At 43.5% G+C, this 72,089-nt stretch overlaps 1 protein-coding gene across 3 annotated transcripts; it reads right to left on the bottom strand.

The window, feature by feature from the left end:
• Positions 1 to 50,631: 50,631 nt before the first annotated feature.
• SH3BP5L (SH3 binding domain protein 5 like) lies at positions 50,632 to 62,853 on the bottom strand. Of its 3 annotated transcripts, none has more exons than XM_059917974.1 (7): positions 62,764 to 62,853; positions 61,690 to 62,303; positions 56,610 to 56,672; positions 56,324 to 56,452; positions 54,661 to 54,822; positions 53,020 to 53,193; positions 50,633 to 52,453 (listed from the first exon to the last, which is right to left on the bottom strand). In XM_059917974.1, the coding sequence occupies exons 2-7, from the start codon at positions 61,870 to 61,872 to the stop codon at positions 52,007 to 52,009; spliced, it is 1,158 nt and encodes a 385-aa protein (XP_059773957.1). In that variant the 5' UTR covers positions 61,873 to 62,303; positions 62,764 to 62,853; the 3' UTR covers positions 50,633 to 52,006. The 3 variants fall into 3 exon arrangements, with proteins under 3 accessions (XP_059773958.1, XP_059773957.1, XP_059773956.1); XM_059917973.1 differs by having other exon boundaries at positions 62,754 to 62,846; XM_059917975.1 differs by lacking the exon at positions 56,610 to 56,672 and having other exon boundaries at positions 50,632 to 52,453; positions 62,754 to 62,846.
• Positions 62,854 to 72,089: the final 9,236 nt, after the last annotated feature.

Below are 72,089 nucleotides of genomic sequence, written 5' to 3'. Positions count from 1 at the left end.
ATAAATAATAACTGAAGAACCGCCCCCCCACCCCACCCACTAAAGAGGACTCAAGGTCACCTTTTCCTCGGGTCCAGAACTCTCCCCCTCCAGAGTGCCATTCTGGTGTCTCCATCTCAACCAGGATATTGATGGGGAACTGAAATTCAACACCACTCCAGCTAAGCTCAACTTGGCTTCTCCAACCTGTTTATTCTCCTATTCCCTCTCCCATTGTAGGCAGTGGTACTGTAATCCAGCCAGTCAGCCACTCCAGAAACCAGAGTCATCTTCAATTGTTCCATCTCCTACTAATGTTTCTGGCCTCTTAACTGGGACATACACAGTCCCAAGCTAGCTCACCAGCCCACAGTTTTAATTTCTGTTGAGGTTTACCTCTTTATGAGGGAAGAAGATCAAAGAGCTTCTGTCCAGCACCAAAGGGGACTAGCACATATCTGTCCCCTTCTTGGTTTCCACACCCACTCTCTGGTGCCCCCTTCACCCTCAGCCCCACTCCCTCCGCCTCCCCTTCAGCCCCACATTTCTGACATGAGCTCAGACTTAGTTGAGCAGCAATAATCCCCATGCTGGCCAGTTACTCAAACTGGGAAGTGGGTGCCCCTGTAGCCTGCCAGGGCTTCCAGCCTGGAAGATTAAGGTGAGGACAGCCGTGTCCATAGTGAGCACCAGCTACAATCTAACAGGGGAAGACAATTCCGTACACCCATCTGTAAGGGAAAGCTCAACCAGAAGGGGTATCATTGTGGAGTCAAACAACCTGTCTCTAGGGCCTCCAGTTTATGCTCCCCATAGCCAGCACCGAAATATAATCCTTCCTGCTGGTTGCACCCACGTGGGTACCCATCCACGGAAGCTCTCTAACCTCTCTCTTCCCACCAAAACTGCCCTTGGGAGCAACTTGAGATCTCCATTCACACCACTGTGAATCAGAGCTGCTGAGTTCCCCCCAGTTCCAGGGACTTGCACATGTGAAGCTTCACCTGTCACTATGGACTTCCAGCTTGGAAGTTTCTAAGAGAGAGGGGCTCCCATCTCCCACCTCCAGGAGAGACTGATGCAGGCCAGCATACAGCAGTACGCCATGAGGTGGATACAGAGGGACACAGTGCGTGGCCCAGGCCCTGAGAGAAAGAGGCAGGGGCCTGTTCTTAGCCCCACTCCCTGATCATAGCCTGAGACACACCCCCTCACCTGGCCAGGCAGCAGCACCCAGCGGCACTGTGCAGGGAGAAGCACACCCTTTGCAGGAGGCTTGTGCAGAGTGAAGAGACACCACATGACTGACAAAGTGCTTTGTAAACTGTGGAGAACCAGAGCTGTGAATGGTTTAGTGTGTGCCCTGTGATGATAATGACAGGAGAGACTGCCATTGTTGAGGGGATGGAAAAGCTTCCTGAAACAATAAACACACAGACATCAGTGTTCATGTTACTTGAGCCCTACAGTGAGCCCATCACTAATGCTTTCTCCTTTGATTCTGAGAACTGAATGTCCGTGCTTCATGGGGGCAGCAGAGAGTGACAAATGTCACCTCTTACCAATGCAAGGATTCATGGTCATACTACCTTGCACAGAGTGGGGAAGGTCAATCCAACATATACCCAGGAGGGCTAGAACAGAAATAAAGTCACTGGAGTTTGGAATCAAAAGAATCTGAATTCAAACTCAGCCCCTAACTGTGCAATAGGTGCTCATGATTTGGCCTTTCCAAACCTCAATGTTTTCATCAGTGTAGTAACAATAGTAGCAGTAGCTGCTACTTATTGATCATTCACTACATACCAAACATGGCACTGAATATTTTACATTTCACTGGATTGACAAAAGAGCTAAGAGTTGGAAGTTATCATGAGGGAAATAATATCTTCCTTAGGGTAATGTTATGAGAACCAAATGAGGTAATGTATGCAAACCATAGTTGGTGCTTTAAAAACTGCAATTGAGTCCAGCTCTGTGAAAGATATGGTAGGAAGTGGGGAAGGAGCAGGGTAGGAGGAGCTCAAGAAAAGAAGTACAAAACTTAGATGTAAACTTCAAGAAGGTTATAGACAGTTGGGAAGATAAGACATGAGTGCGTGAACGAGAAAACTGTGAGACACTCTCCCTGCCATGGGAGAGTAGAATTTCTCTAAGGAGGGATACAAACAGATTTTGAGGAAGCAGAGAATAAAGAAGAGGGAACACCAAGCTGGGGGAAAAGTAAGCCAAGATGTGAAAACAGGTGGAGACTTTAGGGTCATGTGCTGGTGAGGGCCTGGAGAAGAGTTCCTGCTATTTCACACTGTACTCTGCTATCCCAGGACAAACCATGAGTCATTCCTCTGACAGATCTTGGCTCTTCACATAGTTGCAATCAGCTCCAGCCAACACCAGACTTAGCACTCGTCTAGTCCAATCTCCTCTTTTTCAGATGAGGAATCTGAGGCTCAGAGAAGATACAAAACTTGGCTGATGCTGAAAGAGAGCTATCTAGGTCTTCTGATTCCCTTTAATGCCCATCGTCCCCATCACTAATTGCCATCAACATCAGGAGAGCCAGAGAAGGCTCACTCTACCTTGCAGCTGCCCCACTTCCCCAATTCTGAGAGGAATAGATAGCCAAAAGCTTGCTTTTGCATCCAAGTAGGGTCTGGGAGAATGTAATAATATTTCCAGAGATTCACGGACCCTCCCTGGGGTAGATTATACTCCCCTGTCTCATTGATGGCAGGTCATATGACTTGCTAGTGTGTAATAGTTTTCCATTCTCTCTCTCTCTCTCTCTCTCTCTCTCTCTCTCTCTCATATTTTGTTGTAGTAAAATACACATAACAAAATTTACCTTCTTAACCATATTTAATTGCACAGTCCAGTGGTGTTAATCACCATGCTCTCTTTCCTCTCCATCATGACAACCAGCAATTCTTTAAATAGGATCTTCTTCATCACCCTGGGTCCCAGGTTAAAATGACATGGAGAGGAAATGCAACTGACTCAGATAGCATGAGCAAGGAATACATCTTTGATGTTGTAGCTTCCGGCATCTTGGGGTTGCTTGTTACACCAGCAGTTCCTAACCTCTCCTGGCTGATACACAGGATAACACACTGTCGTCTCCAACTTGCTATCCACACTGCTGTCTAAAGACCATGAAGTTTCCATGCCATAGCATCTGACTTGAACAAAAGTAGAAGATACTGTTTCTACCCTCTAAAATCTCAAGATGCAGGATAGAGACCAGGAATGGAAATAGCTGAAAAGCAAGGGCAAATGCATATAACTGAACAAGTGCATTCATCAGCATGGGCATGTTGGAAAGGACTGATCCTCCAGGCTGTTGAGGAAGGATTTTCTTCAGAAGGGAGTCTTTTGAGACAGGGTGTCACATCAAATTTTCTCAACCTAAAGAGAAAGACAGGGAGGAGGAAAGCCAGGGTAGGGGAAAATAAGTTTCTTAATCACTGACTATCATCTCAGGCAGGGGTTTTATTGCTATCTATCCCTGATAATATGTGGGTAGACACCTATCAAAGAGATGTGATGCTGTCAAGTTGTCCAGTCCTGACCTGGGACCACCCACCACTTGTACAACCCCTGGCAGCTTGTCTCCAGGAGAACAGGGTCTTAGAGTATCCAAGGCCTCTGCCCCTTGCTGACAAGAGACAGATGGTGTTTGCACTTCTTTCAAGGACAGATCTGTGTCATGTGAAGGTGGAGGAGGAAATAAGGGCTCCACAAACATACTCAATCTCTCTTTATGGTACCCATTTATATACCTGGCAGCTGTGCAACTCATCAAAATCCCACTCTTCCTAAACATGTAAAATGGGTGAAAAATGACTTGAGTCAAAGTTCAAGGAGCCAGGTAAGGACCCAGAGGTGATAGAGTCAGGCTGAGCATAGGCAGTGTCCACCCTAGAGAAGGGTCGCCAACTATGCAACTCCCCCTCATCTTGGGACCCTGGTGGACCCACCAATATCTATTATGCCCTTTGTAAGATCCTGGGCATAAGGAAAATATAAAAGCTTACAGTTTGCTTACCTGGACTCTGGAGCCAGAGCACCTGAGTTCAAAGCAGCTAGAACAGCACCTGCAAGACTAGATCTGAATAAGGTTTAGCTTCAGCTGCTGCCACAGTGCTCTCGCCCATCATTTCCCATGGAGCTCATAAGCCAGGAACACAGATGTGCAGGACTGGTCTGAGCCTGAGGCTTGGAATAAGTGAGATTCAGATGGGGCCATGGGCCCTTGGTCTGTGGAAGTCCCACTTCCCGGGACCTAGAGGGAAAATAAAGAGACAGTTGTCATGTGTGAAGAAACCACTGGACCAACCATGAAGGTCCCATCCCTGAGTCCCAGCTTTTTTGTTTAGTTCAAGAGGTGGAGATGGAATTTATCAAAAGCCACAGCTTGGGGGCTAGGAGTGAGGTTTCATCCCAAGGGCCACATTTGCTCATCTGAGAAGTGGGCGAGTCAAAGTAAGGATGTGTGGCAGAGCATCTGGTGGGAAGGAGCAGGGCTGCAGGACCTGATGTGCAGGGCATAGTGCCCTATCTTGTGACACTTGCAGCAGCCCTGCAAGGAGACCCTAGGAGACCAAGGTTACAGTGCAGGTCCAGGCTGGAGGCTGGGCCCCATATCAGTCTGCCTCCCTGAGACTGTTCCTCAATGGAAGCCGAGACTCTGGATCCAGCTGTTGTGAGGACATGAGAGGAGATGGGTATAAGAGGAAATGTCACCCCTGCTGTTTCTCACTACTGGCTTCAAAGCACTTTTCCCCACTGACTAATTCACAGGGCGAGAAAGTGCTTTCTGGCTCTCATCATAAACATGCAAGGAGCTGAAGTGGGGTAGGGGACTTGAACTGGACTTGAAAGAGAGTTAGGTTGGAGATGTGGAAGTTTTCCAGATGGTGGAGTAAGTCTAGATGTCAAAACTAAAAGGTCTATGTGCGGGCTATGAATGGACCAGTTTGGACTGGGTGGTGGGTGTGTGAAGGCAAGAAGCAGGAAGGCATCTTGGGTTCAAACTATGAAGGTAACTGTCTTAGTTTCCTAAGGCTGCCATAACAAAGTTCCGACAACTTGGTGGCTTAAACAACAAAAATGTATCCTCTCAAGTTGTGGAGACTAGAAGTCTGAAACCATGGTATCAACAGGGTTGGGTCCTTCTAGAGGCTCTGAGAAAGAGTCTGTCCTATGCCTGTCTTGGCATCTGGTGGCTGCAGCAATCCTTGGTTTGTAGATACATCACTCCAATCTTTGCCTTCATCTTCACATGGAGTTCTTCCCATGTATGTCTCTCTCCTCTTCTTATAAGGACACTAGTCATACTGGATTGGGGTCCACCCTACTCAAGTATGATCTCATCTTAACTAAACTAGTAACATCAGCAATGACCCTATTTCCAAATGAGAGCACATTCTAAGGTATCAAGGGTTAGGACTTCAATATATCTTTCTTGGAGGACACAATTCAACACATAACAGGTACATAACCCCCGGGTTTCCCCACTCTCTGTGCTCCAGTCCCCTTCTCCAGATCCCTCCAGTTCTGTCCTTTCTGGTGCCCATTCAAGCAGCAAGCACTGCTCCCCCACGGACACACTCATTCCTGTATGAAAGTGCTCTATCTGGAAATATAAATTGGTAGAGCCACTGTGAAAAACAGAACGGAGGTTCCTCAAAAAATTAGAAAGATAACTACCATATGATCCAGCAATTCCACTTCTGGGTATATAGCTGAAGGAAATGAAATCAGTGTGTCAAAGAGATATGTGCACCCCCATATTCACTGCAGCATTATTCACAATAGCAAGACATGAAAACAACCTAAGTGTCCATGGATGGATGAATGGATAAAGAAAATGTAGTATGCAACTTAATATCAAAAAGCAAATAACTCAATTAAAAAATGGGCAGAGGCTAGTGGTTAGGATTCTGGGCTTTCACTGCTGTGGTCCAGGTTCAATCCCTGGTTGGGGGACTGAGATCCTGTAAACTGTGCAGCATGGCCAAAAAAAAAAAAAAAAAAGGGCAGAGGAACTAAATAGACATTTCTCCAAAGAAAACATACAGATGGCCAACATACATGACAAGTTGATCCATATCACTCATTACCAGGTAAATACAAATCAAAACCACATTGAGATATCACCTCACACCTGTCAGAATGGCTATCATCAAAAAGACAACAAATAACAAGTGTTGATGAGGATTTGGAGAAAAGGGAACCCTCGTGCAGTGTTGGTGGGAATGTAAACTGGTACAGCCACTGTGAAAAACAGTATGGAAGTTCCTCAAAAAATTAAAAATAGAACTACAATACAATCCAGCAATTCCACTTCTGGGTATTTACTCAAAGAAAACTAAGACACTAATTTGAAAAGACACATACACCTCAATGTTCATAGTAGCATTATTTATAATAGCCAAGATATGAAAGCAACTTAAATGTCCATCAACAGATGAATGGATAAAGAAGATGTGGTACATAGATATACAATGGAATACTACTCAGTCATAAAAAAAATGAAATATTGCCATTTGTAACAACGTGGTTGGACCTACAGGATATGCTAAGTGAAATAAGTAAGACAGAGAAAAGCAAATACCATATGATCTCACTTAAAATGAAACAAACAAAACAAAACAGAAACAGACTTATAGATAGAGAAAACTGGTGGTTACCAGAGGGGAAGGGGTTAGGGGTTGGGCAAAATAGGTGAAGGGGATTGATAGATAAAAATTTCCAGTTATGAAATAAGTAAGTCATAGTTATGTAATGTACAACATGAGGAATATATTTGACAATACTGTAATAATTTTGCATGGTGACAGATGGTTATTGGACTTGTGGTGATCATTTCATACTGTATTTGATTGTTGAATCACTATGTTGTACAGCTGAACCTAACATAATATTGTACATCAACTACACTTCAATAAAATACTTCATTTAAGAAAGGAAAATGAGATGTATAATATATTATATATATAGGAATACTATTCAGCCATTAAAAATCCTGCCATTTGTGATGACATGAATGGACATTGAGGGTATTGTGTGACCTTATTTGGTGTCCGGGGCCACACACTTGGAAGGGGAAGGAGCTTACACCTCCACCTTCTGACCCTGGACACATTCTTTCTCTACCACACCAAACAGCCCTGACACATTTCTGTCACAAAAGCTGTTTATAGAGAGAGAGCTGAACAGGAGATGGAAGTCTCTGAGGAGAGTGTTAAGGGCTGTCCCTGTCTGTGTGCTGTGAGGGGAGATGATCTGAAACTGAAAGATGATCTAGGACTCAGACTTGATTATCTGGACAGAAATGAATGAGGGAGGTTCGGTCCCTGCCCACCCTCTAAGGTGTCCAGGGTAGAAGAATATCTGAGTTCAAAGAGACTAGATGCTCCATTCCTGATCATTCAAGGACCCTTATCTCCATATATGTCTCCCCGCTGGGACATGGGGAACCCAGGTCCCCCTTTGCTCTGGTAGCAGCCGGTATGTTGGGCCACAACCATAGAAGAATCCCTGGGACCTGTAACCCTTTCCACAACTCCACCCAGCCAGGAGTGGGAGAGGCTCAGGATGGACAATGAGGGGTCTCAACCAACTGAGGCCTCTCCTGGAGTCCAAGGATAGGCTCCTCGCTGGAGCCTCTTCCACTTGATCATCCTCGCTATGGCCAACATAGAACTGGTGTGTGGGATGACAAGGCTGGACTTGGGTGACGGGGTCAGGTAGGATTGCCATGAGCTGGTGTGGCTGGATAGGTTGTTGTGAATGTGTGAGTGGGAAGAGGGAAGAAGGGAGGGAGGGAGGGGAGGAGACAATGCACATGTGTGTGAGTCACCTGCCATGCTCTGGGTCTGGTAAGCATTTGGAAGACTCTCCCTACACCACCCTTTCCCACATACATAACCACAACAGGAAATGGTGGTTTAATTTTGAACTCACATGTAATCAGCATGCCCTGGCTCCAGCAGGCTCTGGGTACTCCTGAGAACAAGTTAAAGTGGCACCCGGGTGAGAGTTCCACTTCTAGCACAACAGTGTGGAAAGCTCTGCAGACCAGTCAACTACTGAAAATTACTATATTTTAAATGTAAGTCTCTGCAAATGGTCCTAAGGGCATATAGTAAAAAAAAAAAAAAAAAAGAAGTTATTCAAGAAAATCTACTAAAATTCAGTAAAACTAGTTGAGACATTATTTGAACCAAAATCCATGCTCATCCCCTCTCCCAGCTCAGTGAGATGGAAACTTTACTCCATACTGTTACAGCCATGAACACAGAGCTCCTTCTCACCATTGCTCCCATTCAGAGGACTCTCCTCCTGGGAGAGGCAGAAGTCAACATTTCTCATCCTGCCCTTGGTCTCTTCTTGCTAAGGATAAGTTCCAGGGGAGTGTGGCTGAAAGGTAGGGGTTCCCTTCTTCTTCACAACCAACACTCCTGGGATGGATGCTCTACCTTGAGAATACTCCAATACTGGGGCCCTGATCACCCCTTACCCAGCTCATGGGACAAGTTTCCATGCCCAGAGAGGCAAGAGAAGTTCTGAGACTGTTCCACCACTCCAATGAGCACGCAGCTCCTAATGCAAGCGTGTCACTCAGAGAGAAGCCTGACATTGTTCCCACCTCCAGCACCAGAGTCACTGCTCAGAGATTTTGCCCAGGGGGAGAATCATACCAGAGAACAGAGAAAGAAGCAAACCACAGAACAGAGAGCTCCAAATGTCTTCCCAAAGGAACTGACTTCATTTGCAACAGAGTGAGAAATGTTTAAACCTAAGGGTGTTCTAAAAACAGTGAAGGTTGTGGTGAAAGGCAGCTGGGAAGTAAATGATGTATTCATTGGAAATACAGACTAAACTATAGGTCCACTGGTTTACAGAGAGAACAGGAAAAGAGAAAGCTGTGAAGAGCCCTCTGGAGTCAGAACAAATTTCAAACACTGACTTTGGGAACTATTTCTTCAAAGGAGACCGAATTTGGTTTGGAGGGAGAGTTGCTTTGGGGGTTGGGGTTTTTTTTGGTGGGTGGATCATCTCAAAGAATGCAATTTTAGTATTTCCAAGGGCAGACAATGGTCTATAATGACTCACATTAAGAATATCCTAAGGTACATGGGGACATGCCTTAATAAATAGATAAGAATGTTGTATAACTTGCATATCACTTAATAATTGAGTGACCCTCAAGTACTTAAAAAAAAAAAAACCTCTTTTTCTCTTGAGTAATCTAATTTCTAATGTTTCCTTAGCAAATCTTTAAATATTTTAATGAAATTGTAATGCAAGTAATAACTGTGCATGTTTAACATATAAAATAGTACAGAAAGGCTAATGAGAGAGTTAAAAAAAAGATGGAGAGAGAGCAAGAAAGAGAGAGGGAAAGGAAAAAAAAAAGAGGGAGAGAGAGGGGGAGGTATAAGGACAAAGGGAGGAAGGGAGGGAGAGAAGAAAGGGAGAGGGAATGAGGGCCTCTAAATGATCTTCCCTGCCTTTTAGACTTGCTCCTTTGAGGTAACCACTTTTAACTGGTTCTGATTTCAATTCTTTTATGGTCACCTCAATATCTTTTGGTTAGGTCAAATCACTATTTCTTGATTAACCAATAGACATTGGTTATTTTCCTACTATAATAGAAAGAATTTAGGTTCTTTCACCACTACTACCCCCTATATAGTTATACTGATATTTTTAGCTGTGTTTTCACTTATATCTAACAGCAGTAATAATCAATACACTTAAAGCTTTTCACTAACCATGGACAACATCTTCTATCTCCTCACTAGGCAAGTGAAGGTATGCGAATCTTCACCCTTCTCTCCACCTCTACTCTCTGTTCCCTCACAAAAGAAGTCTGAATTTGGTTGGATTAGTCTATGAGGCAATTTATTCCCAGGACATCATTGAAAACAACAGAGTAATCTTTGTAATAGCTGGGCTGGGCATAGTCAGGAAAAGAGATAGTCAAATAAAGACTGCTAAAACCACTGTCATCCCAGGGGGGACTGTGGCCTTACATAAGGTGCATACACATAATGTCCCCTGAGGAACATCCTTAGAGACTTCCCCCTGTGGGGATGGGGAAAAAAGAGAAGTGGGGGGTGGGTAACAGACATCATGAAAATAATCCAGCCAGTCACCACACACAAGTAAGCAGGCAGGTAACAAAAACAAACCCCTGGGGTCGGCAGGGGGTGGGGGTAGGGGGGGTAGTACTCAGAGTTGCTACCATATAGTATCTAAAATGTGCAATTTCCAAAAAAAATTATGAGACATGCAAAGAAACAGGAAAGTATGACCCATGCACTGAAGAAACAGCAGGCAACAGAAACTGCCTGTATGAATGATGTCAGTCAGGGTTCTCCAGAGAAGAATAACCAACAGGTTGTATATACATAGACAAAGATTTATTTTAAAGAATTGGCTTATGTGATTGTGGAGGTTTGGCAAGTCCAAAATCTGCAGAGTAGGCTGCCAGCTGGAGGCCCCGGGTATAGCTGCAGTTCAAGTCTAAAGGCTTGCTGGCAGAATTCTCGCATCTTCCGGGAGGTTGTTTTTTTCTAAAAAGGCCTTCAACTGATTGGATGAGATTCACCCACATTATGGTAGGTAATCTGCTTCACACAGTCTGAAACCGAGCAGGACTCTGTGGGAACTTCCCAAGTACAAAAGCCTTTCCTTGTCCCCTGTTTCTTGTTTGTTGTTTGTAGGGAAAAGGCTCAGCCCCCTAGACTTTCCCTGAGTTCCAAAGGGCAGATTCAAACATCTATTAATCAGGGAAGGGAGGGAGTGCAGAAAGGAGGAGCAGTCAAGAAACAATAGTGCAGCAATAAAGCAGGGTCCTGGTTCCTCCTGAAGAGATATCCATAACAATTATCTTTGAGTTCTTCTTCTACAGGCGCTAAGGTCCCCACCCAGGTGGAAGATGATAGCCGCCGTGCTGAGCACAGGATTCCTGGAGCATCACCGTTACCTCACCGCCAACCAATAAGAAGGAAGTCACACACCCTGCAGCCCTCACCCTAAGTTTTGCCTATAAAAACACTTCCCTGAAAACCATCAGGGAGTTTGGATTTTTCTGAGCATGAGCCATGTGTTGTCCTTGCTTGGTCATGCAATAAACCTCTCTCTGCTCCAAACTCCAGTGTTTCAGTTTGTTTGGCCTCACAGTGTGTCAGGCACACGAACTTGCATTAGACACCAAGTCTACTGATTTAAGTGGTAATCTTACCTTAAAAAAATACCTTCACAAAAACACCCAGAACGTTTGACCAGATATCTGGGTACTGTGGCCCAGCCAAGTTGACACATAAAAATCAGACAGGGGTCTCATTCTGGGACAATAGCCTGGTAACAATAGGACAAGTGTTATTTCCCAATGTTATTGACACTAATAAACTGCTTCAAAGATTGTAAAATATGCATTCTATAAGAAGTCTATGATAAGTCATAATGACCAATTTTATTATCCCCACTTAATATTGTGTGTATTTCTTTTATTATTTTTTAATTAAATTTTATTAGAGTATAGTTGATTTACAATATTGCAGTCGTTTCTGCTGTACAGCAAAGTGTATCAGTTATACTTATTCATATGTCCACCTCTTTTAGATTCTTTTCCCATATAGGCCATTACAGAGTATTGAGAAGAGTTCCCTGTGCTATACAGTAGGTCCTTATTAGTTATCTATTGCATAGTAGTGTGTATTTGTCAATCCCAGTCTCCCAATTTATTCCTATGCCCCCAACATATAAAAGTAACTATTACATTTCTACTCCTTGTCAACTTGGCACCCATACACATCTCATTCAACCATACTACATCTCCAAAGAAAGACAATAACAAGGTCACACTTCGACCTGATACAACCATCTTACATATAACGAAAATCGCCCTAAGCTGTTCTCCAGAAGAGGATACAAAGTCTTTGGGTTATGTTTACTCTTCCCCTTGATATTCCATAACTTAAATACTATGATGTAATGTTAGCAATACTTAAGTACTATTATATAAAGCCAATACATCTTATCTTATATGATAAGAGGATAAGAAAGATAGGGAAGAAAACAAATATATTTGCTTTATATAAATATGTAGAGATACACGCACACAAACACAAACACACACACATATTTATAACAAAATAAGAAAGAAATACTGATGACAGTTATAGTCTTTGGTTCTGTAACTGGTCATGTAGTTGTAGCTGGTATTTATAATCACCTTCTTCTACGACCCATTCAGCATTCCCTTTGCCTTCATTAGGCACTTCAGCTTGTTGTAATTCTTTACCTGGTGGAGTGACCCAAACTTCCATTCCTGGGCCATTAGCAGTCCTGCCTGGTTTGAGTTGTTGTGTCGTCCACTGACTTTAACCACAGGACACGTTAATACCGAGAGATGCCCCAAGGGATTCCAGGCATACTCTTCGCTATGGGCTGAATGTGTCCCCCCAAAGTGCACAGGTTAAAATCCTAATGTTACCTGAAAACTGGGTTCACCTTTTGGTAGGTGTTGAGCCAAAAGATACAACCAAGCCAAGGCATGGGAGAAGGAAGGATTTATTATTACTTGCAACAAATAAGGAGAATACTGGGGCTCTTTCCCAAAGCAGTATGGCCCCAAACAGCAAAATTGGGGAAGTTTGAATCTAAGGGTACGTGCATATTTATGAAGGAGCTTGAGAGAGAATTCAGCATAGAATTGGGTAAAGGTCAACAGAGTCCGAGCTTTAGTTGAAGTCTGGAGGGTCAACATCATCATTCCATCCTTCACCTGGGTGGGAAGGAACTTCTTTGAGTTCCTGCAGAACTCAGAGATATATTATTATCTATATCCCTTGAGGAGGAGCTAGGACTCTGCTTTATCACTGCACTGTTGTTTGACTGCCTTTTCTCTGTTCCTGCATTTCTTTTTTCCCCTTAAGATTGTTAATTACTGAGACCTGTTCACGGACAACCATTGCAGTCAGGTTTAGGTTACAAAATGGCTTAGGCCAAATTGGGTTCTCTTATGTCAAGAAAGTCATTCCTGGTTCGCTTTCTCCAAAGACCCCCTAATCCATCTTCTTACACAAATACTCAGTATGCTGGTATTTGGAGGTGAGGCCTTTTGTAGGTAATATGGATTAGATTAGGTCATGAGAATGGAGCCATCATGATGGGGTTAATGCCCTTACAAACGGGGAAGAGACACAGGATTTCTCTTTCTGAATGCATGCACCAAGGAAGACCATGTGAGGACATATTCAGGAAGAGGGTCCTCACCAAGACCCCAACCATGCTGATACCCTGATCTCAGACTTATAGCCTCCAAAACTGTGAGAAATAAATGTTTACTGTTTAATCCATCCAGTCTATGGTACTCTAGTATAGCAGCCTGAACTAAGACACTCTTTCTTACCTCCATTGTGGAATAGTAGTTCAATTTCCCCTTGGCAGTCAGGATCAAACACCTCAGCCAGCACAGCAACTCCCTTCTTTGCCTATTGATTCAGAGGCATGAGGAACCCAAAGAGGCCAAGTGACAGTTTTAACTTCCAGCTTAATGGAATTGTTGTCATATCTCCTGGTCAAATTGTTCTTCCCACAGGAACTAAGACCTCTAGGCCAGCAGAGCATAAGGTCTTGAGGACAAGAAGCCAAAATTTTGCTAGTGGGTCACTAGGGGTAATAGTAAGTGGTACCACTTCCATTTCACACCTTGATTCCTAGGCCTGTGAATCCTGGCTATGGGAGAAACAACACATATAATGGACACTGATTCAGAGCATATACAGTCTTCTGGAGAACCTTGCCCTGGCCCTGCAAGGTGCTGTCACATAGCTGGCACTGTCACTGTGTCTTTAAAAAGCCATTCTACTAATTCTATCAAATCAGCTGCTTCGGCATAATGGGGAATATGGTAAGATCAGTAAATTTCATGTGCATGGGTCCATTGCTACACTTCTTTTTCTGTGAAGTGAGTTCCTTGAACAGAAGAAATGCTATGTAGAATACCGTAATAGTGGATAAGGCATTCCGTAAGCCCATTGATGGTAGTCGTGGCAAAAGCATAGCATTAAGGGAAGGCATATCTGTTTCTAAAGTAAGTGCCTATTCCAGTAAGAACAAAACGCTGCCCCTTCCCTGATGGAAGTGGTACAATCCACAAAGTTACTGGCTAATCACCCTAGAGAATGATGCTATATCAAGGACGTAGTGTTAGTCCCTGCTGCTGACAGATTAGGCACTTAGTAGTGGCTCTACTCACGTCAACCATGATGAATGGAAGTCCATGTTGCTGAGCCCATTGGGGGATGACAAAAGTGGCTGGTGAAAGAAGCTGACTGACGTCCACATAACTGGTCATGGTATCCGCTTGATTATTAAAATCCTTCTCTGCTGAGATCACTCTTTGCTGAGCATTCACATGGGACACAAATATCTTCATGTTTTTCACATGGGACACAAATATCTTCATGTTTTTCATCCATTCAGAGAGGTTTATCTACATACCTCTTCCCCAGACTTCCTTGTCACCAATTTTCCAATCATGTTACTTCCATGTCCCTGACCATCCAGCCAACTCTTTGGCCACAGCCCATGATCAGCATATAATAATAAAACTGGCAATTTTTCCTTCTAATCAAAGTGAAAAACCAGGTGCACTGCCCAAATTTCTGCTCACTGGAAGGATTTCTCTTCACCAATGTCCTATAGGGATGTCTCAGAGAGGGGCTGTAATGCTGTAGCTGTCCACTTCGGCATGATGCCTGAATATTGTGAGGAATCATCTGTAAATCAGGCTCAAGTCTTCTCTTTCTCTGCCAAGTGATGGCAGAGAACTCCCCATGAGGCCATACTTACAGGCTGGGAAAGAGAAGGCAGTGTACCAGGAGTAGGGACCATGAGTATTTGGGCCACCTCTTCATGTAAATTTCTTGTGCCTTCAGGGCCTTCCCAGGGCTAATATCATATATACCACTTCTGTCTGATGATGGATGCTGTATACACCCAACTTTATGGTATAGTGGGTCAGATAACACCCAGTTCACGATGGGCAGCTCGCATTGTATGGTAACATGGTTTTCCATGGTTAGGCATTCTGTCTACTAAGGACCAATTGAAAGCCAAAAGCTGCTTCTCAAAAGGAGAGTAGTTATCCACAGAGGATGGCAGGGCTTTGTTCCGTTTTGGGTTTATGCTCTGATTCACATATAGAGGTCTGCCAAAGAACCCAAACTGCATCACTATCTGCCAGTGACACCAGTACCATTGGATCTGCTGGATCACATAACCTAAGTAGCAGAACAGGTTGCATGGCAGGTTGTATCTGTTGCAGAATGTTCTCTTGTTCTGGGCTCCATTCAAAGCTAGCAGCTTTGGGTCACTTGGTAAAGGGACCAGAGTAACACACCCAAATGAGGACTATGTTGATTCTAAAATCCAAAGAGGTTCACTAGAGGGGAATTCTCTGTTGGTCCAGTGGTGAGGACTCAGTGCTTTCACTACCATGGTCCTGGGTTGAATCTCTGGTTGGGGAACTAAGATTCTGAAAGGTGCATGGCATGGCCAAGAAAAAATAGAGGTTCACTAGGGGTTGTGCTTCTTTCTTGGTAATAGGAGAGGCCAGATGCAACAACTTATCCTTCACATAGAAGGGATATCTCGACTTGCTCCACACCCCTGGACCTCTAGAAATTTCACTGAGGTGGAAGTCCCCGGGATTTTTGTTGGATTTATTTCTCACCCTCTGTCACAAAAATGTATTACTAATAAGCCTAGAGTGGTTGCTACTTCTTGCTCATTAGGTTCAATCATAACAGTGTCATCAATGTAATGGAGTAGTGTGATGTCTTGTGGAAGGAAAGGCAAGCCTACAAACTAAATTATGACATAGGACTGGAGAGTTGATATAACTCTAAAGTAGAACAGTGAAAATGTACTGCTGACCTTGCCAGCTGAAATCAAACTGCTTCTGGTGGTCTTTACTAACAGAGATGGAGAAAAAGATTATTTGCCAGATCAGTAGCTGCATACCAGGTACCAGGGGTTTGTCAATTTGCTCAAGCAATGAAACCACATCTAGTACAGCAGTTGCAAGTTCAGTCACTAACCAGTTAAGCTTACAATAATCTACTGTCATTCTCCAAGATCCATCTATCTTCTGCACAGAATAAATAGGTGAGTTGAATGGTGGAGGTGTGGTGGAAATCATCATCCCTGCAACTTTCAAATCTTTGATGGTGGTACCATTCTCTGCAGTCCCTTCAGGGGTGCAGTACTGCTTTTGGTTTACTAGTTTTCTAGGTAGAGGCAGTTCTAGTGCTTTCACTTGGTCTTTCCCACCATAATAGCTCTCACTCCAGAGATCAGGGAACCAAAGTGGAGATTCTGCCAGTTGCTGAGTATGTCTATTCCAATTATGCATTCCAGAACTTGGAAAATAACCACAGAATGGGGTTAGGGACCCATCGAGCCTACTGTGAGATAGATCTACGCTAAAACTCCATTGACCACTTGCCCTCCATAGCCCCTATTCTAATTGCTGGACCACAGTGACATTTTGGATCTCGTGGAATCGGTGTGAGTTCAGAGTAAGTGTCTGGTAGTTCCCAAAAGGTCTGATTATTTCCTTTTGCCCAGTACACAGTCACCCTTGTAAAAGGCTGTATGTCCCTCTGGGGAAGGCTGGGAGGAAGATTAACAGTATAAATTTTTGGCAGTATATCATGGTTCTTCCTCAAGGAAACCTGGCCTCTCTTTCCTTCAAGGAATTCTGGACCTGTAAACTGGATCAAGTCTGAGAATTGATTGAGGGGTCATGACTCTATGTTCTTATGCTTCAAGTTAGATTTTTGTTTACTTGACCTAGAAATATACTTATACAGATAAAAAAAATTTGTTGACTTCCTATCTATTTTACTTCTTGGAACACCATGATCAATAGCCAATACCACAGGCCTCTGAAAGTCAAGCTATTCTAATTTCTGCTTTAAATCTGCTATTCATTATGGTAACCACACCCACCTTGCAGCCACATGGCCCCTGCCACCTCCTGATCCAATTATACCCATTACATTTAGTTTTCCCAGTTCACTGGCAACAGTTCTCACTAAGTTCCCAGCCTACAGAGAAGAGTGGTAACAAAGCTCTTCAAGATGCTGGGGCAACCCTCACAAATTTATTTCTCACAGTCATGGTGAAAAGTGTGTCCTCTGAAATCTCCCAGGGTTGATGATAGGTCTTAGATGACAAGTCCATTTTAACATTCCAAGCACCATAAGCCTTTGATTACTCTCTCTGCAGTGTACCAAGGCAGGTCTAATGTTCCAAGTTCATTCACTGTGGGCCACCTCTCGGTCCATGGTTCAGTCAACCAACCAAACTTTTGCAGCCCATTCTAACTCCCTAAGCTGCAACATTAATTTATAATCTCTGCTTAGTGGGCCCATATCAATAAATTTGACCTGATCCAAATTTATGTTTCTTCCGCTATTATCCCATACTCTTTATATCCATTCCTACACACATTCCCCAGATTTCAGTCTCTATAAATTGGAAAAATCAAGTACTTATTTTAGAGTGTAGCACACCTCCTCATGGATTACACTTCATACTTCACCTTTAGGGGCCTAAAGGGGCTAGGACTCCAGTCTAGTTAGAGGTCTAGAAATAAAGAGTGGTAAGTGGTAAGTGGGGTGGGTCCTAAGGAGAATCAGCAGTGTCTTGCAAGGTAAGTCCCTCAGGGAGGCGACTATAGTTTCCTCAGGCAATGCAAGATCAATCTCAGATGGGTTTGGAAGACTGCTTCCACTGGTGAAGAAGAGTCATCAGAATTTAGGGGTTCACAATTTTAAAATGGGCAAAGGACCTGAATAGATATTTCCTCAAAGAAGATAAAAGAAAGACCAACAGGTACATGAAAAGAAGCTCAACATCACTAGTCATTAGGGAAACTCAAATTAAAACCACAATGAGATATCTCTTCATGCCTGCTAGAATAGCCATCATCAAAAAGACAAGTATAACAAATGTTGGCATGGATGTGAACAAAAGGGGTCCTTTGTGCATTATTGGTGGGATTGTAAAGTGGTACAGCCACTATGGAAAATAGTATGGAGGATCCTCAAAAAATTAAAAATAGAACTACCATATGATCCAGCAATTCCACATCTGGGAATATATCCAAACGAAATGAAAACACTAACTCAAAAAGATATCTGCACCTCCACATTCATAGCAGCATAGTAAAGACATGGAAGCAGCCTAAGTGTCAATAATGGATGAATGGGGGGAGGAATCAAGATGGCAGAATAGGAGGACCCAGAATTCATCACTCCTCACAAGTACATCAAGAACACATCTACAAATGGAACAATTCTCATAGAGCACCTGCTGAACCTTAGCGGAAGACTTCAGACACCTAAGAGGACAAGAAAAATCCCCTCACAACTGGATAGGATGAAAGAAAGAAGAAAAAAAGAAAAGAGGAGTTAAAAAAGGGAGCAGCAACCTGGCAGGAAGCTGAAGGTGAGTGGTGAGTCCTCACACTCAGAAAAACTCCCTCATGGTGGCAAAATCAGCTGGGACAGAAAAGGACCTTCGGGAGATCAAAGGAGAATGCAGCAGATGATCTGTGGAAGGCAGGACAAAGTAAGAACTGCAAACATATGGTCTACACCACAGCTCTGCACATTCCAGCCTGAGTCGTGGGTTGCCTGTTGTGAAGGGGGACTGGGTGCTGGAAAGTGGGGTTTGGAGCATGGACCCAGGGAGGACACAGCTGTTAGCTGTGAAAAGATAGCCCGAAGGGACAGGAGTAAGGAGCTCCACAGCCAGGAAAGTTTTCGGAAAATGTCCGGAGCACCACAGAAGCAAGCTGTCATTGTTGAGTAGCGTGCAAGGGGCGAGGCTATCATTACAACCCCTTTCCCCACCAGCCAGCTTCTTCACCCTCTGCAGCCACTGGGAGGGGTTCCCATATGAGGGGGCCACCCAGCCCTCGGGCCAGGGTCTCCTCCACCCACATGGGCTCTGGGGGCCTGAGGGCCACCCATCCCAAAGCCTCCTTAGGAATCAGCCCTGGGCACCCCTGCCTGGGGCGGGAGTCCTCCAATGCTGGTGGGGGCTGAGTGCTAAAGCATGCAGTTAGGAGAATGGATCCGGGGAGAGGAGTGCTGTTAGCTGCACGGATACAGCAGAGGAGCCTGGAGTGAGGTCATGCATGGCCAGGAATGCCCCTAGAGGAAGCACGGTCTGCCTGGAAAGTGAGGTGCCATTGTTGAGTGGCACACGGGGGTTGGGGCTGCCATCACCCTCACACGCCAGCTCCTGCTTCTGCAGGCACTGGGAAGGACTCCCACCAGAGCGAGTGTGCCACAGTCTATTGCAACTGCTTACTGGTCCAGGCTGCCACAGGCAACTCACACACACCCCAATTGTAGCTGTCCCCCAGTTGTGGCCACCATACCTCTCCCTGGCCTGAGTAAGTGTGTACCTATCAGCCAATGTTTTTTCTCCCTCTTGAATGGGCAAGCAACAGACACCTGAGGGTGGTGCACACGCAGAGGTGGGGCTAAGATGCAAGGGCAGTGTGACTCAGGAAGAGGAATGGAAATCTTTCCATGCAGCTGCATGAGCAGCAAATTAAATCCCTGAGATCAGCTTGGTAAATCCTGCGTCTGTGAAATACCTGAATAGACAATGAATGTTCCCACAATTGAGACCGGTCTAGCCTTTGCAGCAGTGGAATTTAGGGGCAAGTACACGTGGGAGTCAGGTCAGATCAGAGTCTGAGCTGGTCCCACAGTGCCCACAGTAGGGCCAGAGACCCCCCTAAAGGTATTGGAAGGCCTCCTGGGGAGGCAGGGATTGGCTCTGGCTCACTGTGGGAAAAAGGACACTGACTGAAGAGGCCCAGAAAAATATCCTTATTACTATTATTTTTTTGTTTGTTTCATTTGTTCAGTTGCTGGTGTTGTTGCTTTTAATATTTTTTATATTTATTTTTATTTTTTATATATTTATTATTTTTAATATATGTTTTTTATTTTTCTATTTTTACTTTATTTTTGGTTGTTTTGTGTTTTTTTCTTGTTTTTGTTCTTTGTTTCTTATTTTATTTTTTCTTCTTTTAATGGTTTTTATGTGTATATTTTATGCATTCTTCACTTTTTTTGTTTGCATTCTGTTTTTGTTTTATTTTTCATTTATTTTTTGTTTTGTTAGTTTAGTCCATATTGACCATTCTTATTTTTTAATTATTTTATTTGTTTGTTCTCATTTTTTTTCTCTGTGTGTGTGTTGTGCTGTTGCTGCTGTTTGTTTGCTTTGGTTTTTGCTATTTGTCTTCGATTTTGTTTCTCTGTTTGTTTTCTTTTCAGTTCTTTTTTCTTTTCTTTTTTTCTTCTTCTTTTCTTTTCTTTCATTTCTCTCTGGCCACAATGTGCAGCTTTCAGGCTCTTGGTTCCCCAGGCAGGGGTCAGGCCTAGGCCTCCAGTGTGGAAGCACCAAGTCCAGGAGGCTAGAACGTCAGAAGATTCCCAGACCCAGGGAATATTAATCAGTGTGTGTGCTCCTGGAGGTCTCCATATCAACACCGAGGGCTGGCTCCACCCAACTGCCTGAAGGCTCCTGTGCTGGATGCTTCACACCAAACAACCAGCAAGACAGGAACACAGGCCCTCCCATCAGCAGACAGGCTGCCTAGAGTCGTACTAAACTCACAGATACCCCAAAACACATCACCTGACGTGGCCCTGACAATCAGAGGAAAATGACTCAGCTCTAACCACCAGAGTGCAGACACCAGTCCCTCCCACCAGCAAGCCTACACAAGCCCCTGGACCAACCTCATTCACCAAGGGGCAGATAACAGAAGCAAGAGGAACCACGACCCTGCAACCTGTGGAAAGGAGACCGTAAACACAGTAGGTTACAAAAAATGAAACGACAGAGAAATATGTTGCAGATGAAGCAGCAAGGTAAAATCCCACAAGATGAAATAAATGAAGAGGAAATAGGCAATGTACCTGAAAAAGAATTCAGAGTAATGATAGTAAACATGATCCAAGATCTCAGAAATAGAATAGAGGCACAGATCGAGAAGATACAAGAAATGTTTAACAAAGATCTAGAAGAACTAAAGAACAAACAAACAGAGATGAACAACACAATAACTGAAATGAAAAACACACTAGAAGGAATCAATAGCAGAATAACTGAGGCAGAAGAACGAATAAGTGAGCTGGAAGACAGAATGGTGGAAATAATTGCCGAGGAGCAGAATAAGGAAAAAAGAATGAAAAGAAATGAGGACACTCTCAGAGACCACTGGGACAACATAAAATGCAGCACCAACATTCGGATTATAGGGGTCCCAGAAGAAGAAGAGAAAGAGAAAGGGCCTGAGAAAATATTTGAAGAGATTTGAGTTGAAAACTTCCCTAACAAGGGGAAAGGAAATAGCCACCCAAGTCCAGGAAGTGCAGAGAGTCCCATACAGGATAAAGCCAAGGAGAAACACACCAAGACACATGTTCATCAAACTCACAAAAAGTAAATACAAAGAAAAAATATTAAAAGCAGCAAAAGAAAAGCAACAAACAACCTACAAAGGAATCCCCAAAAGGTTATCAGCTGATTTTTCAGCAGAAACTCTGCAGGCCAGAAGGGAGTGGCAGGACATACTTAAAGTGATGAAAGGGGAAAACCTACAACCAAGATTACTCAATCCAGCAAGATCTCAGATTTGATGGAGAAATCAAAAACTTTACAGGAAAGCAAAAGCTAAGAGAATTCAGCACCACAAAACCAGCTTTACAGCAAATGCTAAACGAACTTCTCTAGGCAGGAAACACAAGAGAAGAAAAAGACCTCTGAAAACAAACCCAAAACAATTAAGAAAATGGTAATAGGAACATACATATCAATAATAACCTTGAATGTAAATGGATTAAATTCTCCAACCAAAAGACACAAACTAGCTGAATGTGGATACAAAAACAAGACCCATATATATGCTGTCTACAAGAGACACACTTCAGACCTAGGGACACATACAGACTGAAAGTGTAGGGAAGGAAAAAGGTATTCCATGCAATTGGGAATCAAAAGAAAGCAAGTGTAGCAGTACTCATATCAGACAAGGTAGACTTTAAAATAAAGACCCCTGATTTACAGGACATTCCATCCAAAAGCAGCAGAATACTGCTTTCTTCTCAAGTGCACACAGAACATTCTCCAGGATAGATCACATCTTGGGTCACAAATCAAGCCTTGGAAAATTTAAGAAAATTGAAATCATATTAAGTATCTTTTCGACCACAACGCTATGAGACTATATATCAATTACAGGAAAAAAACTGTAAAAAACAAAAATACATGGAGGCTAAACAGTGTGCCACAAAATAACCAAGAGATCACTGAAGAAATCAAAGAGGAAATTTTTAAAAATACATAGAAACAAATGACAATGAAAACATGACAACCCAAAACCTATGGGATGCAGCAAAACACTTCTAAGAGGGACGTTTATAGCAATATAATCCTACCTCAAGAAATAAGAAAAATCTCAAATAAACAACCTAAACTTCCACCTAAAGCAACTAGGGAAAGAAAAACAAACAAAACCCAAAATTAACAGAAGGAAGGAAATCATAAAGATCACAGCAGAAATAAATGAAATGGAAACAAAGAAAACAATAGCAAAGATCAATAAAACTAAAAGCTGGTTCTTTGAGAAAATAAACAAAACTGATAAACCTTTAGAAACAATCATCAAGAAAAAAAGGGAGAGGAGTCAAATCAATAAAATTAGAAGTGAAAAAGGAAAAGTTATGACTGAAACTGCAGAAACACAAAGGATCATAAGAGACTACTACAAGCAACTATATGCCAATAAAATGGACAATGTGGAAGAAATGGACAAATTATTTAAAAAGGACAACGTCCCAAGACTGAATCAGGAAGAAATATAAAATATGAACAGACCAATCACAAGTAGTGAAATGGAAATTGTGATTAAAAATCTTCCAACAAACAAAAGTCCAGGACCAGATGGTTTCATAGGTGAATTCTATCAAACATTTAGAGAAGAGCTAACACCTATCATTCTCAAACTCTTCCAAAAAATTGCAGAGAGTGGAACACTCCCAAACTCATTCTACGAGGCCACGAACACTGTGATACCAAAACCAGACAAAGATACCACACACACAAAAAGAAAATTACAGGACAATAACACTGATGAACATAGACGCAAAAATCCTCAACAAAATACTAGCAAACAGAATCCAACAACACATTAAAAGGATCATACACCATGATCAAGTGGGATTTGTCCCAGGAATGCAAGGATTCTTCAATATATGCAAATCAATCAATGTAATACACCATCTCAACAAACTGAAAAATAAAACCCATATGATCATCTCAATAGATGCATAAAAAGCTTTTGCCAAAATTCAACACCCATTTATGATTAAAAACTCTCCAGAAAATGGGCAGAGAGGGAACCTACCTCAACATAATATAGGCCATATATGACAAACCCACAGCAAACTATTCTCAATGGTGAAAAACTGAAAGCATTTCTTCTGAGATCAGGAACAAGACAAGGGTGTCTGCTCTTGCTGCTATTAATCAACATAGTTTTGGGAGTCATAGCCATGGCAATCAGAGATGAAAAAGAAATGAAAGGAATCCAAATTGGCAAAGAAGAAGTAAAACTGTCACTGTTTGCAGATGCCATGATACTATACATAGAATATTGTAAAGACATTACCAGAAAACTACTAGAGCTAATCAATGAATTTAGTAAAGTTGCAGGATACAAAATTAATACACAGAAATCTCTTGCATTCCTATACAATAACAATGAAAGACCAGAAAGAAAAATTAAGGAAACAGTCCCACTTACCATTGCAACACAAAGAATAAAATACCTAGGAATAAACCTACCTAAGTAGGCAAAAGAACTGTATACAGAAAACTATAAGATACTGATGAAAGAAATCAAAGAGGACACAAACAGATGTAGAGTTATACCATGCCCTTGGATTGGAAGAATTGATATTGTGAAAATGACTATACTACCCAAAGCAATCTACACATTCAATGCAATCCCTATCAAATTACCAATGACATTTTTCACAGAACTAGAACAAAAAATTTTTACTACTTATATGGAAACACAAACGACCCTGAACAGCCAAAGCAATCTTGAGAAAGAAAAACAGAGCTGGAGGAATCAGGCACCCCATCTTCAAACTATATTACAAAGCTACAGTAATCAAGACTGTATGGGCTTCCCTGGTGGTGCAGTGGTTGAGAATCTGCCTGCCAATGCAGGGGACACGGGTTCGAGCCCTGGTCTGGGAAGATCCCACATGCCACGGAGCAACTGGGCCCGTGAGCCACAATTACTGAGCCTGCGCGTCTGGAGCCTGTGCTCCGCAACAAGAGAGGCCGCGATGGTGAGAGGCCCGCGCACCGCGATGAAGAGTGGTCCCCACTTGCCGCAACTAGAGAAAGCCCTCGCACAGAAACGAAGACTCAACACAGTCATAAATAAATAAATAAAAGAACGTGAATTTCTTTAAAAAAAAAAAAAAAAAGCAAACTGGGCTATTCATTTCAGTAACAGTCAAGTGGTCTTACTTTGCATTCAATTTCCAATCAGTTTCTCAATCTATTTAAAAAAAAAAAAAAAAAGACTGTATGGTACCGGCACAAAAACAGAAATATAGATCAATGGTTACAGGATATAAAGCCCAGAGATAAACCCACGCACATATGGTCACCTAATTTGTGACAAAGTAGGCAAGAACATACAATGGAGAAAAGACAGACTCTTCAATAAGTGGTGCTGGGGAAACTGGACAGCTACATGTAAAAGAATGAAATTAGAACACTACCTAATACCATACACAAAAATAAACTCAAAATGGATTAAACACCTAAATGTAAGACTGGACACTACAAAACTCTTAGAGGAAAACATAGGAAAAACACTCTTTGACATAAACCACAGCAAGATCTTTTAGACCCACCTCTTAGAGTAATGAGTAAAAACAAAAATAAACAAATGGAACCTAATGAAACATAAAAGGTTTTGCAGAGCAAAGGAAACCATAAACAGGATGAAAAGACAACCCTCAGAATGTGAAAAAATATTTGCAAATGAAGCAACAGACAAAAGATTAATCTCCAAAATATACAAATAGCTCATGGAGGTCAATATCAAAACACTAAAAAACCCAATCAAAAAATATACGGAAGACCTAAATAGACATCTCTCCAAGAAGGACATACAGATGGCCAAGGGGCACATGAAAGGATGCTCAACATCGCTAATTATTAGAGAAATGCAAATCAAAACTACAATGAGGTATCACCTCACACTGGTCTGAATGGCCATCATCAAAAATCTACAAACAATAAAGGCTGGAGAGGTTGTGGAGAAAAGAGAACACTCTTGCACTGTTGGGGGGGGAATGTAAATTGATACAGCCACTATGGAGAACAGTATGGAGGTTCCTTAAAAAACTAAAAATAGAACTACCATATGACCCAGCAATCCCACTACTGGGCATATACCCAGAGAAAACCATAATTCAAAAGGACACGTGTAACCCAGTGTTCATTGCAGCACTATTTACAGTAGCCAGGACAAGGAAACAACCTAATGTCTAATGACAGATGAATGGATAAAGAAGATGTGGTACATATATACAATGAAATATTACTCAGCCTTAAAGAGGAGTGAAATTGGGTCATTTGTAGAGATGTGAATGGACCTAGAGTCTGTCATACAGAGTGAAGCCACAAAGAAAAACAAGTATCTTCTATTTAAGCATATATGTGGACTCTAGAAAAATGGTACAGATGAAAGTATTTGCAGGGCAGGAATAGAGATGTAGATGTAGAGAACGGACATGTGGACACAGGGGGGGAATGGGAGCATGGGATAAATTGAGAGATTAGGATTGACATATATACACTACCATGCATAAAATAGGTAGATAGTGGGAACATGCTATAATCACTGGAAGCTCAGCTCGGTGCTCTGTGACAACCTAGGTGGGTGGGATAGGGGGGTGGGAGGGAGGTCCAAGAAGGAAGGGATATACATATACATATAGCTGATTCACTTCATTGTACAGCAGAAACTAACTCAACATTGTAAAGAAATTATACTCCAATAAAGAAAAAATTCACAAGAGGGGTTCAACAGTAAATTTGAACTGGCCAAAGTTGAAAGCAAATTGAAGATAGATCAATAGAGATTATGCAATCTGAATATCAGAGACAATTTTAAAATAAATAAAAATGAAGGCTGTAGCAGAGAAATGTGGGTCATCATTTAGCACACAGGCATGCACATAATGGGAGCAGCTAGAGAAGAGAAAAGAGAGGAAGAAGCAGAAAAAATATTCAAAGCAATAATGGCTGAAAACTTCTAAATTTATTTATTTATTAGTTTGTTTGTTTGTTGGTTGGTTGGTTGGTTGGTCATGCGGCATGTGGGATCCTAGTTCCCAAACCAGGGATCGAACCCATGTCCCCTGCAGTGGAAGCACAGAATCTTAACCACTAGACCTCCAGGGAAGTCCCAGAATTTCCTGAATTTATTTTTGAAAATTTATCTACACATACAGGAAGCTAATAAACTCTAAGTAGGATAAACACAAAGAGATCCATAAGCAGACATATAGTAGTAAAAACTAAAAATTAAATTAAAATTTAAATTTAAAAAAAAGCTGAAAAACTATGATAAAGGAAAAATCTTGAAAGAAGCAAGAGAAAAGCTACTTGTCACTTACAAGGGAACCCCAATAAGATTACCCGCTGACTTCTCATCAGAAGAAATAGAAGCCTGAAGGCAGTGAGATAACATATTTGAATGTTCAAAGAAAAAAACACAACTGTCAACTAAGAATTTTATATTCAATAAAGCTATTTTTCAAAAATGAAGGCAAAATAAAGACATTCCCAGATAAACAAAAACAGAGGGAATTTTTTGGTAGCAGACCAGCCTTACAAGAAATACTGAAAGATCTTCAGGATGAAAGCGAATGATGCCAGACAGTTAATGAAATCCATACAAAAAAACAAACAAACAAAACAAAGGACAGTGGCAAGTGTAATTATGTAATTATTAAAGTAAAAATGCATATTTATTTTCCTTTCTTTCTCTGAAGTCATTTAAAAAGCAATGGTATAAAACAATATGTAGGGCTTCCCTGGTGGCTCAGTGGTTAAGAATCCGCCTGCCAATGCAGGGAACATCGGTTCGAGCCCTGGTCTGGGAATATCCCACATGCCGCAGAGCAACTAAGCCCAAGCACCACAACTACTGAGCCTGCACTCAAGAGTCCACGTGCCACAACTACTGAAGCCCAAGCACCTACAGCCCGTGCTCTGCAACAAGAGAAGTCACTGCAATGAGTAGCCCATGCACCACAACAAAGAGTAGCCCTTGCTCAACACAACTAGAGAAAGCCTGTGAAGCAACGAAGACCCAACACAGCCATAAATAAATAAATAAATAAATAAATAAATAAATAAATAAATAAATAAAATAACTTCCTTTCTAAAAAAAATAAAAACAAAAACAATATGTATATAATGTATTATTGTGCCTATAACATATCTAAATGTAGTAAGATGGCTATTCAAATCTACAAGAACAAATCAAGAGAAACAAATGATAAAACATAAATATGTACTTGTTCTCATTTCTTCCCTTTTTTAAAGGATATGAAGTTATACAAAGTAAAAATTATATAAATGTATTGTTATGTTTCTAACACTTGTCAATATGATACATATAACAGTAGTTCCTCAAAATGAGGGTAAAACACAATAGAACTACATAGGAGTAATGTTTTTTGTGTTTTTTTTTAACACTTATTGGAGTATAATTGCTTTACAATGGTGTGTTAGTTTCTGCTTTATAACAAAGTGAATCAGTTATACATATACATATATCCCCATATCTCCTCCCTCTTGTGTCTCCCTCCCACCCTCCCTATCCCACCCCTCTAGGTGGTCACAAAGCACTAAGCTGATCTCCCTGTGCTATGTGGCTGCTTCCCATTAGCTATCTATTTACATTTGGTAGTATATATAAGTCCATGCCACTCTCTCACTTCATCCCAGCTTACCCTTCCCCCTCCCCGTGTCTGCAAGTCCATTCTCTACATCTGTGTCTTTATTCCTGTCCTGCCCCTAGGTTCTTCAGACCACTTTTTTTTTTTTAGACTCCATATATATGTGTTAGCATACGATATTTGTTTCTCCATAGGAGTAATGTTTTTATGATCAATGGAATTTAGCACAAATACAAAGCTGATTCTGATAAATTAAGATGTACATAAGCAGCCTTATAACAGCAACTTAGGAAATAATTCAGAAAAATACGTAGTGAAAAATTCATTAAATAAAATACTACATTGGAAAATATTCACTTAATGCAAAATAAAGTAGTAAAAAAGAATAGAAGAACAAAGAAGATATGAGACATATGGAGAACAAAAAGTAAAATGGCAGATATAAATTCAACTATATCAGTAATAAAATTAAATGATTGGGTTGAATAATACAATCAAAAGGCAGAGATCATCAGCCTCAATTTAAAAAACAGATCCAGCAATATGCTGTCTAGAGGAGACATACTTTAAATTCAAAAATACAAAGAGACTGAAAGTAAAAGTATAGAAAATGATATATCATGCAAACAGAAACCAAAAGAAAGCTGGAGTGGCTACACTAATAAGAGACAAAGTAGGTTTTAAGGCAAGATGTATTACCATGGATACAGAGGAACATTTTATAGTGATAAAAGGGTCAATCTATCAGAAAGATATAAAAATTATTAACACCTATGCACCTAACAACAGAGCACCGAAAACATGGCAGAAATGAAGTAAAAATAGACAATTCAACAATAATAGTTGGAGACTTCTACTTGAACCCCACTTTCAATAATGGATAGAAAAACTAGACAGATCAACAATAAAAGACTTAAACAACATTATAAACCAACTAGACCTAATAGGTTTCTATAGAACACTCCACCAACAACAGCAGAATATATATTCTGCTCTAGTGAACTGGAACATTTTCTAGGATAGACCATATGCCAGACCATAAAACAAACCTCAATAAGTTTAAAGAGCTAAAGATAATACAAGGTGTGTTCTCTGACCGCAATGAAATGAAATTAGAAATTAATAACAGAAAGAAATTTGAGACACTCACAAATACATGGAAATTAAACAACAAACTCCTAAATAATCAATGGGTCAAAGAAGAATCAAAAGAGAAATTAGAAAATAGTTGAGATAAATGAAAATGAACACACAACATACCAAATATATGGGATTCAGCAAATGTGGTGCTTTCCCCAAGTGTCCTCATAAATTCTAATTTTTCCCATATTTTTCCTGGATGTCTTCCACATGACAGTGGAGATGTTAAATTTCCCTCTAACCACTTAGAGCACTACCTAGCAGGAAAATAATACCAACAAAAAATCAACAGTTTGGAGCCTCCTTGCGGAATGTTTATGACAGGGTGCTCTGCAGGTATTTGACCCTCAGGTTTTATTTATCTTTAATTGATAGAAGTTAAAAGATGTCACTTAAAAGCCATGAGAAGTTTTCCTGCACTAACTAAGACTTCTAAGTTCTTTGTTCTGTGATATCTGCTAGAGTGGATGCTTCAGCTAAAATGTGAAAAGCTCCCACTGAGCAGTTTCCTTTTCCTGCCTGAGCTGGTGCTGCGTGAGTTGGTGAAAGGGCTTTTCTCATTGTCTCATCCCAGAATCCCTCTGTAAGCTGGTGCCAAGATATCTAGGCAGCTGTTTCTCTTGTAAAGCAATGGGGATGGGAGTGAGGTACACATGACAGGCTTTCAGTTTTCTTTAAGGATGGAGGATTTTCTGGGGAAGCTGGGTCAGAATAGAGGATGTAGCCAGGAGTCTTGTGCTGATATATGTGTCATTTTCTACATCTTATACCTCAAGGATATCTCATGCATCAGAAGGAACATGCCAAGATCTAGAGTCTCACCAGTGAGTGACTCTGCTTTAATACTGGCATGTCATTGCTACTAGACTCTCTCAGCTAACAAAACAAGGAGATACATGTGGTATACTAACACATGTATATACATAGATCCATAAATATTTCTATACGTAACTGTCAGTACCTATATTAAGCTAAACATGAGTTCACACCGATGTCTCAAATTCTACTCCATTAACACGTAGATCATACTAGCCTCTTTCCCTTTCTTATCTGTAAGCTCCTAGTCCAACAACAGGACTCCCACCATTGGCCATCCTTTTTCTTAATTGTTCAGTTCTAATATAAACATGTATAGCAGTATTGGAATTGTTATCCCTATGAAAAATCGCTTTATCAACTAGAGTAGAGTGCTTGTGAACAGTTCCTTTTGCCTTAGGCTTACAGACTCCACCTGTTTCTGAAGTTACTTATCTAGGTCAGCACCTTATTCCCCCACCCCCTTCAATGATGTTGCCTCATATGTTTATAATAAATTTAGATAACTTTGTAACAATCTTAATGTCTTTTAAGGGTTCTCCTCGTCTCCTAAATTATTTTTTTAATTTTTTATACATTAAGGTTTGCTCTGTACTATAAAGTTTTATGGGTTTTGACAAATGCTTACTGTTTTTTATTCACCATTACAATATTACACAGAAGTTCACCAGCCTAAAAATTTCCCTATGCTTTACCTATTCAACCCTTCCTTCCTCCCTCAGATCCCTCGCAACTTCTAATCTGTTGAAGGTCTCTCAATTTTGCCTTTCCCAGAATGTCATACAATTGGAAATTTTTGTTATTTAGCTTTTTCTGGATGGCTTCTTTCACTTAGCAATATGCATTTAAGATTTGTACATTTATTTTCCTGGCATGGTAGCTCATTTCTTTTTATCACTGAGAAATATTCCACTGTATGGATGTACCAGTTTGTTTATACATTCCTATTAAAAGTCATTTTGCTTGCTTCCCACTTTTGGTGATTATGAATAAATCTGCTATAAACATTCACATGCAGGTTCCTGTGTGGACATAAAATTTCAAATCTGTTGTGTAAATGCCTAGGAGCATGATCGTGGGTCATATGGTAAGATTACGTTTAGTTTTGTAAGAAAGTGCCAAACTGTCTTCAAAGAAGCTGTACCATTTTGCATTCTCATTATCAGTGAGAGTTCCTTTTGCTCCACATCCTTTCCATTAGTTGGTATTATCAGTTATTTGCATTTTAGCTATTCTAATAAGTGTGTAGTGGTATCTTATTGTTGTTCTAATTTGCAGTTCCCTAAGGACATATGATCTTAAGCACTTTTTCATATGTTCAAATAATTGCCATCTTTCTCAGTGAACTGTCTGTTCAGATCTTTTGCCCATTTTTAAATTGAGTTGTTTATTTTCTGGTTGAGTTTTAAGAGCTTTTTGTATATTTTGGATACAAATATTTTATCAAAAATCTGTTTTACAAATATTACTCTAGTCTTTGGGTAAAATTTGTTCATTCTCTGAACAATGTCTTTAGCAGAGCAGAGGCTTTAATTTTAACAGGAAAATTTTTATTTTTTTGTTTCATGGATAGTATTACAGATGTTGTATTGAAAAACACATTATCAAACCCAAAGTCATGTACATTTTCTCCTATGTTTTCTTCAAGAAGCTTTATAGTTTAGCATTTTCCATTTAGGTTTATGATCCATTTTGATTTAACTTTTGTGTAAAGTAAGGTCTGTGTCAAAGTGTTTTTTTTTTTTTTTTTTTGGATATAAATGTCCAATTTGTTCAGTATCATTTGTTGAAAAGACTATCCTTTCTCCATTGAATTGCCTTTGCTCCTTTGATAAAGATAAGTTGTCTATGTTTGTGCAGGTCTATTACTGGGCCCTGTATTCTGTTCCACTGATTTATGTGTCTGTTCTTTTGTCAACAGCACACTATCTTGATTACTGCAGCATTCTAGTAAGATTTGAAATTGAGTAGTGTCAGTCCTCCAAATTTATTCTTTTTCTTTAGTATTGTGCTGTCTATTCTAGATATTTTGCCTTTCCACATAAAGTTTAGAATCAGTTTGTTAATATCCACAATAGCTTGCTGGTATTTTAATTGAAATTGCATTGAATACAAAGATCACATTGGGAAGACCTGACATCATAACAATATTGAGACTTCCAATCCATGAATATGGAATATCTCTCCATTTATTTAGATCTTCTTTGTTTTATTCATCAGTTTTTTATAGTTTTCTGCATATAGATCCTTAATATATTTTGTTAGTTATGCCTATTTCCTTTTTTAGGGTGTTATTGTGAATGGAATTTTTTATTTCAAATTCCAATTGTTAGTTGCTAGTATATAGAATGTAATTCTTTTTTTTTTTTTTTTAACTTTTGGGTTTATTTTATTTATTTATTTATTTATTTATGGCTGTGTTGGGTCTTCGTTTCTGTGCGAGGGCTTTCTCTAGTTGTGGCAAGTGAGGGCCACTCTTCATCACAGTGCACGGGCCTCTCATTATCGCGGCCTCTCTTGTTGCGGAGCACAGGCTCCAGACGCGCAGGCTCAGTAACTGTGGCTCACGGGCCTAGTTGCTCTGCGGCATGTGGGATCTTCCCAGACGAGGGCTCGAACCCGTGTCCCCTGCATTGGCAGGCAGATTCTCAACCACTGCACCACCAGGGAAGCCCTTGTAATTCTTTTTTAATACCATTTACTTTTATGTTTTGATTATGGTAAATTATATAAAATATCATCTTAATCATTTTCAAGTGTTAAATATATTCTCATTGTTCTGCAACCAATCTCCAGAACTTTTTCATCTTGCAAAAAAAAACTCTATACACTTAAGTAATAGCTTCCCAGTTTCCCTTCTCCCAGGTCCCTAGTAGCCACCATTCTATTTGCTGTTTCTATGAATTTGACTACTCTAGGTACCTCATATAAGTGGAATCATACAATACTTGTCTTGTTATGAATGATTTATTTCATTTAGTATAATGTCCTCAAGATTAGTAATTGACTTTTGTATATTAACTTTGTATCCTGTGATCTTGCAATATTTGCTTAGTTCCATGAATTGTTTTGTATTATTTTGTTTTTTTGTGTGTCAATTCTTTGGAATTTTATATATACACAATTGTATCTTCTGCAAATAGTTTTATTTCTTTCTTTCTAATCTTTAGCCTTTTATTCCTTTTTCTTGTGTTATTGCACTAGCTAGGATTTCCAGTACAGTTTTGAAGAAGAGTGCTAAGAGAAGACACCCTCACTTTCTTCCAGCTCTTAGGAGAGCATCCAGTTTTCACCATTATGTATGATATTAGCTGTAAGTTTTCTGTATATTCTTTGTCAAACTGAGGAAGTTTTACTTTATTACTAATTTGCTGAGAATTTTTATCAGGAATGAGTGTTGGATTTTGTCTGTTTTTCTGCATCAGTTAATATGATCATATGATTTTCCTTCTTTAGTATGTTGATGTGAATAATTACATTGATTTTAAGATGTTGAATAAGCCTTGCATACCTGGAATAAATCTCACCTGGTTGTGGTGTATAACTACCTTGTTTGATTTGATAGGTTACTATTTTATTGAGGATTTTTTGAATTTATGTTCAAGAGAGATATTGGTCTGTTGTTTTCCTTTATTGTGATATCTTTATTTGGTTTTAGTATTAGGATAAAGCTGGCCTCATAGAATGTGTTTGGAAGTGTTCCCACTGCTTCTATTTTCTGGAAGTGACTGTGGAGAATTGTTATATATTCTTTCTTAAATGTTTGTTAGAATTCACCAGTGAAACCATCTGGGCCTGGTGCTTTCTTTTTTGGAAGTTTAATAATTATTTGTTCCATTTCTTTAATAGATATAGAACTATTCAGCTTATCTATTTCTCCTTTGTGAGTTTTAGCAATTTGTATCTTTCAAGAAACTGGTTCTTTTCATTAAAATCATCTAATTTGTGAGCATGGAGTTTTTCATAGTATCGCTTTATTATTATTCCGATGTCCATGGGATCATCAGTAATGAACATTTGATATTGGTAATTTGTGTCTCCTCCCTTTTTTTCTTGGTTAGCCTGGCTTATCAACATTACTGATCTTTTCAAAGAACCAGGTTTGGTTTCCTTTGATTTTGTTTTCTACTGGTTTCCCATTTTTAATTTTATAGTTTATTATTCCTTTTGTTCTGCTTGCTTTAGGCTATTGCTTTTCTGTTCTGGTTTCTTAAGGGAAAACCTTAAGTTATTGATTTTAGATTTTTTTCTAATATATACATTAAATGCTATAAATTTCCCTCCATGCATTACTTTCACTGCATCTCACAAAACTTGATAAATTTTATTTTCATTTATTTCAAAAACATTTTTGATTTCTCTTTAGACTTCTTAATACATTGATTATTTGTTTTTTTGAAATGATAATTTTTTAATTGAAGTATAGTTGATTTACAATATTGTGTTAGTTTCAGGTGTACAGCACAGCAATTCAGAATATATATATATATTCTTCTTCAGATTCTCTTCCCTTATGGGTAAAAGATTTTTGTTTCATTTTCAAATATATGAAGATTTTCCAGCTTCCTGTTATTGATTGCTGATAATTACAAATTGTGGTCTGAAACTATACTTTGATTTCTAACCTTTCAAATTTGTTAGTATTAAAATGTGCATAACATAAAAGTTACCATCTTAACCATTTCTAAGTGTAAAGTACAGTTTTGTTAAACATATTCACATTGCTGTGCAACAAATCTCCAGAACTTTTTCATCTTGCAAAACTGAAACTCTATACCTATTTAGTAACAACTCCCTATTTTCTCCTCTCTCCACCTCCTGGAAACTACCATTCAACTTTCTGATTTTATAAATTTGTCTACTCACATAAGGTACCTCATATAAGACAGTATTTGTCTTTTTGTGACTGACTTATTTCACTCAGCATAATGTTCTCAGAGTTAATCTGTGTTGTATCATGTGCCGGAATGTCCTTTCTAAGGCTGAATAATATTCCATTGTATGTATTGTATATACCACATTTTGTTTATCCATTCATCTGTCAATGGACATTTGTGTTGCTTCTACTTCTTGGCTATTGTGAAGAGTGCTGTTTTGAAAACAGATGTGCAAATATCTCTTCAAGATCCTGCTTTCAATTATTTTGGCTATATACCCAGTAGTGGAGTTGCTGGAAAGGTACTTTTTATGACCCAGAAGTGGTCTTTTTCAGTGAATATTCCACCCAAGTTTGACATGTTGTTGGATGGAGTATTCAAAAAATGCCACTTAGATCTAGTTACTTCATAGTTCTATTCAGGTCAAATATATCTTTATTGATTTCCTGCCTGCTTGATTGGTCACTTACTGACAGCAGGTGTTGGAATCTCAACTATAAAAGTGAATTTGTCTATTTCTTTTAGTTCTATCAGTTTTCATTTCACACATTTTGACACTCTTTTGTAACATACGTGTTTAAAACTGCTGTCTTCTTGGAGAACTGACCCCATTATCATTATTAATAATAGTACTCCTTTTTATTCTTGATAATTTTCATTGTTCTAAATTCTCTTTGTCTAAAATTAATATAACTACTCCAGCTTTCATTTGATTAGTGTTAGCATCCTATATCTTTCTCCCTCTTTTACTTTTAACTTTGTAAGTCATCAGGGTCTTTATATTAAAAAGAGTTTCTTGTAAGTACATATTTGGGTCTTGTTGTGTTTTTTTTATCCAAAAGATAATTTTGTCTTTTAATTGGCATACTAAGATCATTCACATTTAAAGTAATTATTGACATATTTAAATTAATATCAACCATGTTTGTAACTTTTTTCTAGTCATTGCTAGAGGTTTCTTTATCTGCCCTCTCTGGTGTAAACTGAGCATTTGAAATAATTCTATTTGATCTCTTCTCTCTCATTTCTACTTCCTTAAAAAATTAGCTGTTGGGCCCTGGTGGTGCAGTGGTTAAGAATCCACCTGCCAATGCAGGGGACATGAGTTCGAGCCCTGGTCTGGGAAGATGCCACATGCCGCAGAGCAACTAAGCCCGTGCACCACAACTACTGAGCCTGCACTCTAGAGCCTGTGAGCCACAACTACTGAGCCTGCATGCCACAACTACTGAAGCCCATGCATCTAGAGCCCATGCTCCACAACAAAAGAAGCCACTGCAATGAGAAGCCCGTGCACCGCAACGAAGAGTAGCTCCCCACTCACTGCAACTAGAGAAAGCCCGTGCACAGCAATGAAGACCCAACATAGCCAAAAATAAATAAATAAATATAAAAAAAATTAGCTGTAGAACTTACAATATACATTTTAAAATAATTTAAATCCACATTCAAATGACACTATTCCACTTTATACATAGTGCAGGAGCATGGATGACAGAGTTATCCATATGCTTAATCATCCAATATATTGTTGCTATTTTATAATTTTAAACAAATTGTTATATTTTAGATAAATTACAAGAAAAGATTTCTTTTAATTTAATATATTTCTCTTGCAGTGTTCTTGTTTTCTTCATATAGATCCAAGTTTCATTATCCTTCATTATCTTTTATCATTTTCTTTCTACTTTGAGAAAATGTTTTTAACATTTCTGCTGGTGAATCACCTCAGTTTTCAGTTGTCTGAGAAAGTCTTCATCTATCCTTCACTTTTGAAAAATAATTTTGTTGATATAGAATGCTAGGGTTTTTTTTTCTTTCAAAACTTTAAATATTTCACTTCACTCTCTTCTTGCTTGCATGGTTTCTGATTAGAAGTCGCTGTAATTCTTTACCTTGTTTCTCTATAGTCAAGGTAGGTTGGTTTGGCTTTTGTTTTCTTTTTTCCTGACTTCTTTCAAGATTTTCTCCTCTTTAATTTTCTGCAATTTGAATATAATACCTAAGTGTAGTTACTTTGGGTATTTATTCTGTTTGATGCTGAGATTCTTGGAATTATGATTTAATGTCTGCCATTAATTTTGGAAAGTTCTTGGCCATTATTACTTCAAGTGCTTATTTTGCACCAGTCTCCTTCTCTTCTCTTTCTTCTGGTATTCCAAATATGCATACGTTAAATGCTTTGAAATTGTCCCACAGTTCTTGGGTGTTCTGGATGTTTTTCAATTCTTTTTTCTTGTTGCACTTCAATTTGGGAAGTTCCTACTGACCTATCTTCAAGATCACATTTCCTCAGCCCTGTCAAGACTACTGAGGAGCCATTCTTTATTTCTGTTACATCACTTTCCCTTTTTATTCTTTCTCCTGGATTTTCTGTTACATCTAGCCTTTCTTTTTTATCCTTTCTTAAGTTTTCCTCTTTCTTCTGCATTATCCAACTCTTCTCGCATGATGTCTACCTTTTGCACTAGAGCCCTTAATGTGTTAATAATAGTTATTTTAAATTCTCTGATAATTTCAACATATGAGTCTGGTCTGATGCTCATTTTGTCCCTTTAGACTGTTTTTTTTTTTCTTTTTTTGCCTTTTTGCATGATATGTAATATTTGGTAGAAACCTTAAAATGTTTTATCCAATAATAGGAACTGAGGTAAATCCTTTAGTATGAGGATTTGAATTAACCTGACTAGGATTTGGGCTTTGGAGTTGGGCTTTGTTTAATGTATTCTAAATTTATAGATACTAGAGGCTTCAAATTCCACTAGTTTCCTTGTTTTTGTGACCTTTATTACTTTGGGCTTCCCTAAGTATTCCTCCTCAGAGAGAGCCTTTGTCTTGTAGCTCTTTTAACTGTAATTTACGATTAGTATATTGGAGCACATTGGTGTGGTTGCAAGGTGTGGGGAGGAGAAGCTATAATCTTCCAATTAAATTTTAGTCTTTTAGTGAGCCTGTGACCTTCACAAATGTTTCTTCTTTTATAGCTTCAAAACCCTCCCTCCTTAGGTGAGATAGGAAAACTAGAAAGGGCTTGGGTTGGAAAAATGTCCTTCCCCTGGTGGAATAAGCTCTGGTAATGTGTTTTCCCTGGATAGTAGTCTGTTATGTAGAATGCCCTGGGCAAACCTCTTGGGATTTCTGGAGTTGAAGCCCGTAAGAGTAAGGGGTTCCTTGAGATTGTGGCTCTAGGAGTTTCTCAATCTCACACTGATCCACACTCAAACTCAGGCAATTCATCAAAAATACCATATAAGTGTTTCTACCAGGTTATGGCTCAAGTGCCTTCCAGGTTAACAGATCTTGGCTATGTCCTCTGATTTGCCTGTCTCTCCAGATTTGGGGTTGGCAATTTTCTCTGAAACTCAGTTCTCTGATGAGTCCAAGAAAAGTCATTGATTTTCAGTTTGTCCAGCTTTTTCTTGGTGTATGGATAGGACTGTAAGAACTCCAAGTTCTCCACATGTCTGAGTTGAAATTAGAAGTCTTCTAGGATAGGGATCTTAATAATAGTATATTGCTATATATTCGAGAAATTGGGGTTTTTTTTTTAGTTATTTAATGAATCAATATGGTTCTAAGAATTTTATTAATATATCAGTTTATTTTGCAAAATTTTAGGCTTCTTCTAAATCAAAATATAATTTCTAGAGGAACAAACCTCTGATATGTATTTTCTTTTCTTTTTTTTTAATATTTATTTATTTAGCTGCACCAGGTCTTAGTTTCAGTACACGGAATCTGTGTTGCCACGTGAGGGATCTTCGCTGCAGCATGAGGGATCTAGTTCCATGACCAGGGATTGAACCCAGGCTCCCTGCATTGGGACCATGGAGTCTTAACCACTGGACCACCAGGGAAGTCCCTCTGATATGTATTTTCTCCAACATCACTAAGGAATTAACTCAATTCTGACACAATCTACCTGAAGATAGCACCAGATCCCACAGGTTAAGGGCTCAGTCCTACAAAACTGCCCCTACCTCTTTTCAGACACCAATCCTAAGTCCAAGTTGTCACCCATGCTTTTGACCTATCAGCTATAGATGGGTTTCCATGACCCCTCCTTGGGCTTGATTAGTGTGCTAGAGTAGCTCACAGAACACAGATAAATATTTTACTTACTGGATTAGAAAAGGATATAACTCAGGAAATGCCAATGGAAGAGATGCATAGGGCAAGGTATGTGGGAAGGGGTGCAGAGCTTCCATGCTCTCTGGAATCTCCATTCTCCCAAAAACTCCACATGTTCACCAACGTGGAAGCTCTCCAAACATTCTGTTTGGTTTTTATGGAGGCTTCATTACATAGCCATCGTTTGCCACTGATGATTGCACTCAATCTCTAGCCCCTCTCTCCTCCTAGGGGATTGGGGGTGGGGGTGGTGGTGGACTAAAAGTTCCAACTCTTTAATCACATGGTTGGTTCCCCTGGCAACCAGCCCCCAGCCTTGAGTTACCTAGAGGCTTTCCAAAAGTCACCTCATCAATATAATGAAAGACACGTTTATAGCGCTTATCATTTAGGAAATTCCAAGAGTTTTAGGAGCTCTGTGCCAGGAACAGGAGGAAGACCAATGTATATCTATATATTTTATAAATCACAATATCACAAAAGCCAAAATCAATATGTTGACTGAAAAAAATGCACAACCTAAAAGCTGAGAATCATGATTTATTTGGCAGACTTACTGAGGACTTTAAGCCCAAGATATAGCCTCTCAGATAGCTCTGAGAAACTGTTACAAAAAGGTAAGGAAGGACCCAGGATATATAGTTTTTGCTGAAAAAAAAAATGTAGTCGGACATCAAAATATTACTGCTAATCACAAAAAACAGACATCTCAAGTTAATGACTTTACTGCTTTTCTGTATATGGGAAGATTGAAAAGTCTGTGCTCATTGAAATTATTCCTTTGATATGCACCTTAACTGTCCTGTTTTTCTCCAGTTCCCCTCAGGGTGCACCTTCGGGGCAGCTGCAGTGGCTGATGACTTTATGGCCACAACATATTTTGTTTACTGAAATGGCAGGTGACATTCTTTGTCCGCAAATATATTCCCCAGGCCTGGGTCTTTTTAATAACATAAACCATGCAGTATGGTGCACAGCTAGGTGGAAGCTCCTTGCCAGCAGGAATTTTGTTGCATGCACTGCAATAGGGCTCTGGAGAGGACTTAAGGCCTCACTCTTCCAAGTGTGACACAGACAGTCTGGCCCCAGACCCACTACGTCAGAATCTGTGTTGTCGACGAAAACTTAATCAGTCACTCTACGAAAGAAATGGACAGTTTTATTTGAGCCGAATTGAGGATTATAACCTAGGAACAGCATCTCAGAAAGCTCTGAGATCTGCTCTGCCCAATAGAAGTCAAAGCACATTTATGTAAGTTTTTTGAGACAGAGGGCTGTATATTAAATGACATATTATCGACAGTTTACACAATCCAAATCTGCAAGTATGAAGTAGTGGGTCATGTGACCCCTTACAAAATCAAGAAAGTGGTTTATCTTTTAAGCAGTTGTCTTGTTGATGCTAGGAGAATGTTGCTCTTCAGGGTTGAGCAGGTATTTCTGCCAATGGGAGAGGTTTGGTTGATGCATAACACAGATACACAATGCACAGAGAGGGGAGAGCAGAGGCCAAAGGGCAGAGAAATTTTTTTGTTTAAATTTTTCTTGTCTTGCCATAAAATACTGTGGAAAATTTTTTTCCACAGTGTGTTAATAATGTCCCCACTTGATCCGTGGAAATGACAACCTCAGAGACACAGACCAGACTAAAGCCACTTAACATCCCCAGTGCAATGTTTGGACCCTGAAGACCACCCACTGTGAATGGGGCATTTATGAGGTAATTGGGGAAGCTTTAATTTGGCCTAATAGATAAAACCAAGAAATTATAATGACACTGTGCTTATGCTCCAAAGGCTCTATTTTTCAGAAATGCATTATGAAAATAGAAAGAGCAAATCCAAGCTTCTGCCACCTCCCCTGACAATGTTCATGGCTACTGTTTTTTCCTACAGTTAAAAAAAAACAGGCCTAAAATGGAGTCACTTTTGCTAAGCCCACATCACCAAACCATGGCTTAATACCTAACCTAATTGCAGTTTCAACCTTCTCCAGGAATGTAGTCTTAACCAGTCAATTTGGAATTTTCTGGTCAGCACCAATGATGTGACCTGCCACACAGAACCTTTCCATCTCCAAAAGGAAGACGTAATCTGCTCTTTCCTTATCACTTCCCCCTTCTGTCTATAGAAGCCTTCCATTTTGTACAGCTCCTTGGAGCTCCGTTCTTTTTTAATTTTGTACTGTTTTTTAAAATATATTTCATTGAAGTATAGTTGATTTACAATGTGTTAGTCTCTGGCATACGGCAAAGTGATTCAATTATATATATATTTATCATATATATATTATATATATATTATATATATATATAATAGTTTGCATCTGCTAATCCAAAACTCCCAATCCATTCCTTCCCCAACCCCTCCCCCTTGGCAACCACAAGTCTGTTCTGTTCTCTATGTCTATGAGTCTGTTTCTGCTTCGTAGATAAGTTCTTTTGTGTCATGATTCCACACATAAGTGATATCATATAGTATTTGTCTTTCTTTTTCTGACTTACTTCACTTAGTATGATAATCTCTAGGTTGCTGCAAATGGCATTATTTCATTCTTTTTTATGGTTGAGTAGTATTCCATTGTGTGTGTGTGTGTATATATATATATATATATATATATATATATACACATATATATATATGTATAGATATATATACTATATACATATATATATATATATATACTACATCTTCTTTATCCATTCATCTGTCAATGGACACTTAGGTTGCTTCCATGTCTTGGCTATTGTAAATACTGCTGCTATGAACATAGTGGTGCATGTATCTTTTTGAATTATAGTTTTGTCTGGGTATATGCCCAGGAGTGGGATTGCTGGATGATATGGCAACTCTATTTTTAGTTTTTTGAGGAAGCTCCATACTGTTTTCTTAAGTGGCTGCACCAATTCACATTCCCACCAACAGTGTAGGAGGATTCCCTTTTCTCCACACCCTCTCCAGCATTTATTATTTGTAGACTTTTTAATGATGGCCATTTTGACTGGTGTGAGGTGGTACCTCATCGTAGTTTTGATTTGCACTTCTCTAATAATTAGTGATGTTGAACATCTTTTCATGTGCCTATTGGCCATCTGTATGTCTGATGGAGAAATGTCTGTTTAGGTGTTCTGCCCATTTTTTGATTGGGTTGTTTGGGTTTTTTTGTTATTGAATTATGTGAGCTGTTTGTATATTTTGGAAATTAAGCCCTTGCCAGTCTTGCTGTTTGCAAATATTTTCTCCCAGCCTGTAGGTTGTCTTTTCCTTTTGTTTATGGTTTCCTTTGCTATGCAAAAGCTTATGTTTTATTACGTCCCATTTGTTTATTTTTGCTTTTATTTCTATCGCCTTGGAAGTAGCGATAGAAGTTTTCTTAGACTGACCTAAGAAAACATTGCTACGATTTATGTCAGAGAATGTTTTGCCTATGTTCTCTTCTAGGAGTTTTATGGTGTCATGTCTTATATTTAAGTTTTTAACCCATTTTGAGTTTATTTTTGTGTATGGTGAGAGGGTGTGTTCTAACTTCACTGATTTACATGTCGCTGTCCAGCTTTCCCAACACCACTTGCTGAAGAGACTGTCTTTTCTCCATTGCATATTCTTGCTTTCTTTGTCAAAGATTAATTGTCCATAGATGTGCGGGTTTATTTCTGGGCTCTCTATTCTGTTCCACTGTTCCATATGTCTGTTTTTGTGCCAATACCACACTGTTTTGATTACTGTAGCTTTGTAGTATTGTCTGGAGTCTGGGAGAGTTATGCTTCCTGCTTTGTTCTTTTTCTTTAGGATTGCTTTGGCAATTCTGGGTCTTTTATGGTTCCATGTAAATTTTAGGATTATTTGTTCTAGTTCTGTGAAAAATGTCATGGGTAATTTGATAGGGATTGCATTAAAGTTGTAGATTGCTTTAGGTAGTATGGCCATTTTAACAATATTAGTTCTTCCAATCTTGGAGCTCCTTTCTACTTGCTAGATGAGATGATGCCTGATTCATGACTCGTTCAATAAAACCAATTAGATCTTGAAAATTTACTCAGTTTAATTTTCGTTATTTAACACTATCTATGGTCTAAAATACCCAGAACTCCCTCTTCCAGGGCACATTGTAAGTTGCACTTCCCACTCCTTTGAAGTTAGGCCAAGTAACTCACTTTGGCAAATAAAAGGTGAATGAAGTGCAAGTCTTAGGTGCCCCGTATGCATTTCCCACATCCCCTATACCTGCCTATTCTCAGACTCCAGTGAGCATCAGAATCACCTGGAGGGCTTGTTAAGCAGGTCCTTGGTGCCACCCCAGAATTTCTGATCCAGTACCTCTGGAGTGGTGGGATTAGTGTAAGGTGGTGGGACCTGAGACTGTGCATTTATAACACGTTTCAGGTGATGTTTATGTTGCTGGTCTGAAGAATATACTTTAGGAACCAGGGTTCTAGAAGAATCTTCTCTGGGCCAGAGTCTCTGGGCGATGCTTCCCTACTGAGCCATGTTTAAGATGAAGGATGGGTGAGAAGCAAATATTTCTTCTGTCCTCATTGCACTGAGATTTTCATGCTCATAACTGAAAGAGTATGTCCCACAAAGAAGCACAAAATTCTCAGAACCCACAAGTCCTCAAGAAAACAACAATATTTTGATTAGAGAGGCTTGTTCAGCTTTGGCTGGGTTCCAGGACACATATCCTCACGGAATTAATGGTGCAGAGCTGCCAAGAGGTCCTTGGGCATGTCCTAAGGCACATTCCCCTTGGTCCTCTGCTACCTGGTAATAGGATAGCTACTTCCAAGAAAGAATTCAAGAATTTCCTAGGATGGCAACCCCTCTCCCCTAGGTCTTCCATGGGCCCTGCCTATGTCTTGAATTCACTCTATTAAAAGCAAGACAACAGGCCCAAAATATAGTCACTTATGCTAAACCCCAAGGACTTAAAGTAGTTTTGGCCTCTCCCAGGAATGGACTTTTAAACCAACCAGGAATTACCTGGTCAGCACTAGTGAAGTAATCCGCCTGATAGACCTCTGCAGCCCCTAAAGGAAGGTGACCTTGCCACAACAGTCCATTTTTTGCTAATATGTCTTCCTTGCTCCTGCTCCCTTCTGCCTATAAAAGTCTTTCATCTGTACAGCTCCTTGGAGCTCCTTTCCATCTGCTAGATGGGATGATGCCTGATTCATGAATCATTGAATAAGGTCTTTAAAATTTACTCAGTTGAATTTTGCTTTTTAACAACTCACAGGATCTGGTTTTCTATTACTGGATATCAAACACTGTTGGAGCCAATGGAGGGTGGTGCATGTCTAAGACAAGATTTATCAGTAATTTCCCTGACGTCAGAGCCATAAATCTCTGGCCAGCAGACGGCTACAGAAGGTAGGCAGCGCCAGGAATGGTCCCACTCCTACGAACCTTAAGACAGGTCAAGATAAGGGAGGGCTATAAATCTGACTTGGCTCAATTAGTGTCCAGGCACCTCTGAGCACCATCTTTGCTACTAGCTCAGTCACCTGGGGGTGATTTCCTCTTCTTATCCTTGTGGTCCCTCCCCCAGCTGAGTGCACACAGCTATCTTCACATCTCACTTCCTCTCTTCTACTCCACTTCTTTCACTTTCTCCAATTCCTGTGGTTTCTCTAGTTGCAGTGTTTCCTCTTATCCCTTTCCATGTACGTGTCCAGATCAATTTCCCTGTCTTTCAGATTCTGCCTTTTTGCCTGTTACATTCTCTCTGGATGTGTCTTTAAAATAGATTTTTAAAAAATAATTCACACTATGAGAGCAAACCCAGCTAAGTAGGAAATAAAGCCGCAGGGTTGAGAAAAAAAATAATAATAATAATTCAATTCAGATTAAAAATGAATAGTACACCTAAGATGGCTGGTTAACTAAATACCTGGCTGCATTTTTTTTCTTTTTTTAACCTTGAGTTTGGTTTTTGTTGGTTCTGTGAAGACATAGCTTTCCTCTCTAAGGCCCCATGACTTTCTTCTTATTGACAGGTCCCTTCCTACTGGGTAGCCACAGTCCCTCTGCTAAGTGCAACTGTTTGAGAGCGAAGCAATAGCTTGTGATTCGAGGCTTTGGAAATCCTGTCCAACATGGAAACAGAGGTTGGGTAAGGATCAGCTGGAAGAAGGCCAAATGGAAGGAGAGTGGGAATTCACACTCCCACCCTGGGGTGCAGGGGCAGGTGGGCTCCTGGCCTCTCTCTCCGAGGAGAGCGGGAGGCTGAAACCACAGCGGCAACACTGAGGTTAGAAGGAGAGAGAGGTGATGTTAAGTGAGGGCCTCTCATTCTCCCCTAAATAGCAGCAGGCCCTAAGAGCCTCCTGCCAGGAAGCCCTTCATGCCAGGAGCTTCCACTATTCCCTCACTCCTCCCCCAGTCCCCCCAGCACTTGTAAGAATTCCTGCATCACCTCTGGAGAAGGCATGACTGAAATTCCCTCCTGTTGGATGTGGAGAGGACCCTTCCCTTCTGCATGTTATCATGGAAATCATAAGGAGAGGGGAAAAGGAACATGGTGGCACACAAGGCATGTGAGATGAAGCAGCAACTAAGGAAGGGTTTGTCTCCTTTTGCCAAACTCCATGGCCCTGATTTTCATTCCATCCTAGATCAAAATGTTCCTCTGTCCTAAATGGGAAAGAAACTCATTTTGCCACCACCTCTTCCCAGCTATGCTGATGAATAAGCTGGTATATCCCTGATGTGTCGTGACCACCACCTGCCTGCCATCAGGAGGGAGAAACCACTGCCCAGCATTCCAAATTCCCTGACCACAGTGGACAGTCATCACCTCATGCCCAAAGCAGAAATGTCCAGCAGCCCTCCACTGCCTCTGGGCTGGGTCCTAATCAACCCTAGCCTTGGTGTTCTCATGCTCTGACCCCAAACACATCCACTATCTCACATTCTCCACCAAAACACCTGACAGGCCCCAACCTCCTCCACTGGCCATATAATTTTAGTGTTTTAGATAACATTCAGAGATTATCTACCCAGTTCAGCCCCACTTCTTGCAGACTGGAACACCAAAGCCCAGAGGAGCTGAGTGGCTCATCCAATGTGCACACAACCCCCTTGTGGCAGAGGCAGGTCAATGACAGCCCTCTGGATAGTGTGGTCAGTGCGTTTCAGTCCTGAGTTACATCTGTCCCCTTTCACACTCAAGTGTACCACTTTTTTGTTTTTTGGCCACGCAGCTTGCAAGATCTTAGTTCCCCAACCAAGGATCAAACCTATACCCCCTGCAGTGGAAGCTTGGAGTCCTAACCACTGGACCACCAGGGAATTCCCTCAAGTGTCCCACTTTAGACCATACATGACATATAGTCACTGTATTAAGTGACATATAGTCACAATGTCTATTGTACCATGTTAGGTGTTGAGTAAGATGGAGTCAGGGAAGACCCCAGGGGTGACATTGGGCCAGCCCCACAATAAGTCAAATGAGCCTTGGGGAACTTGGGTGGTGGGATTAATTCAGACCTGGCTGGAGAGCTGGGGAACCAGAAAGGCCTTTGGTCAAAATTCCACATGAGCTGGGCCTCAAGCCACAGGCAGAAGTCTAACAGGTTAAGCAGGGGGGAAACTTGTGCCAAGAGTAGCACAAGTGAAAGCAAGTCTGTGGGCAGATGTTTGGTGGAGAGTGCCATATGCCAGGCCCTGGGAACACCAAGATGGGGCAGACACAGGCTTAGGGAGCTCATGCCAGATTTCAGAAGGGTGAAGCATGGGGACAGGAGGACTTGGAGGTGGGGGTCACAGGGGGCGGGGGCAGGGGAGGAACTGGGATTCCTGCTACCACCTCTCTAGCCTAAGGCCAGGGGCTGGTTCAGAGCTTCAGAGAGTATCCCCAGCTGAAATAACCTCCCAGAGCCCTCTTGATTGCATCCCTCTTTAGTTATCTATTTTTTTGCTGCCCTGCATCACCTATTAGCTATGTGCACCCCCGTGTTCCTTACCTGGATGTCCCACCCACGGTATTATATTTTCTGGTGTTCCTAGCAAGCCCTACCACGGTGTTTTGCAATCTGAAAGATCCTGGTAAATATTTCTTAATAAATCACACATACTTTCGCCAGCCAGTGAAATGGTCCCCTGGTGTCCTTAGTTCAGGCTATGGCACTGGGTGGTAGTCTGGAGCTCAGGAGTGGTGGTAGGGAGAAGTCAATGGGATTTCCCAAGAGGGGAATATGGAAGGAGGGTGAGGAAGGGAAAGGGATAGGATACTAGTGAGGTCAATAAAGAAGGTGAGCTCTGAAGAGACAGGGCACACCACAGGCACAGAACATCTGGTCTCAAATGACACCAGCCCCAGCAGACCTGGCCCAGCTTCCACACAGCTGATGGTTCCAATGACATGCAGGGAGGCAAGAGGCCCCTGTCTGTGTGGGGACAGACAGGGTTCAACTCTGGAGTATGGACCCTAACCCGCACCCCACCGTGCTCCCAGGCCCTGCTGCCCAGTGTCCAAGAGGTGAACCTCGTAGTCCTGTAGGACTACCACAGTAATGCCCACAGAGCTGGAGACCCAGATCTCACTTCTCCTGCTTTCTGGTGGTTGCTGCCCCCTGCCGACAGAGCAGGACCATGACAGCACTAGAAGCCCATCTCCCCTCCATGCACAAGGCAGAGTAAGGAAGACTTCCAAAATCATATCCAAAGAGGGAAACCCAGCCCTCAGCGGGGTCTTTATAAAGAGCCTCCTTGTTTAGCACAAGATGGGATGAGGCCTCCTGTCATGAACTTCGCTGCATTCTGAAGCTTCAGAGAACTGCTAACATGCATCATTGTGACTATCAACCTGGCATCGTGCTAAGCACATCCAGATTTTCTCATCATACAGGTCATAAAATCGAAGCATAGAGAAATTTGGGAACGCCACACTTGGAGACATGGAGTTCCTAGGACTGTGGATACTGATCTTATCTCCTAACTGCAGTACTAACAAAGTACAGATCTTCCTAGACTTACAATGGGGGTACATCCTGACAAATCCATCGTAAGTTGAAAATATCCTAAGTCAAAAATGCACTTAGGGGACTTCCCTGGCGGTTCAGTGGCTAAGACTCCGTGCTCCCAATGCAGGGGGCCTGGGTTCAATCCCTGGTCAGAGAACTAGATCCCACATGCTGCAACTAAGAGTTTGCATGCCGCAACTAGAGATCCCGTGTGCCACAACTAAGAGCCGGCAAGGCCAAATAAATAAATAAATATTTTTTTTAAAAAATGCACTTAATACACCTAACCTACTGAACATCATAGCTTCGCCTAAACTACCTTAAATGTGCTCAGAACACTTACATTAACCTACTGTTGGGCAAAAACATCTAACACAAAGCCTATTTTATAATAAAGTGCTGAATATCTCACGTAGTTTATTGAATACTGTACTGAAACTGAAAAACAGAATGGCTGTATGAGTATAGAATGGTTCCAAGTGCATCAGTCGTTTACCCTCGTGATCGTGTGGCTGACTAGGAGCTACAGCTTGCTGTCGCTGCTCAGCATCACGAGAGAGTATTGTACCTCGTATCACTAGCCCAGGAAAAGATCAAAATTCAAAATGTGAAGTACGGTTTCTACTGAATGTGTACTGCTTTCTCATCCTTGTAAAGTCAAAAAATCAAAGTCAAACTATCACAGGTCAGGGACAACCTATAATCTGGTATAGATTTGGACTGGGGCAGGGAGAAGGGAGATGCAAAAGCACATTTTCTGAGCATCTATTAGGTGCTGGGCATGAGCTAGGTGCCAGGGAGACTGAGGCCAAGCTGCTCACTTCAGGGGGACACAGCTCAAAAGAAGTCATTACCACTAGGACATATGACATGGGGAGAAGAGACTCCACATTCCCCATAACTTGACCATCTCTTGCTTACTTTAAAATTCCTTGACCATCCTGTTCTCAGCTCCCCTTCCCAGTAAAACTTCCTAAGAGTTGACTACACACACTCCCTTTACTTTCTCACCTCTAGCTCCTGTGAGGGGCTTCCCTCAAGGGCTGAAGAGTTTAGACTCTAGAGTCCAACTGCCTCCATTACCTTCTATAAGGCTAAGGGCAGACTGGGCACGCCTACTATGCCTGTATTCTCACCTGGAAAAAAGCAACTGTGGTGCTACCTACCCCATAATATTGTTATGGGTACTAAATGGATCGATGCATATGCCTGGCACGTGAGACACACTGGGTGAGTGCAATCCACTATTGTTACGATAGGGTTGGGGGCACATTTGCCATGGTTAGCCATTAGCGCCAACCCTCCTGTTCTCTCTCCACTATTGCCTTTTCTGGTAGGTGATTCTGCATGGAGAAACCGGGTGGGCACAGCCTGCTCTTCTTTTCTGGGGTTCCTTTGCACCAGGAGCCTTACAGGTTCCACACTGCCACAGACTGGGTAGGGAAGTATGACCCTGGGGAATCATCTCAGAAAGCCCACTTGCCCAAGGACACAGGCCACACATACACTCACAGCGCTTTTCCAGTGATAAAGGAAGTATTTTGGCACCCATCTGCCTTATCACACTTTGCTTATTTCTCAATTAATAAGCCAGGTCAGGAAAGGCAGTCTCACACCTGGACAGTCTTGTCAAAGGGTACACAGTGGCTCCTAATGGCCCATCTACCACCTGAGGTCACCAGGGTCACTCTTCTGCCCTCCTGTCCCTTCAACTCCTGGCCTTCACCTTGCCCCTTAAAGGTCTTCAGGACACCCTTTTCCCACCAGGTTTCCAGTGGGTCTCCCCCTCCTCCTCCCTGGCAGCACCTTCTCCATCCCTTAGCTGACTCCCTCCTCACCTGGCTACAAATGTAGGTGCACCAGTGGTGAGGTCTGGTCGAGAGCCTTAACTCTCCACTTCCTCAGCTCCTGAAGTTCTCATCTCTTCCCCAACCTGATTCCACCAGATGTTTCACAAGCAGTGGGTCCAAATGTATTCAAACCCCTCCTGACCCACCAATGGGTCAAGCCCTAACTTGGGAGTCACCTTTTATCTATGTTAAATTTTAATTTCAGATAGATGACAAACAACTTAGTATTAAGTATGTCCTTAACACTGCAGGGGCCAAAAACATCGTCTATCTGAAATTCAAGTTTAACTGGGCATCCTGTATATTTGCTAAATCCCACAACCCTACTTGTCCCTCCCCTTTCTTCATGCTCACATCCAGGAATGGCACCATCATCTTGTCTGCACCACCAGTGGCTGACAGCACCCACTCCACCTTGCAGAGCCCTCCTTGGCCGGTAAGCTGGAAGGGCAGGGGGTTGCAGGGCACCACCGACTTGGTGCGCATTCACCCCAGCCCTGTGGCCATAAGCCTTCCCTCCTCTCATTGCCTGGGTTTGATCCATCTCATCCTTCACCTCCCAAGAGACCTCCTCTGACTACCCCATCAAAAGAGCATCCCTCTTCACCCTGTTCCTCCCCACTCTCCATCCTCACCCCTTACTCCTCTTCCCTCCCTGAAAGGGACAATAAACATTATTGTTACATAAACTATTTTATTTAAATAAAATCAGGGGCAGACCCTTTCCCCCCATACACACAGGCACATGCATGCACGCACGCACGCCCACATCCTCCCCCTTCTTCCCTCCCCCCATGGCCACCTCAAACCTGGCGGTTCTCATCATGACCAAACTGCCTCAACCCTGGGACAGGGAGACACCTCCTATTCGAAGGCCTGCTCCTCCCCCAGTCAATGGCAGCAGCACACAGGCCTAGGCACAAGTTATCCTGTCCAGAGTCCAGCTCTCAGCCCTCCTGGGGTGGGACAGGAGGATCGGTGCTCCCGAGGCACCTAGATCCAGTGTGGCTTCCCTACCTTTCCCCTGCCCCACGCAGCACAGGAGTACCACCAGACACCTGAAGCAGCTCCCGATGGAGGGCGGGTTCCCTCACCCCAGGCCAAACCTTCCCCACATCAGCGGAGGCTCTGCAGCCAAACCTGAGCATCCCCCAGGGGATCGTGGACTAGGTATTGTTTGGTTTGGGGAAGAGCGAGGGAGAGCAATTGAGCACCAAACTCCCCAACTCTACCCTGCAGGAGGACGCTGAGATTTGGTTCAGCATCCTCTACCCAGAAAAAGTAAATAAACCTAACTCCGCAGCAGGAATGGCAAGGGCTTCAGCCATCAGGACCTCACTACATCTCCATCCCCCAACATGGACTCACTAGCACCTTGGCAATGTTAAGGACCCAGCCAAGCTGGGGAAACACCACACACACGGGAGTCTGTTTGGAGTTGGTGGTGCCTCCTTCGTCAACGATGAGATTGGGTTTCACCTTCCCTGACACCAGTAACCCTCAAGTCCTGCTTTGAGGCACGCATAGCAAAGTGGCTTAGGTCATGAGGAGGGAGCACTAAAGGGATGGGTGGCGTCTTCCAGAGGCACACAGCCCCACAGTGCAGCTTACATGCTACACACAGGCAGGCTGGCACAGGGGACTGGGGCGCTGCGCTGCTAGGAGGGCTCGGCAGCATCCCTGCCACTCGGGGCCACGCGGGAGATGCGTAGGTGGGAGGGGCACCCGTCCATTCACTCAAGCTTGGGGGGGCCAAGATGCCAGGGCCCAGGTCCAGCGCCCACCTTCTCTGATGATATCCCTGTGCCTTCTAGACAAATTTCCCTGAGGGGAAAAACCAGACAGATGGAAGAAGTCAAAAAGAGGCCAGCAAACGGTATCAGACTGTGAGGGGCCAGCAGGCGGAGGGGAGATGTGAGAGCCAAAGACAAGCCTTCTGAAAGGGTAAGGCAAAGAGAGCTGCCACCTGTGGGGGGCAGGGCAGGGTGAGAAAGAGGACAGACTCAAGACACAGCCAACCTGACCTCTCTGGGGGAAGCGAGGACCCGAGGAGAGGGAGCTAGGAGCCTGCAGGGCCCTCCATGGGCCAGTGGTGGTAAGACTGCACCAGCCACCCTGAGCACAGGGCTACAGGCTGATACTGCGCTGGTGGCGGCCGCTACGACCCCCGCTCCGGGGACCCAGCTCCTGGCCATCCAGACTGGTGTGGTCCGAGAGGCCCCGCAGGTGCTCCACGGAGTCGCACTTCTGCAGGTCTGAAGCCACAGTGCGCAGGCTCAGCAGGCTCAGCGTGTCCGTGTCGGGGGCAGGGCCAGGCCCCAGGCTGACACCCTCCTCCAGCCCCCCGCCCTCGGCCCCCTCGATGATCCCGCTGTCCCCATCCTCGCCACCATCAGGCCCGGCCTCGGCCCCCACTGGGGAAGAGCGCAGCTGGCCCGGGGGGTGAGGGAGCTGGCCCCGGCGCCGCGCATGAATCTGCTCGCTGATCTGCTCCAGGTTGCGCAGGGCGACTGAGTAGCGGGTCTTGGCCTGGGCTACCTGCTGCTCCAGCTCTGTCACCTTGGCCTTGTGCTCCTGCAGAGGGAGGGTCAGAGTCAGGTGACCCTCTGGGCAACTATCCGAGGCCCCTGGAGCTGCCAAGTCCTGTCAGGCCCACTCAGCATTCTGCGCTGGGCTCTCCCGTCCCAGGCCCTCGGCTCTGCTCACCACCAACCACTCATCTGCAGTGCTCCACCCAGCCCCTCTCCACTCCTCCTCCTCCTGGGGCCCTCCTTCCCCAGCAACCTTCCCTGCTCCTGCCTGACCTTCCAGGGCCTTCCTCCCAGGTCTTCATTCCCACCCGCTCTTCCTCCTCTCCCCATTGTTCCCTTTCCCTAACTGGCCGATTCCTTTGCCCCATTCTTCCTGGTTTCCCCCAATTCTCACCTTTTCTCCTTTACCTCCCTTCTCTGCCAGCACTCACTCCCTAACCCCACCTCCCACTCCTGCGGGGTCATTCTGAGCACACCTGTTCCACCGCACTGGCCTGGTGGATGGCCCAGAAAAGCAGATTGGTGTCCCCTCTACCTGCCCTCCCTTTCTATGCCTGCCCCCTCCCCCATCCTCCGTCCACTCACCCTCCCCCTCTCCCACTCAGCTACCTCCAGGATCTGGCTGAACTGGGCCTTGAGCTCGAAGTAGGGGCGGCTCTTGCCAATGGCCCGCCGGAGGGTCTTCTGCAGGGCCTGAACCCGAGCCTCAGCCTGCTGGCACAGCCGTGTCACCCGCTGGTGTTCCCGCTCACCACGAAGCCGCTCCTCCTCGGCCTCATTCACCTGGCCCAGGTGGGATGGAGGGCACACATCACTGACCTCGGTCCCACCCTCCTGCCCCTATAGCCTGCTCAGGCTGCCACTCCAAATGTTACCCTGGGCGAGATCCCCCACTGCAGAGCCGGGAGAGAGCACTGAGCTCCTAAGACACAAAAGAGAACGGTGAGGCCTTGTACCTGCCTATTGTTACCTGTACCACCCGCCTCTCAGCTTCGTTGCTACCAAGAGGTGCCGGGGCCCTCTGGACCACTTGCGAGCACGTAGGGAATGTCCGCCTGTGAGCACGTCTGCCACAGCCATGGTCCTCAGAGCGCCCTCGGTGCTGGGGGCTGGGCTGGGGGAAGGGAGGGGCCTCACTGCGGGGAGCCACAGCTCTGCACTGAGTTCTCCAGGTTTCTGTGCCTGAGCAGGTAGCAGGCAAGGGCTCCAGCCACCTCATCTACCAGGACCAAGGGGCTGACCCCGCCTACACACAGTTTCAACAAGCCCTCCCTCGGTGTCATGCTCTCCTCTGTGTGAGTTCCAGAGTGGAAGTGGAGCTCCTGCTCTGCGTGAGGCCGTGGGCCTGGACTAAGGAGCACACAAAGAACCTCAAGACATGACTACTCCTCAGGAGCTGACACTTACTGCTACAGACTAAATGTTTCTGTCCCCCCAAAATTCTTACGTTGAAATCCTAACCCCGAAGGTGGGCCCTCTGAGAGATGATTGGGTCAAGAGGGGGGAGCTCTCACAAATGGAATTAGTTTCCTTATAAAAGAGGCCTTGGAGAGCTCCCTAGCCCCTTCGGCTATGTGAGAACACAGTGAAAAGACAGCTGGCCATCTGGGAACCAGGAAGCAGGTCCGCTGCAGACACCAAATCTGCCTATGCCTTGATCTTGAACTTCCTAGCCTCCAGAACTGTGAAAAATAAACATCTGTTGTTTAAACCACCCAGTCTGTTATTTTATTGTAACAGCCCTAATAGACTAAGACACTTGCCCTTTACAAGGTGAAGGTGGCAGACTAGAGCTGATGCCAGGGATCCTCCCGCTCCCCGGTAGCCAGAGTAGCTTGGAAATAATACACAAATTGTACTTCAAAAACCAAGGTACACTGGCAGAGCTCAAAAGCAAGAAAGGGAGAACATTCAGCAAACAGAAGCAAGGGGTCACAGCTAAACATAACAAAAGAGTGTTGAATCCAGAGCAATCAGCAGGAATGAACTATCTGGGTTAGTCCCACATCTGGAGGCAAAGGTTCAAGAAGAGCCCAGAAAGACATTCTAAGTCAGAAGGAAGTGTATATGGGACACACTGGAGGCCAAACAGGGCAGAGAGCAAGGACCAGATTTTGCCTGAAACAGAATCAAAAGGGAGGGAAGTCTGGAGTGGAGGAGAGAAAGGATTAAGGAAGGTGACAGGACGCAGGGAAAGGAAAGGAAGTACAGGAACTGGCAGGAGGGACCTACTGGCACTGCCTGGCTCACCTTGCAGGTGGCGTGGTTGAGCATCTCCTGCCACGTGGGGTCCAGCCGGTTCTTGTCAGCCATGACGCCCTGCTCAGCCACAAACACCATCTCCCGGGCAGCGTTGTGCATGCTCACAGCCCTCTCATACCGCAGTGCTGCCTTCTGTGTCTCCTGCTGGGCCTGGGGGGAAAGGACCATCAGGATAGGGAGCCTCAAAGGACCCCTGGCTGCCCATGGAGACCCGCCCTGGGCAAGGACAAGAGAAGGAGGAAGGCCCACTGCAATGTTGGCTTCACTTCCCAAACTGCACTAAGAATAAGTGCTGAGGAAGTAAAATTCTATGAAGAATATGTTGCAAGGATATAGCTCAGAGAATAAATACATGTAGAAAAAGAAGGATACTGCCAGTGGAGGGTGAGTGTGTAAAATCCAGCATTCTCGAAGGCTGCTGGCCTTTTGCCCTAGGGAGAACAAAGAAAAATCCACAACCTTTAGTTGGAAGATGGTTAGTTGATGGTTGAGACCATCAACTCCAATCCAGCAGGTAATCTGAATGAAATAACTAGACAAGTGCTTGGAGATATTCATCACAACCATATTTACCAAACAAAAAACTGGAAACAAACCTAAGTTTTCAGTTACAGAGAACTGGTTAAACGAATAATAGTACATCTAATATAAAGAAATATTAAGAAGCCCTTAAAAATAATGGCATGTATGGGTATTTCTTGACATGGAACCATGTCCTAATATAATAAAGGAATAAAAATTGTACATATGTGATCCCATATTGGCGGGATATATACAAAAAAAAAATTTAAGGAATTATTTGTGCTATATTAATCACGTTTTTTATTTTCTATGTTTTATGATGCTTTGATACCTTGGAGGCCTTGCTGGCTCTCCTAGGGCTAGCTAATTCCTAGAGACACACTCCTAGGAATGTGAGCACACTTTTCATATGCAAATCAACCAATCCGAAGCCCATCTATCACACAGCAAGCCGGTATTTCCCCTGCCCTAAATCACTGAAGGGCCAGGTACCAGAAAACTAGAGACCACCCCTATAGCCCAGAACCTGCCTCAATTATTCAAACTAGCCAATCTTAAATTGGCTCAAAGTTGCCTACCCTGCCCTACCCATTCCTTCCCATGAAAACCACAATAAAGGCTCTACAATAAAAGCTCTAAGCCAAGCTTTCCCCTCACATTTTCTGCCTCCTCACCCATTCCCCATGTAGTACTTCCCCATGTAGCCCTGCATGATGTGGCAGGTCCTTTTCTCTTAGGAACTGTAAGTAATAAATTCTTCTTTGAAGGCAGCTGGCTCTGTGTCTGTCACCTTACCATGCTTGACTAAACAAATCCCAGGTACAAAAATCATGAAACATGCACGTGGTTGGATTTGCGGAAATATCGGTTTTCTTCTCCTACCTTGTTTTATAGTTTCAGGTTACAATTACAGCCTTCCAATAGTGAGCCCACGTTATTTGTGCAAAGAAAAATTTAAAAAGAAGGAAATGGGTAAAGGAGTGGAGGAGCAAACAAAGAAAAGAGAGACATGAACCAAGGGGAACAGAAGAGGAAAAGAATGGTGATCTGTCTCACACCCCATACAGAGATAGAAGAGTACAGGGCCAGGCTCTGCATGCGGCCCCCTACCCCAGAATGTGGGTCATACCTCCTTAGCCAGCCGCCGAGCCTCATAGTAGGGCCGGGCCTTCTCGATGCAGCTCCCCAAGTGGGAGCCCTGCGTGTTGAGCTTCCTTGCTGACTCCTGCAGGATCCTCCGGTAGGTGGTCCTGGCCTCCTGGCAAAAGGATAGGGACATGGGCAGAGGGAGGCATGCGTGTGGGTCCCAGACCCTCTTGTTTTCCATACATGCCTCTTCCCCTGCCACTGAGGGAAAATGATGAAGACACCTTTGGAAACAGCCCAAGAGTGTGAGGAAAAGAAGCAACACTCACATCCAGCTGCAGCTCCACCTGGTTGATCTCCTCGCTGGCCTGGTTCAGATGCTCCAGCTCCTCCTGCCAGAGAGGGGCAGAAAGTTAGAGCAGGGGAAGCAAGCAGCCTCACGTGAACCAGGCAGGGCAGGAGCACAGAGCACAGAGGGAAAGCCCAGCCAACCAGGGAAGCGAAGAAATGGAGCAGGAGGTCACTGTCAAATGCCTCCTGTCAGAGACAGAATCATATATAGCCTCCTGGAAGCCTCACAATTCCGCCTCTAAACCCCCATTTGAAAGATGAGAAAATTGAGGTTCAGAGTATGGAAAACTCCTGTGCACACAGCAAAGTGGCAACAAGCCTGTGCTCTCTCCACCAGACTGCACCACCTCCTCCTCGTACTCCAGCCAGGAGGAGTCTCCTTCAGAGCTAACGGTCTCTGTCCCAGAGAGGACAACCCCCCTGGGCCACTCACTCAGCATACTTTTACTACACACTTATCACAGTTCAGCACCATGAGACCGGAGAATTCAGAACACAAAGAGGTGGCGGCTCCGGCCCAGTAAGTAAGCAACAGGCCCTCAGTGGTGTGAGGAGCCACGTGAGGGGTGGGCATGGTAGGGGCTGGGAATCAAAAGGAGAGCAGGTGCCCGGGGCAGGCAGATTATTGGGTGAGAAGCCAGAGAGGCTGGGGCACAGGGACAGGATACTAGGACTTCTCCCAATGGCAGGGGGAACCTCTCAGAGACTAATGCCACTTGGTGGTTTAGGAAGGCAGAGCTGGGCAATGTAGGGAAAGCTTGGAGGGGCCAGGGAGACACAAGTGGAGGCTGTCTGTAGTTCTCCAGGTGGGAGAGGAGAGGGCAGATCCCAGGGAAATACAGGATGCAAAATCATTAGGGCTTCGTGGACAATTAAGGTCAAGATTAGAGAAGAACGCATGGTTCAAGAGGCCTCTAGGCCTGCTTGGGCAGTGGTGACAGGACCCCAGGTAGATCCTGTGGGAGGGAGGGAGGGAGGGAGGGAGAGGCTCAGGAAGAAGTCACCAGACACGCTGGCTTGAACTCCTCACTGGTCCCAGGGCTGGCAAAAGAAGCAAGCCACCCAGGCCTTTCAGCGGCAGAGAGCAGGGAGGGTGCTGGCCTTGAGTATCCTCCCCTCCCCTTGGTCAAGTTCCTGGGGTCCAGGGAGCCAATGACACTCCTGAGGAGGAGCAATACCCAGGGAGATGCCTGATGCTCGGCTACAGGATCCTCCTCCAGGAGCCCTGCAGCCCCTGGACAGGCCAGCAGCAGCCAGCATGGTGTCTGCTTGCTGCCCATGGCCCAGACACGACCTGCACTTGGTAGTGAGCGACACTGCCATCACCGCTCTCACACCTCATTCGGCCCTTCCAACAACCCAGTGTGTGATCCCCCATTAGTCCTTCTATTCCTATACCCCATCTCAAGCCCTAAAAAATTTGAGTCAGCAAGTAAGAATCTAAGAAACCAAGTTATGTGCTCTAATTACAGTATAAGGTAGAACACAAAGAAAGAAACATATAACAAATCCAGGAATGTGAAAGGCTCTGGCTATTGGCCCACAGAAGCAGGCATGTCTTTCTATACAGAAACTCATATCCACGAAGCACCTCCAGCAATTTAAAAAAAGGCCTCCTGTTGACTCTGAGGTCTTCCCTGCGGAGTCACGAAGCTCTTTCTGACAGGACAAAGAGACTGGGGAGCAGAGCAGGCTGGAGGGCAAGGTGGGCAAGGGGGTGGGGGATGGGGGCAGCTCGGCTGAGGCAGCCCCAGGGCAAAGCAGAGCAGGAAGCCAACAGGCAGCCAGGGCTCTGTTTTGGGCCGCCGGCAACACATTCCATTTGGCCAGCTCCACCAGGGGACTCCTGGCACCCAGCTGAAATGGAATTCAAGGAGGATGAAGTCTGAGTCAGCGTACATCATCCACCAGTGAGCCTGCAGCCGGCAGGGAGGGCGACCTCCCCAGAGCACACCGGGCGCATTCCCAGGATGCCAGGCCACGGAGTCAAAGGCACGGGCGCTCGGGCTACAGATGCTCCTGCCCAACTTGTGCAAGCCATTAAAACACTCAAGCCCAAAATGGAGTATAATCTCATAAACTGTGAATCACTATGCTGTACACCTGAAACTTACATAATATTACAGATCAACTATATCTCAATTAAAAAGAAAAACACTCAAGCCCACAGTCAGTCAGCAGGGCCAGGGTGATACATGACCCAGAGACTCAGAAATAAGGTAAAAATGACTGCCCAGGGAAAGCTAAACCGACACGTCGGACGACGCAGAGATTGCAAAGTCACTCTGAGGAGGAGCAGGTGAGTGAACACATCTACTTACCTGAGGAAAGACTGTGCCCGTCACAAAGGGGGCTGAGAAAAGTCATAGGAGAGGAGACCCAGGCCCATCCTAGTACAACCCTCCTTTATTCCTTCCCGCCACTGGGACCCTGTCTCTCTCAGAAAGCTGAGGACCAGCCTGGAGGCCTCAGAGAAGTATGCTGAGGTCAAGACACAGAGACACATCCAGCGGACTTCCCTGGGGGGGCAGCACACTCCACGCAGGCCTAGAGCTGGCCTCTACCTGGCTTCCCTCCAACTTCCAGAAGGATCCCACCAGACAAGGAGGCACAAGCTGCCTGCCTGCCAAGAATCCCCACTCCCCACATCAGAAAGAGCCTTGCCCTAAGGGACCATTTCTGGGAGCTGAGAAAATACCTGAATAGGGTCTCCACCTTTGGGATATCCTTGGATCAGTGGACTCTCACAGGCCACAGTTAGAACCACTTCTCGCCCCACCCAGAAGGAGAATTCACATAGCTGGGCACAGCTCAGGAATGGGTGCTTTTAAAGTTCCCTGCTAGGCACTGATCCATTCAAAGTGCTGAAATATAGTATCAGGATAACATGATCTTGTACACTGTCAACACTAAAAAGAAACTCAAAAGACACATACCCCAATGTCTTTCTCATCCAGAAGAGCCCAAACCCAGAAGGTCTGAATGCCACCAGCCTCCTCCAGGAAAGGTACCCCTCACACCAAGCTGCCTCTCCCACATGGCAAGAAGATGCTGAATGCCTGCTGAGGTCAGAGCACTGGCCCAGCTTCATCAGCGAGGGAGGCCTCTACAACATGACCTTGCCTCCCTACGCAGCCCACAACATTCCACAACGTGCCTCCCAGTTTAGCAAGACAGACTAAGGTCCACCTGCCCCTCTTGCTCCAGTAACACCGCAAGCTCACTGAAGGAGAGGTGAATCTTACTTCTGCTCAGTATTCTCCAACCCTCACAGAGCTCATACTATAGAACTGTCTATGATGATGGAAATGTTCTACATCTGCAACTGCCAACAGCACCTGGGGAACTGCATTTTTAATTTTTATTTATTCCTAACTGATTTAAGTATCCACAAGCAACTAGTGGCTACTTTAGTGGACAGCACAACATGAAAGCTGCCTTTTCATACTACCACCTTTGCCTGCGTAGGCAATGGGAAAATACACAGGAGCGACTGAGCAAAGAAACTGCAGTGGATTCTCCGCTGGAGGGGGGCAAGGAATGTTGCAGAGGGGTGTATGAAGGACATCAGCCAGGCCCTCCTCCCTGACAGACAGACAGAGGTCTCTTTCCCAAAGCACAACCTACGAACTTTCATCAAAGACAGGCAAAAGAGTTTGTGAAAGAAAAGAATCATAGCCCTATGTCAGAGCAGAGCAGAAATGAGTTGAGCAAATCAGCTAGACCGACCCTTCACTTTACAGATGAAGAAACTGAGGCTTGGAAAGATTACATAACTTACATGAAAATCACAAATCATCCGGCCAGAGGCTGCTTGAATCTCAGCGCAACGCTTTTTTCACAACTTGTTTCCTCAGTGGACAACAAATCTATATAGAACTAGCAGGAGAAATTGAGCTGTTCTCAATACAATGCCCATGAAACACAGCAGAAATAAATTACTGACTCATGCCAGTAAACAAATGGCTCATTACTGCTCCACTGTAAGCACAGACACGGGTTCTCCACACACATCCTGGGAAACCCCACCAAGAGAGAGCAGGAAAGATGCTAGGACCAGCTTTGAAATCTCCTTGACTCACTGAAGTAATCCAATAAAGGTCTGTTGACAGAGAAGCCCAGGAATGAGAGCCCCAGGATGCTCTTGCTCACCTACAAAGGTGTGAGTCACTTCCACATCAGAATTTTGGAGATGCTACCATACCAAATGGCAGACTCAGGCCCCAAGCACACAGGAGCACCCTGGCCCTCACCTGTCCAAACAGCTTCTCCAGGAAGCCCTTCCCTGCCACTGCCCAGAAACACTGAGATCCAGCCTCATTTGGCCATGCATCTACTATACATGGTGCCTGCCCTCCTCCCCCACTGCTCTGAGGTCTCCTTCACAAAGTTCTGCCCTTCTACCAAGTAGCCTGTAAATGCTCCAAGGCAACAAATCAGCTCTTCCATTCATTTGACTGACCCAGCATCCTCAGAGCCAGAAATCTGTATTATTAAGGATTGACCACAACTGATACAACGTTCTGAACACATCAGATTTCCTTACAGGCCTAAGCCTGATGCCACCTTTATAAGACATGAAAGGTCTCACCTCTCACAAATATGAATGTCCCTGGGAGGCACTGATGGGAAAGCGGGAGAGAGGAAAAGATTCAAAACTGCCTCCCGATCTCAAAGCCATCGTATCTCACATCCCACTCATGCTGCATCTCTGAGCCAACAGCCCCTTTGCTTATTTGGAAAAGAAACAACAGTTCTACTCTCTACTGACCTAAAGTGTGCTTCCTGCATCTACTGCCAATTTGTCACTTCACTTCATCAGTGAAGCCTTCAGCAACACACCCCAGGCACTCAGGCCGGGCCTCTCTCTGTACTCCCACCGCACACAACTCTTTTCGCACTTGTCACACTACATTGCAATGATTTGTTGACAAACTTGTTTTCCTTTCCTGCCCGTGCACTGGGAAAAGAGTAAGTCTAACCCCTCATTTACCTGACAGCTCTTCAGAAAAGCTGGAATCTAATCTCCCTCTCTCTCCCCCAGCTCAGTCTTCTCACCTGTATTCTAGGATCCAGTTCTTCTTCTTCTCTTGGGGACAATTTGGCTTCACTGCTGTTGCTTCCACCTCCTCCAGGCTCCTCTGCAACTGGGCTCCGTGGGACTTCATCCTCTACAACCTCAGGCCGAAGCTCCCCCTGTGGGGTCTCCCGCCCCCCTGGAACCTGCCTGAGTTCAGCCATGCTGACAGGGAGAGGGCACAGCCCTATGCAAAAAAGAGGACTGACATGCTGGGACCAGGGCCCCAGCTTGGGGCTTCCTGGGCTCTGGGTGGCAAGAAGAAGGGTTTCTCTTCTCAAAGGGTGGAAAAAGAGGGCACAGGAAGAACCTCACACTCGGTTAGAGGCCGAGATTCAAGTTGCCGGTGGGGTCCCAAGAGCTATAGCCTTGTATGTGCAAAAGTCCTTCCCTCCCCGTCACGGGGAGTCCACCAGAAGAGACCCGGAGCAACAGCTCCGAGGTAGGAGGCAAAGGGGGCCTGGATCCTGGGCCGAGGCCTGCGAGGAGGAGCACCATTCGGGAGGGCGGAGGCAGGCGCCTCCAGGCTGTGGTGGCAACTGGAGAGAGAAGGCTGGGCCTGAGCAGAGGCTGCTGGATGAGAGTCTCTGGGGAGCTGCAGGGGAAACAAAGGCCAAGTACATGGTCAGCATTTGAACGTCGGCCACCAGCCCCTTCCAACCCCTCAGCCTCCCAAGAACTCCGCTCCCTTCCTCCCACACCCCCACATTCCGACCAACCCCCTCAACTTCTTTCCCGCGTTCCAGGCTCTCGGGCCCCAGCCCCTCCCCCACCAGCGCCTTCCAGACTTCTCTCCGCACTCTCATCCTCTCCACCGTCTCCCCCAACCCTCCCCGCTTCTGTTCTGGCCGCCCCATTCCACCCCCGCCCAGCTTTGCAAATCACCTTGTGACCCCCAGCCCCACCCCACCTCCTCTTCTCTCTCTAACCCTGTGGACAATCCGAGCCTCCCATCTCCAACCCCGCTCTTCCTAAATCCCAAGGACCCTAGCCCCAGACCTCCTACGCAGCCGGGCGCAAAGGCCCCCCCTCTTCTCGGCATTACCTCAGTTTACCTTCCCTTGCGCGGACCTTCTCCACTGCGAACGATCTTCCCCCGCCCTCCCCGCAACAAGCCGGTCCAACCAAGTACTACGAGGCCGCGAGGAAGCGGAAATACATCATCCCGTATCAACGCCCTCCTGCCCTCTCGCCCCTCCCCCTCACGCTCGCCCGCTAACCAGGCCACATCTGGATTCCCCAGCACTCATCCCCGCCCGGCCTTCGGTTTCCGTACGAAATGGTGCCTCACAGCTCTGACGCTCACCTTACGTTGCCTCCGGCCCATCCTCCACAACTGATAAATGACGTTGAAATATGAAAGGGTTGTGCTGAGAAAAACTAGGGCGGGTAATGGAAGTCGAGAATCCCTGGTGAGTAAGGAAGTGCTAGAAATAAAACGGAGATTGGACAATCGCCTCAAAGAGATTGCTGCCATCTTACTTTACGGCGCTGGGTTCTGGTTACACCCAAAGCCACTTCCGGCCTTGCCCAGGAAGTCAGAAGTGGGCTTGTGGGCTTGTGAGCTTCCCGCTGTAGCAGTTCTTGTCGTTGGAGGCAGGCGCCGAGGGACTCTGCCGCTGGGACGAGGCGTAGTTTTCCAGAAATGACTGTCTTCACTCAAGTGAAGTCAGCGGTGCCCTTCGTTAGTAACGGGGTCTAAACGGCAGCTCTGATAGGTAAATCTCTCCTGCCGGCGTCCGCACCATGGCCCCAGCGCTGCACTTCGCCAGCCCCTTCCCGAGCCAGGCCCTGTCCCACTGAACGTCGTTGCAGTGGGGTCACTGATTACCTCATGAGCACTGATTAGAAGTTTCGTTAATCTGAACTCAGTGCTCTCGTGCACCCTGCTCAAAAGCCCGCGAGGAGGAGGAGTTTGTTACATGGCTCTGTGTATCAATGAAAGGACCTGACCTAAAGTCACCACTAATGAGTGTCGCCAGGAGAGGCCTAAGGGGAAGGCTTCAGGATGGATGTTTTATTTTTGCAAAAGACCTAACTTCCTCTGAGGTGAGCAAGTCAAATGGACTGAACTTTCCTTCTTCCCTTTGGAATTCCTCCCTACATCCCCTTGCCCCATGAATAACCACATCAGGGGGAAAAAAAAAAAAGGATTTTTAAAGAAGTAGAGCCAAATATATTTTTTAAGTGATTTAAAAGATGTTTTTCAACAAAATTGGAAATTTTATTTTTTAAATTCCAGAAGTGATTTTTCTCCAGTGAATCAGCGAGACCCTGAGTAACAGTTCTAAGTAGACAGATCTGATGGATAATGATGCCTCAGACTTATATCACATTCCTTTTTGTTATTAAGGTGCCATACAAAAACCATGAAAATTACATACAGAAATCAGAAACTACTTATTTGTTGTCTACCAGTCTCTTTAATTTTGCAAAACTGGAGTTTCACTGTAATGGTTCCATTTAACCTACCATCTTCTGTGTACCCTAACCTGAATTTTCTAAACCTTTCCTGTTCAGCACTACTACAATATCTATTATCCTTATATTTTGTCCCACAGCTTCTTTTCCCTGTGCATTCATTCCTTAGCAGGCATGAGCTTCAAGTTGTCACATATCTGTTGCATTTGGTGGGAAAACATTTTAAATACATGTAACGCCCAGACTGCTCCTAGATCACATCCTGAGGTTCAGTAGCCTCCCTGATGTCTCCGCTGGCCTCCCCCAGGGTTAACTCTCACTCACCAAGAGCAAAAATGATCTCATCATGTATAGATTGTAATATAATCCCCAGCGGTTTTTCTGCTGAGTTTGGATAATGTTTCAGGTGGCAAGAGGTTAGCTTCTGAGTCACCCTTGTCCTGGGTTTCCTCTTACTTCTCTGACCTGTTGGTTAATCCTTCATACAGTGTGTTTACTGAGTGTCTGCTACATGCTAGGCACTAGCAGCATGTAACTTATAGTCTGTGGTGCTCATTTTATAAATTGGTGATATTCAAACTAATCACAACTCAGAAATATGTTTTACCTTGCAACCTAGTATACATATATGTATGTAAATATATTCAAAACAAGTTTCAGGAAAAGATCTTTACTCAATATGCAAAGCATATTAATATTTGCTATACTATTATTTTTAATGCTGGTGGAGACCTATTCTGTTGATTTCATGAGCCACTCACAGTTTGAAAACCCTGCCCTAAATGTCAGGGCTTCCCAGGCCCTGATGCTAGGCTCTTACCTCATGCAGCCTAATTTCTCTGAAAGCCCTCAACCAAGTGCATGGCTCTGACTCCTACCCATGGCTACTGCTCCTTCCTTGGACCTCTGTCTCTACCCAGAATCCCCACAGATCACATTCTGAGATCCAGAAGCTTCTCAGACCAATGGCCAGTCCATGGCTGCCTCTCACTCACTGAGTACAAATCTGATTTCATCCCCTTTTCTCAAATCCTGCTGCTGCTTCTGTATTTACATTTTTGGTGACTGGTTCTAATCATCAACCTATTTACTCCAAGGAGAAACCTGGAAGACATCCTAAATGAATGCCCCTGTCTTCACTCTGCATCACATTAAGTATCTCAGAGAGATCCCTCCTCTCCATTTCATTGCCATTGCTTCAGCTTAGACCTTCCTCACCTCCCCTGTAGATAATATACCTCAAGAATCTTCTAAGGGGCTTCCCTGGTGGCGCAGTGGTTGAGAATCTGCCTGCCAATGCAGGGGACACGGGTTCGAGTCCCGGTCTGGGAAGATCCCACATGCCGCGGAGCAACTAGGCCCGTGAGCCACAATTACTGAGCCTGCGCGTCTGGAGCCTGTGCTCCACAACAAGAGAGGCCGCGATAGTGAGAGGCCCGCGCACCGCGATGAAGAGTGGCCCCCGCTCGCCGCAACTAGAGAAAGCCCTCGCACAGAAAGGAAGACCCAACACAGCCATAAATAAATAAATAAATAAATAAAATTAAAAAAAAAAAAAAAAACTTAAAAAAAAAATTAAAAAAAAAAAAAGAATCTTCTAAATTAGCTCTGTAGAATAGAACTTTGAGCAATGATGCTAATTTCTGTAACCACACTGTTCAATATGGTAGCCACTAGCCATGTGAGGGGTGCTTGAGAACTTAAAATGTGGCTAGTGCAACTGAGGAACTAAAATTTTAATTTAAGTTAAGATAGCCATACATGGCTAGTGACTAATATATTGGACAGCACAATATCAATGTTCTCCCCACCACAAGTGTACCGCCTTCCAGTCCCTGACACAAATAAACGACCAACCAACCCCTGTTGACTAATGAATGAAATATAAAAATATGAAAGCCATATAAAGATGTTAGTAACATCACCAATTACTAGGTAGTATCATAACTCATCTCTTTTATTAGTAACTTTTAATTTCTTCATACAAAAACTCTGTTATCTTCATGTTTAAAAGCTACCTTTTTTAGTTTGTATTTTTCTACCAGTAGAAACTACCTTTTATGGTTTTTTTCCTACTATCAGTCAAATATTTAATAAATACCACCATCAGTTGCTCATTAAACATATTAGTTGACTAGTGTATAGTGATAGCAAGCAGATCAGTAGTTGCCTAGGGGAGTGGTAGGAGGGATTACAAAGTGGCACACAGAAACTTGTGGGTAATGGATGTGTTCTCTATCTTGATTGTTATGAAGATTTGATTTGTGTATACGTTTGTCAGAAGTTTTCAAACTTTACATTTCAATATCTGAAATTTTGTATGTCAATTATACCTCAGTAAAACTGTTTTTTTAAAAAATCTGATTGAATACTTGCTGCTCCCAGAAATAGAGTCTACCAATAAAGGCTGATAAAAGGGACAGCCTTTACTCAAATGTCGGAATTATTTCTACCCTTGTTAAATCTACTGGGTTTTCCAGAAGTAAATTATTTTCCCTGACTTGCTCATGTCATTTGACAATAAAAAAAGCAAACAGTTATGCAGTGCTTATCGTGTACCAGGCACTGTTCTGAGCGGTTTATATCTATTCATTTGATCCTCATGACAACAAACTGAGGTATATTGTACCTCCATTTTACAATTAAGGAACTAGAGGTTAAATAACTTGATCCAGTTTAGTGGAGAGTTAGAACAGACTGGAAAGGCAGGTTGGGACAGGTGAAAAAGGGACTTAATATCATATCAGGAGAGTAAACTTCATTTAGTGGTTAATACAAACCTTTAACAGTTTTTGAGCAGGAGTACGACACAGCCAGAGCTTATTTTAGGGAAATTCATATGGCAGTTCATAGCTGTATTCGCCAATGCCTAGAACACTACCTGGCATATAGTAGGCCCTCCATAAATATCTTGAATATTTATGGAACCATGTTGGGAGTTATTTATTGATGCAGATTTGTAGGGAAAGACAACCATTTGGATCCAATATTTTCAAGTTGACAAATATGCCCATAACTTTACTCTTGACCTTCTAACTTTCTCTCACTACACTCATTATTACTGTTCCAATTATCATTCCCCTCTATAATGACTCCCATAAGAAACAAAAATACACCTTCCTGTATTTTCTCTTCATGATTTGAGTTCTTCCCTCCATAGCTACACAAAAGAAAGTTCTGTAATCGAGCCCTCTTTCACATGACAGTGCGTCAAACCTTGTGTACAGTCATCATGTAAAAATTTCTCTTTTCCAGGTTCAATATTCTCAGCCCATTCAATTATGGGATGTATCTATCACCATCCTAGTCACTCCTCTGGAACTGGCCAATGTCACTTAAACACCTGACATCAATACTGAACAGTGAGTCCAGAAATATCCTAATTAGTCCATTTATCTGGCTTGAAAAGCTTTGGAATTATCCTCAACCAGTCATCCTCTGCACCAGGGGTCCCCAAACCCCAGGCCACGGACCGGTACTGGTCCGTGCCTGTTAGGAACTGGGCCAGATGGCAGGAGGTGAGTGGCGGGTGAGCGAGCGAAGCTTCATCTGTATTTACAGCTGCCCCCCATCACTCGCATTACCGCCTGAGCTCCGCCTTCTGTCAGATCAGCGGTAGCATTAGATTTTTATAGGAGCGCGAACCCTACTGTGAACTGCGCATGTGAGGGATCTAAGTTGCGTGCTCCTTATGAGAATCTAATGCCTGATGATCTGAGGTGGAGCTGAGGCGGTGATGCCAGCGCTGGGGAGCGGCTGCAAATACAGATTATCATTAGCAGAGAGGTTTGACTGCACAGAGACCACAATAAATCAATTGCTTGCAGACTCATATCAAAACCCTATCAGTGAGTGGCAAGTGACAATTAAGCTGCAGCTGGTGGCAGGCTTTATAGTGGCAAGTGAGTTGATGTACTTCAATTGTACAGCTGCATCTGCTGGCAGACTTTAAGTCAGAATTGGACACATTTTAGTCCACGCATGGCCCGCCCATTATTTTATTTACCACTTCCATCCGTGCCTCTTTCCCACACTGTACACTTGTCTCAGTCATGTTTTGGTAAGCCCACAAGCTAACCCTAGCCAAAATGAGTAAAAAACAAATGTCGCTGGAGAACTTCTTTGAAAAGGGGGAAAGACCCAATGATGGGACAGCAGAAGACTCTAAGACGCCAACAAAAAGAAAGCTGCATTTAAAAGAAAATACCAAGAGTCCTACTTAAATTATGGGTTCATTGCAACAGGTGATTCACATTCTCCAAGCCCGCTTTGTATAATATGTGGCGACTGGCTATCCAGCGAAGCCATGAAACCTTCAAAACTGCTTCGCCAAATGGAGACCAAACACCCTGCATTAAAAGACAAGCCTCTGGGGTTTTTCAAGAGAAAAAAATGTGAACACGAAGAACAGAAGCAATTACTGAAGGCCACCACTTCATCAAATGTGTCTGCACTGAGAGCATCATTCTTAGTGGCTAACTGCATTGCTAAAGCTAAGAAGTCTTTTACTATCGGTGAAGAGTTGATCCTGCCTGCTGCTAAGGACATTTGTCGTGAACTTTTAGGAGACGCTGCAGTTTGAAAGATGGCACGTGTTCCTCTTTTGGCTAGCACCATAACTAGATGAATTGATGAAATAGCAGAGGATATTGAGGCACAATTGTTAGAGAGGGTTAATGAGTCACCGTGGTACACAATCCAGGTTGACAGGTCTACTGATGTTGACAACAAGGCAACAATGCTTGTTTTTGTGCAATATATTTTTCAGGAGGATGTGCACCAGGATATGTTATGTGCACTTTTGTTGCTAACCAACACCACAGCTGCAGAACTATTCAAGTCTTTTAATGATTACATATCAGGAAAACTGAATTGGTCATTTTGTGTTGGTATATGCACGGACGGAGCAGCTGCCATGACTGGACGGCTTTCTGGTTTCACTACTCGGGTCAAAGAGTTCGCGTCTGAATGTGAGTCTACGCACTGTGTCATCCATAGAAAAATGCTGGCTAGCTGAAAAACGTCACCTGGACTTAACAACGTTTTGCAGGATGTGATTAAAGTCATCAACCGCATTAAAGTACATGCCCTTAACTCACGTCTGTTCATGCAGCTCTGTGAGGAGATGGACTCAGAGCATACACGTCTTCTCTTATACACAGAAGTGAGATGGCTTTCTAAAGGTAGATCACTGGCCAGAGTTTCTGAGTTATGAGAGCCACTCCAGAGATTTTTAGAAAAATAGTCACCACTGGCAGCACATTTCAGTGACACAGAATGCGTTGCAAAACTTGCTTACTTGTGTGACATATTCAGCCTGCTCAATGAACTCAATCTGTCACTTCAGGGGAGAACGACAACTGTTTTCAAGTCAGCAGATAAAGTGGCTGCATTCAAAGCCAAACTGGAATTAAGGGGGTGATGAGTGAACATTGGGATTTTTGACATTTAAACATTAGCAGAGATTTTGAAAGAGACTGAGCCAGGGCCTTCTTTCTCCCAGCTGGTGCATGATCACCTATCTCAGCTTTCAAAAGAGTTTGTGCATTACTTCCCAACCACAAAGATCCCCGAACTGGGAAGGAATGGATCCGCGACCCACTTGTGAATAAGCCAGGTGAATCGACTTCATGCTAGAAGAGGATCAACTACTTGAGATCGCAAATGACAGTGCCCTTAAAAGTATGTTTGAGACAACTTAAAATCTCCATACATTCTGGATTAAAGTCAAGGCAGAATATCCTGAGATTGCCACAAAAGCACTGAAAAGCCTGCTTCCATTTCCAGCATCCTATCTTTGTGAAGCAGGGTTTTCTGCAGCGACAGCGACCAAAACGAGATTACAGAGTAGGTTGGACATAAGCAACACACTTCGGGTGTCACTGTCTCCCATTGCCCCCAGATGGGACCATCTAGTTGCAGGAAAACAACTCAGGAGTCCCACTGATTCTGCACTATGGTGAGTTGTATAATTATTTCATTATATATTACAATGTAATAATAATAGAAATAAAGTGCACAATAAATGTAATGCTCTTTAATCACCCCGCAACTGTCCCCCACCCCCCACCCCGGTCTGTGGAAAAATTGTCTTCCACGAAACAGGTCCCTGGTGCCAAAAAGATTGGGGACCACTGCTCTACACAATGCTACCTTAAAATGTATCTACATCTCCCACCTCCATTCCTTCCTGGTTCAGGCTGTCATCACCCTAGGCCTGCATCCTGTGTCTCTTTTCCACTTACTTGCCTCCTGCTGCCAGACTTGTACTCCTTACACCATGATGCTATACATGGATCAGCAGACATTCATTGAGTATCTGTGACGAGCAGGCACTGGGCTCATGCTTCAGGGCATTGTTTGTGAGTGGGGCAAAGCCCTTCCCTTAAACTATGGGGGAGAAGAGCACATTCTAGCATAGGCATCTCCAGGTTTATGAAGATGGCATTTGACTAAACTGTTAAGAATGGGTGGATTTCAAAGCAGAGTTCAATTGCATTCCAAAACCACCACAAGCTAGGAGGAGAGGCATGGATTAGATTCTTCCTCATAGCCTTGCAAAAGAACCAACCCTGCTGACACTTGAGCTCAGACTTCTAGACTCCAGAACTGTGAGAAAATAAACTTCTGTTGCTTAAGTCACTCAGTTTCTAGTACTTTGTTACAGCAGCCCTAGGAAACTAATACAAGCCCCAAACTAGAAACAACCCAAATGTCCATCAGCTGTATTTATTCAGTAAAACAGGTAATCAAGTATGGTATATTCACACAATGGAATACTATACAGCAACAAAAATGAACTAACTACAACCACACTCAACAATATGAATAAACCTTACATATGTAAAGTTAAGCAAGAGAATCAGACTCAAAAAGAGTACATATAGGGGCTTCCCTGGTGGCACAGTGGTTGGGAATCTGCCTGCCAATGCAGGGGACACGGGTTCGAGCCCTGGTCTGGGAAGATCCCACATGCCGCGGAGCAACTAGGCCCGTGAGCCACAACTACTGAGCCTGCGCGTCTGGAGCCTGTGCTCCGTAACAAGAGAGGCCGCGATAGTGAGAGGCCCGCGCACAGCGATGAAGAGTGGCCCCCACTCGCCACAACTAGAGAAAGCCCACGCACAGAAACGAAGACCCAACACAGCCAAAAATAAATAAATAAAGTGTAAAATTAAAAAAAAAAAAAGTACATATAGTATGATTCCGTGTATATAAAGTCAAAACTATAAATTAGCCAAAACTAATTTATGGTGTCAGGATTATGGTTACTCTTTCTGTGGGAGTAGAGACAAGAGGTGGGCCAAAGGGTTTTCTGGCGTTCTGGAAATATTCCATTTCTTAATATGTGTGCTTATGCATGGGTTTGTTTAGCTTATAAAAAAGCAAGGGGAAGGTCTGAGGGATCTAAGTGTACACTGATTTAGGGAACCCCTGAGCAGAGAAGAGGGGCCGAAGCTCTGGATGAGTGGCAGGATGCGTGGTACTAAGTGACCTTGAAAGGAAGATTAGAACTGGTAAACAATGGTCCTGAGAGCCATCATCCAGAGTCTGATAGGCAGCCCTGAAGAGGGGATGGTCACATTCCCAAAAGCGTTTCCGGAAACCAACACTAACAGCACACCTCAGTGTAACAAGACATTGCACAGAGAGCTCAGCCAGTAAGCTCTTGTAGAGACAATTGGCAAGCAGGCCAGGATTACCCCCAACCCTGGCAGTGCGACCCTGGATGGGTCATTAATTTGTGGGTGCCTCCTTGGCAGAGCTGTGGCGAGGAGGAAGATAATAGGTATCAAGTCTGGCCTCATTGTAAGAAGTCACTAACTTACTGCCGGGACTGTTCGGGCGGGTGGCCCCCAAGGCCACGCAGCGTCAGGCACCCGCGCGGGGACCCCCTTCGGCGATCCAGCGGGCGCCTGTGAGCCGCAGGAACACCATATAGAGCATCCGGACCCCGCCA

This window comes from Balaenoptera ricei, chromosome 3 (genome assembly GCF_028023285.1).
Source record: "Balaenoptera ricei isolate mBalRic1 chromosome 3, mBalRic1.hap2, whole genome shotgun sequence".
Classification (NCBI taxonomy): domain Eukaryota; kingdom Metazoa; phylum Chordata; class Mammalia; order Artiodactyla; family Balaenopteridae; genus Balaenoptera; species Balaenoptera ricei.
The sequence above is the reverse complement of the archived record's forward strand: the minus strand, read 5'-3'. Positions and strand labels throughout refer to the sequence as shown.

Excerpts from the sequence above, each read along its gene's own strand:
- SH3BP5L (XM_059917974.1), bottom strand. The coding sequence starts at position 61,872 with ATGGCTGAACTCAGGCAGGTTCCAGGGGGGCGGGAGACCCCACAGGGG. Across the intron at positions 53,194-54,660 it reads TCAACCACGCCACCTGCAAG|GTGAATGAGGCCGAGGAGGA; the intron begins GTGAGCCAGGCA and ends CACCTGGGCCAG. Across the intron at positions 52,454-53,019 it reads AGTTCAGCCAGATCCTGGAG|GAGCACAAGGCCAAGGTGAC; the intron begins GTAGCTGAGTGG and ends CTCCCTCTGCAG.